The following is a 72089-nucleotide window of genomic DNA, read 5'->3' as shown; positions in this document are numbered from 1 at the left end:
TGCCGGCCATCCGTCCAGCATAGGCGGGCAGCCGCCCGACGAGCCGTTTCGGGTCGAATCCCAGCCTCTGGCCACTTCCGGTCCAGCGGACAAGAATTCCTCGCCTTCCACAGCCGAGAAGCCTACAGCTCCCCCTGCTGGCATCTGTGACTCGGAGTATGTGACCCTGGAAAATAAAGTAAGGACGTTTGCCCCCATCATTAAGCGTCTCAGGGAGGCTTTATTTTTGCATTATTCAGAGCTGGAGAAAAAATTAAAAGAGGTTGAGAGACATTATAGGTCAGCCCTCCAGGCTTTCTACTGCCGACCTGAATCTGTCTCCGAGGGTCCGGCCGACGCCTCGGCTCATGAGTCTATCTCCGAGGGTCCGGCCGACGCCTCGGCTCCTGAGTCTGTCTCCGAGGGTCCGGCCGACGCCTCGGCTCCTGAGTCTGTCACCAAGGGTCCGGACGACGCCTCGGCTCCTGAGTCTGTCACCGAGGGTCCGGTCAACGCCTCAGCTCCTGAGTCTGTCACCGTGGTTCTGGCCGACGCCTCGGCGCCCGTCAAGTCTAAGGAGGGGGTCCGGGAGGACCTGCCTCCGCCAACACGTGACGTGGGAACCCAGAGGGGCCCGTCACTGTCCTGCGACGTGGGTACCCAGAGGGGCCCGTCACTGTCCTGCGACGTGGGAACCCAGAGGGGTCCGTCGCCGACATGTGACGTGGGAACCCAGAGGGGTCCGTCGCCGACATGTGACGTGGGAACCCAGAGGGGTCTGTCGCAGACGTCCGACGTGGGAACCCAGAGAGGTCCGTCGCCGACATGTGACGTGGGAACCCAGAGGGGTCCGTCGCCGACATGTGACATGGGAACCCAGAGGGGTCCGTCGCAGACGTCCGACGTGGGAACCCAGAGAGGTCCGTCGCAGACGTGTGATGTGGCAACACAGTGGGGTCCATCGCTGAACTGTGATGCGGGGATTCAGGTGGATCCTTTGTTCTTCGGACACCCCGGGCCTCCGAAGAGGATGCAACAACTGTGGTCCCCTGGAGACTTTGAGTCTCTCGATGATGTGCTTAAGCCCAGACCCCTTATTGCCCTCATGGACAGCCAACTCTGGGAGAGACTTTATTGGATGTCTCTTTCTGAGACCCTCCAGAAGCTGATCCTGAGACTCCTGGTGGCTAAGGGTCTGACTTTGGCTCCTGAAGCCTGTAGCCCGGGGCCTCCTGAAGCCTGTAGCCCGGGGCCTCCTGAAGCCTGTAGCCCGGGGCCTCCTGAAACCTGTAGCCCGGGGCCTCCTGAAGCCTGTAGCCCTGTGGCCTCTGTAGTCTGTAGCCCTGTGGCCTCTGTAGTCTGTAGCCCTGTGGCCTCTGTAGTCTGTAGCCCTGTGGCCTCTGTAGTCTGTAGCCCTGTGGCCTCTGTAGTCTGTAGCCCTGTGGCCTCTGTAGTCCTGTGGCCTCTGTAGTCTGTAGTCCTGTGGCCTCTGTAGTCTGTAGTCCTGTGGCCTCTTTAGCAGCCTGTAGCCAGGCTCCCACCTTAGCAGCCTGTAGCCAGGCTCCCACCTTAGCAGTCTGTAGCCAGGCTCCCACCTTAGCAGCTTGTAGCCAGGCTCCCACCTAAGCAGCCTGTAGCCAGGCTCCCACCTTAGCTGCCTGTAGCCAGGCTCCCACCTTAGCCGCCTGTAGCCAGGCTTCCCCTTCAGTCGCCTGTAGCCAGGCTTCCCCTTCAGTCGCCTGTAGCCAGGCTTTCCCTTCAGTCGCCTGTAGCCAGGCTTCCCCTTCAGTCGCCTGTAGCCAGGCTCCCCCTTCAGCCGCCTGTAGCCAGGTTACCCCTTCAGTCGCCTGTAGCCAGGTTACCCCTTCAGTCGCCTGTAGCCAGGCTCCCTCTTCAGTCGCCTGCAGCCAGGCTCCTTTTTCAGTCGCCTGCAGCCAGGCTCCTTTTTCAGTCGCCTGTAGCCAGGCTCCTTCTTTAGTCGCCTGTAGCCAGGCTCCTTCTTCAGTCGCCTGTAGCCAGGCTCCTTTTTCAGTCGCCTGTAGCCAGGCTCCTTCTTCAGTCGCCTGTAGCCAGGCTCCTTTTTCAGTCGCCTGTAGCCAGGCTCCTTCTTTGGTCACCGGTAGCCAGGCTCCCTCTTCGGTCGCCGGTAGCCAGGCTCCCTCTTCGGTCGCCTGTAGCCAGGCGCCGCCACCTGTAGCCAGTGACCAGGCGCCGCCACCTGTAGTCAGTAACCACGCACCGCCTCCCCCAGCCGGTAGTCGGGCGCTTTCCTCAGCCTGTAATCCGGCGGCTCCCTTAGTCTGTAGTGCGGCGTCTCCCTTAGCCTGTAGTCCGACGCTGCCCTTAGCCTGTAGTCCGGCGCCGCCCTTAGCCTGTAGTCCGGCGCCGCCCTTACCCTGTAGTCCGACGCCTTCCTCAGCCTGTAGTCCGACGCCTTCCTCAGCCTGTAGTCCGGCGCCCTCCTCAGCCTGTAGTCTGGCGCCTTCCGTACCCTGTAGTCTGGTGTCTTCTGTATCCTGTAGTCTGGCGCCTTCCGTACACTGTAGTCCGGCGGCAGGTTTTATTTTCTCCCTCTCCAGGTCCCGCCAACGATCTCTGAGGGTCCTGCCGTGCCGTTGGTCTCCAAGGTTTCTGCTCCGCCGACGGCCTCCAATCGCCTTGCTCCGCCGGCGGCCACCTGAAATCATGTCACGCCGGGGCCGTCCGCCGGAGAACCTGTCACGCCGGGGCCGTCCGCCGGAGAACCTGTCACGCCGGGGCCGTCCGCCGGAGAACCTGTCACGCCGGGGCCGTCCGCCGGAGAACCTGTCACGCCGGGGCCGTCCGCCGGAGAACCTGTCACGCCGGGACCGTCCGCCGGAGAACCTGTCACGCCGGGGCCGTCCGCCGGACATCCTGACTCGCCTGGGTCGTCCGCCGGGGCCGTCCGCCGGACATCCTGACTCGCCTGGGTCGTCCGCCGGGACGACCGCCGGACATCCTGACTCGCCTGGGTCGTCCGCCGGGACGACCGCCGGACATCCTGACTCGCCGGGGGTCGTCCTTTGAGATGCCCACCAGACTGTTCAAGAAACTGTTTTTGAGGTTTTTTTAGTTAGTTCGTGTTCACCCTTTTTGAGGGTTGTTCGCCCTTTTTGAGCCCCCCCCCCTAAGGGGGGGGGAGGGGGTGGCTCTGTAACGTTTCTGGCACTGGAGCTGATCTAATTATCCACTCAGCACACCTGTTCAGTTTCCACCCTGCCTGCAATTAACTTCCAGTGTTTTCACCTGTTCTCACCTCCATTTAAACTCCGTTCTGATCAGTCTCCAGTGCCAGAACGTCACATCTGACCCCGTTTCTCAAGCTCATGGTAAGAGCACTCCAGCCTCAGTTTTTCCCATTTAACTTACCTGTCTGTTGCCTGTTCTGACCTGTCTTGTTTTTTGAGTCTGCACTAGCTCCGTTTTTTACCTGGATGTCTGCTCATAACCTCTGTGGATTGTTTTTGCCTGCATGAGCCATCGTCTCTTTAATAAACCCATAAGCATTAGCTCCGTGTCTGGCTAACATTGGATTCACCTCAGCAAATCATCACACTATCGGCATACTTCTTATTTTGATCACGCATTCCTGCCCAAAGCTGCCCTGGCCTGGTCCAAAATCCTCTTGCAGTTGTGCAAATGGCTCCTGACAGACGGAAGGATGGTATTAGGAAAGGCAGATGGTAGAAGGGATGGTTGGTACCCCAGGGATGCTTTGAAAGGGGATCTTCCAGTGGCAACGGAGTTGTGGCTATTATGTGCGTACTCAGCCCAGGCGAGATGTTAGCTCCAGAAAGTAATGTTGCTCTCAGAGACATCGGAGAGTGTGCTGGGGTTCCTGGTTCATCCGCTCACATTGGCCATTAGTCTGAGGGTGAAAACCAGATGACAGCTGGACCTTGGTTTGAAGGGTGTTGCAGAAATCCCTGGGACACGGATTGTGGACCTCTGTTCGACACAATCTCAGAGGGAATTCTATGAAAGCAAAAGATGTGGTGAAACAGGAGACGAGCAGTAATAAATGCACAGGGCAGTTTGGTGAGACTAACTGGATGTCTACGGATGAGGCCAATGGAGCAGCTGGAACCAGGATGACCCAAGAATTTGGAGGCATGGGCCCACTGGATGACCTGGGATCTGACGGATGAAGGCACGTAGCGTCGACCAGGTCTTCTGGTTCTTGGAACCAGGATGGTAGTTGAAATGAGTGAAGAACAGTGACCAGTGGGAATGACGGGGGTTGAGTCTTTTGGTAGTTTGAAAGTAAGCCAGATACTTGTGGTCCGTCCACATGATTATGGGTTGTTGAGTGCCCTTCAACCAATGCCTCCCACCTTCTAAGGTGAGTTTAATGGCCAGGAGTTCCCGGTCATCGACGTCATAATTCCTAACCATAGGTGTGGACCGGTGAGTGAAGAATGTGCAAGGATTGTAGAAATTGCGTAGGTCTACTTTAGAGAAAATGGAGGAGCCATGAACTCCTCCATCTTCCTGATTCGAAGGAAGAGGACAGCAGCGGTAAAGAATACTTATTCTTAATGGTGATGCGGTTGAGTTCACCTTAGTTGATGCAGGGTCTACAAGTCTTATATTTTTTAGTCACAAAAAAGAATCCTGCACCGACTGGGGAGGATGATGGTTTGATAAAACCTGCTTTGAGTGAATCATTAATGTAACTAACCAAGGATTCACATTCAGCTCTAGAGATATTATAAAAATGGCCCGATGGTAATGGCGCACCATCATTTGAATGATGGAAATGAAATGAAGAGTGAAGGGTCCCTACTCCTTTTATCCTGTCTAGTCTCCACTCTAAAGAAACCTTAGCCTCTCTGGTGGAAGGTAATGCTGAAGTTTGTGCAGACTGGCTGCAGAACCAGAGCAGATGACAAGACAGAGATCAAAGAGAGACACCTTAATTTTTTATCAAAACACACACACACACACACACACACACACACACACACACATACACACACACACACACACTTCCGCCCTCCCTCTCTTCCTGGCTTTCTTATCACATTTTTTTTTACTTATCCAGAGCTGAAAATAGACAGAAAGTCCCATTAAAACCACTTCCTGGATTTTGTATCAAGCACCTTTTTGTATTAACGTGGCAGTGAAATGTCACAGAGGAATAACAACAAATTATAATATTTTTAAATGCAAATTTTAAGTGCTTAGCAAACTAACTGCACCCGTTCTACACCTTCAATTTTCACCCATAATCACTTTGCAATCAAAAATGACGCTTTTGTGATTTTATGTTAGAGATACAAAATAGCACAAAACTGTAACATCAAAGGAAACTGCTTGTGATTTTTCAGATTTTTGTTCAGGAATGGAAACATGAAAGTGTGACATGCATATTCATTTTCAGAACCCTTTAGCTACTCTGATACCCCTAAATGAAATCTGGTCCAACTGATTTTGCTCAAAAGTCCCTTTGTTAGTAAATCCACATCTGTATGATTTAATCCAGGTATAACTGCAGCTGTTCTGTAAAGGCCCAAGAAAATTTATAAATAATATAATTGAAGAAAAGAATCAGGAAAAACACAGCTAATAATAGGGATAAAGTTGTGGAGAGGTTTTTGGCAGTGTTAGGTTATATTAATATCCAGCTTTCAACATTTTCTAGAGCACTGCTCTACTTATATGAAAATAGAGGGTTAGGGTTAGAAAATGTACAGCACAACAAATAACCTACCAAGACATCAATGTCCACCTAATCTAGCAGCATGAGCAAATTGAATGATAACAGAATCATTTTAACTAGGTGAGGCTGTAGAGATCTACAGCTCAGGTGGAAGAAACTGACTGCGGTACATATGTGAGCTATGCCCTCCATGTGTCATGATTTGGGTTACTTTGCCTTTGGACATTTCTTATTTAGCCTGTCACCTCTCAGCCACCAGACACTATCCAGTCAGCTCAGTCTCCCACTTCCTCTTCTTCTTCTTCTTCTTGGATTACTGGCGGTTGGAAACAAACTTTTAGTAGCATTACCGCCACTTACTGGTATGGAGTGTGGTTTGTGATGGTCTATCTACTTATATAATAATATTTTCATATTCTACCCATTTATATTATACACACATTCATAAACACACCTTCTATTATCAAATTCTATGAAATAATTTGGTTTTCTTTTAAAATCGAATAACTATTTGTATATGTTTACTCCCCAAATTCTTCCTCAAAATATCTAATAAATGAACCTTTTCCTTAATTTAAGACATTCTAACTGTCTCCTCATATATCTTCTCTCTCTTTCATATTTATGACATTCTAATATGACATGTTCTATTGTTTCATATTTTCCACAGTAATCACATTTGCCAGTAGTATGCTTTTGAATTTTAAAAAGTGTATGATGAAGTCCTGTATGCCCAAATCTTAACCTTGTTATCACTCTCTCCTCCTTTCTATTTCTTCTTTCTCCTACTATCGTCTGAATTTTATAAAACCATCTTCCTGTTTTTTCTTCATCCCACCTTTTTTGCCATTTTCCCATCAGTTTTTCTTTAATAATACTCTTTCCCTCAGATTTACGTGTTTTCACTGTAAAACTAATAGGATTTTGAATTGCCCTCTTTGCCATTTTATCTGCCCTCTCGTTTCCTTCTACTCCAATATGTGCTGGAACCCACACAAATATAACTATCAAACCAATATTTTGTATTCTGAATAATGTATGAAATATTTCTAATAAAATGTCTATCCTACTGTCTGATTGATATTATTTTAAACTTAATAATACAGAGCTTGAATCTCGACAAATTACTGTTTTTAATGGTTTTATGTCTTCTACCCATTGTAAAGCTAATAATATTGCCAACATTTCTCCTGTGTACACTGATAATCCGTCTGAAATTCGTTTCCCTATTTTTATATTGAATTCTGGTGCTACAAAAGCTATTCCTATTTTTCCAGTTATTTTTGATGCATCCGTATACATTTTAATATAGTGATAGTAATTGTTTAAATGTAACTGTACAGAATAACCATCTATGATGTAAGATTTATCTTGTTTCTTTTCCACTATTGACATATCTACTGTTGCTTTTGGTAGAATCCATGTTCTTCTTCTTCTTTTTGCTTAGTGGCAGATTGCAACCTTGACGTTTAGGTGCATACCGCCACCTACTATACCAGAGTATGTAGCATGAGCCATATCAATGTGATGATTACTCTCTCTCTCTCTCTCTCTCTCTCTCTCTCTCTCTCTCTCTCTCTCTCTCTCTCTCTCTCTCTCTCTCTCTCTCTCTCTCTCTATATATATATATATATATATATATATATATATATATATATATATAGATATATATATATATATATATATATATATATATATATATATATATATATATATATATACTGACAAACTTTTGAATCTTATGGTATCACCCTATATTTGGTAGTAAACATGGTGGTATCATTGATATTGGTGTCTCAGTCTCCCTCCAGCCACCACCCTACTCTTGATAATCTCCACCTGTTGCCACTAATTAGTCTACTCAGCTCACCTGTTCACCAGCCTATAGATACCTGCGTCAGCCAACTCATCGCTGCCATAACGTGACTTCTCTTCTCTTGTTGTCTCGCCCAGTTTGATGTGCCCTTCTTCTACCAGTATGTGTGAGCTCAGATAACTGGACTCTTCGGTCAAGATCGCCTGTGTCTGCATGCTGCAGTTCTGTCTGTTTCTCCGTGAGTTCCAGCCGCTTGCTCTGCCCGTTCTGGTGGTTCCACGGTTCACATCGCCTGTTCTGCTCTGTCCCTACCTGCTTCTTCTGGTCTCCTGCTCCTCCCTGCCTGCCTGCACCTTCTGCCAAGATTCGTCTGCTTAGTCTGGTGCTGTTTGTCTGCCTCACCCGCCACTACTCATCTTCTTCACAATAAACCTTATAAACGTTACTCTGTGTCCGGCTCAATATTGGGTTCACCAGCAGCGAGCATTACAGTACGTTCTGGCCAACATGAACCCGACACCAACAGTGTTTCCGTTCAGGAATTGTTATTCTTATGGAGTCACCTGAGGACTCCAGCACCTGTCCTCGCAGCCTTTTGTTCCGGGCCCAGATTTTTTCCTGGAAGTCGAGGAGGATCTGGTGCAGGATTTGCGTCCGGATCTCTTCCTGGATCCACATCAGTTTCACTCACTGGAAGAGGAAGCAAGTTTGTCGCCAGGGTCTCCTGCTGTCCTGCTTCCACACGGAGATTCATTCCCTCAGCGTGATCCGCCTTCTCACCGCCGGAGACGTCAACGACGATCTGCCTGTCTGGTTTCGACCCCTTCTGTAGAGTGTCCAGCCGAGGCTACCCAGCATCTACCTGCCTCTTCTTTTGTGGCGTTGCCGGCCCTCTCCACCGTTCCTGCCGCTGTTTACTATTCGACGTCCAGTCCGGCTGAATCGAGCTCTCTGCCTACCATAACAGAGTCTCCCATAGCTCCACCCAGCAGTTCTTCTGACGCAGGTTACAAGATGCAAGAGGACAAACTGAAATCCTTTGCACCCATAATCAAAAAGCTGAGAACAGCTTCCGGCTGCCACCTTGGGTCCTGTTCCCATCGCTTCGGGTCCGGCTATGATTGCAGTGAAACCTGTTTCTGTAAAGTATTTACTTAAAAAAGCAGAACACAAAAATCCACGCCACACTTTTCAGACTTTTATTGGTTAAATAAATGATTAAAGAACATGTATCCTTTTTTCTCAGTTTTACAATAATTTATAACTGTGTTCGTTGTCACATAAAACTCCATATTACTGTAAATGTGGTTGTAATTTAGTGTAGTGTAAGTTTAAGTGACTCTACTTTTAAATTCCGACAAGACACAAGTTGTCTTTGGACCAGAGTTCTTAACAAATAAGCGTCTTAATCAATCACACAATCTGGATGGCATTAAATTGCTCTCTGGTAATAAAGCAAAAACAAAACAAAAAAAAACGTGGTCTTCTTTTTGACCAAGACATGTCATTTAAATCCCGGGATAAACAGTTTTCCAGGGTTTCCGTATTTCACCTCTGGAATATCGCCAAAATTAGAAATATTCTGTCCAGGAGTGATACCGGAAAAACTAGTCCATGCATTTGTTACTTCGAGGCTGGACTTTTGTAATTCTTTACTATCAGGAAGTCCACAAAATACAGTCCAAAGCCTTCAACTGATCCAAAATGCTGCAGCAAGAGTTCTAATGAAAATTAAAAGTAAGATATTTCTCCAATTTTAGGTTCCCTTTATTGGCTTCCTGTTAAATCAAGAATATAATTTAAAAGTCTCCTTCTCACGTATAAAGCCCTTAATAATCAGGTCCACTGGTGGTTCCTGGAGTCTCTAAAAGTAGAATGGGAGGCAGATCTTTTAGCTACAAGGCTCCTCTTCTGTGGAACCAACTCCCAGTTTTGGTCCGTGAGGCAGACACTCTGTCTACTTTCAAGACTAATCTTAAAACTTTCCTTTTTGACAAAGCTTTTAGTTAGAGTGGCTCATGTTACCCTGAGCCACCTCTATAGTTATGCTGCTATAGGCTTAGGCTGCTGGAGGACATCAAGCTCTTTTTATCTCACTCCTCTGAGTTCTCCTACTGTTCACCATTTTGCATTATTTGCTGTTATTTCAACTTTTAACTTCATATTCTCTCTGTCTTCATAGAAGGTACATCTGGTCTGATGTTCTGTTAGCTGTGACACCATCCAGGGGTGCAAATAATTTGCCATTACCCTATAGCGTAGAAAAGATTCCTGGGTCAATGTGTGCTTCTGTGCTTTTGTTTCTGCTCTGTCTTCTCTAACTCCCAGTCAGTCGAGGCAGATGACCGCTCACACTGAGCCTGGTTCTGGTTCTGTTGGAGGCTTCTTCCCGTCAAAGGGGAGTTTTCCTCTCCACCGTCACTTCATGCTTGATCAGAATGAGGGATTGCTGCAAAGCCATCAACAATGCAGACGACTGTCCACTGTGGCTCTATGCTCTTTCAGGAAGAGTGAATGCTGCTTGTCAAGACTTGATGCAATTTGCTGGGTTTCCTTAGAAACTCTTTGACTATTCTGTCTGAAGGATCTGATTGAACTTGTCTTTGTAAAGTGCCCTGAGATGACATGTGTTGTGAATTGACGCTATATAAATAAAATTTAATTTAATTGTAAACATTACAATCAAGTGCTGCAGAAAATAAATATATGAGAAGCAGCACACACTTGTCCTCATTTTAACTCTCCAAACTTCCAGATAATATAGCCGCATTTGGTATACAGTTGAAAAATGAGTCACATATTTACATAATGTCACATCATAATGACAAATGTTATTCAATTGCGCAAATAAGGTGTCATTAATGACCACATGACTTTAAATGGAATAGGTGATGTTTTTCCTGATTATGTGGAAGGGCAGAATAAGGGAAATTGAAGTGCAAGTGGGGGATCATGCGTTATGTGTCAGAAACTATTCACTATTTCATGATGAGGATGCAGTTTTACAGTTATAAATGCTGCAGTCAGAATTTTAGGTTCCTTTTCTTTATTGGACAGAAATGAGAAATGGCTAACGCATAACCATTTGTTTTCAGGAGACAACTAAAACATTGTTCAAAGGTTGATTTTAAAACCACAGAAGCTTATAAACTGTCATACTGAATAAATATGAGTATAATTGAAAAGTTAATTTATTTCAGTAATTCAATTCTCTAACACATTACACACACACTGTTTTTTTCAAGCCTATGTGTCTGCTAATTATGATAAAAAACAACATTTTATTACAGAAATGTGAGCTTAATGAAAACAAAGCATGTAAAATACCTGCTTAAAGGTTATTTACTTTTAATCTGACAAATGGGCCTCATTGGAACAGATCATTTATCATGCATGGCTATATGTTGGACACACATCATTTTTATTATAGCTCTCTGACGCTGCAACTGTGCAAATTGTGAACTGTGACTCTTGACAGAAAAATGTACAACACAGGGGTTACTTCAGCATCACAGGGCCACAATTTGTCCTTAGCAACTATTGTTTGTTCTACTTCACAGAGTTTGCTTTGGTTGGATGTCAGCAGACTGTACCTCAACCTCACCCTTTCTGCTGGCCTAAGCTCATTTAAATTGGTTGGTTTCCTGCCACACACCCTGTTTGGGAATTGAACGCTTTGTTTTGTCATGAACTGTAGGTTGGTGAAGGACTCGAGTACAGACAGAGTGGAAAACAGGATTTAAATAATGAAACAAAAAAAACAAACAAACTTAGAGCAGGCATGAGGAGCACAAACAGAAAAAGAAGCAGGGACACGACCCATGAGGGGGAACAACTAATCATCAGGCAGAGCAATGGAACAGACTTATATCCAGTGAGAAGTGTGGAAAAAGGTAAGGTAGAGAGGGTGAGAATAGTCAGGCGAAGATGAGGAACAGCTCATACTAATGAAGACATAGAAGCTGAGGGAGGAGTGGAATGAACAGGAACATAGCAGGGAATGGATCTCACAGAAATAATAGAACATGTACATAGAACGCAAGAAAGGACTAAAAACTCATTCCACAAATGCATAAACTGAAAACAGCAACTAGAGAAAAGAATAAAAGTAACATTGAGAAAAAAAAAGCAACAGGATGTGAGAAAAATGGAATGGTTGCCACCAGACTGAGCTACTAGCGTAGAAAATAAAACACTTAATAATAACAAAGGTCAACAAAGTGCTGCACATATGCAACTGAAAATAACAGTAAAATTGACAAGCAAAGCACAGACAAGCTAAAATAGAACAATAAGATAATAGTTAAAATTAATAAAAAAAACTATTTAAAAAAAATCACTTGATTAGTTTTTTTGTTTTGTTTGTTTTTTACGAGGAATCGTTTCAATTGTTCTTATCTTTTCATGTATTTAATTGTTGTGCAGCACTTTGGTCGACCAAGTGTTGTAAAGCGCAACACAAATAAAGATGGTATTGTATTTTATGGCATTTTATGGGACGGTATGGGATGGGAGGGCTCTGTGCTGGGAAACCTTCAATTGCTCAGATGTTCAGCCAGAATTATTCCAGAAGATTATTGATGGCTACAGAAGCATTCAAAGGCACTTTTAACCAAGTGTTAGTGGGCTTGTATTTATTTGTTTTTGTATGTATGTTTTGTTTTTGTTTTTTTACCCTGTCTGCATAAACAGAACATTTCCAGTCAACTCACACTTATACACACGTATAGTTCTTGTTTGGGACATTTATTAAAGATGTGTGTTGTATTATTATCTTTCAATGGAAAAATAATATATTTTATCATTCTTTAAACATGTATGACAGTGATGAATGAATGCAAACATCTACCCTAATTTTATGTTTAATCAATACGAGATCATTCCTAAAAATGTAAACCCGACTGAAAAACCTAACCAGATGCACATTATGAGGAAAAGTGTGACTGAGATACTTGAACAAAAAGAAGTTGTTTCTTTAATTCCGCTATTTTAACCAAAGTGACATCCATGAAACTTCAGTTAGGGAGAATTTCATTCCTGTCCTGACAGAAAACCCCAATGGAGGTAATCTGTCACATAATCTAAAGCTGTAGTGGAACTCTGAAATGCAGCAATATAATGAATTAGAGAAGGTCTGAACGCCCAAGAAAGAATACAATTAAAGCTTAACAAAGGGGAGAAATTCTGAGCCACAATAAGATAAACCAACCAGAGCTGATAGGAGCTTTTAATTCTTGGAAAAAATCTGCTGTGGTAAAACTAACAACTAAAACACTCAAAGACATCCAAGTAGCCTCTAAGGTTGACAGTGATCCTTAGACATGAGCGGATTTTCTATTCAGCGTGTCGTTTTCCCTGCTGATGTAACACAAGTCAGGACACTCCAGAAGACATTTACTTTTTACCAGTGGTGTTTTAGCCTAAAATATATACTTGCTTGTACTTTATAATTTTGAAGACTGTCTTTCATAATGTTGGATTTTGTTTACAGGCCTGGTTTGAGAAGTATAAATCAGAAGAGGCCGAATATTTTTCAAAGTACTCTGTTTGCTACGTAGAAAGTCCACAGTTAAAATGTGAAATGATGAACACCCTGCAGGTAAAAAATTGTGTTGCTGTGGTTGGACAACAATAGCAATGAATAACAAAAAAAAAGGGTTGGCTTAACTTTGAGGTTCATATGAAATATGTAGGTCTCAACACCTTTGCTGTGACATTTAAAGCCCCCAGCTTTGTTATTCTGTGGGGCATCCATTGGCTGTTATAACGTCTAACAAACATTTTCAGTAGATGGTGCAAAGCTTCTAATACCACTTTACTGGGGTATTTCTTCACATGCGAAAGCTTGTTGCTCAGTGATGATTGATAGCTTCTCCTCTGTTGCTGCCTTCTTTGTTCCTGCCATACATTTTAAATCAGATTCAGATCTGGTGACTGGAAGATCTCTGTAGGATAATCGAGGTATATTTTTTAAGCCACACTTCTGTTGACGTGGAGATATGCTTGGGACCACTGTTTTACTGGAAAGTCCAATGATCACACGGCTTTTGTTTGTCACCAGAAAGCATTATTTACCTGCTATTTCTGGGACACCGTGAGGTCAGGTACATGATCAAGAGTGCCCTTTTCCGCAGCAGAAAAAAAAAAAAAAGATAGCTCCACATCATAAATGTCCCACCTCGATGCTTTCCTGTGCAGATGGCATTCTTCTGGTCATAATCTTGACCGGCAGATTATGACCATGGCCATGGTTGTCGACCGGAAAAAGGTAGAGAGCCCCTTCTGGGTCGGAGTCTGTCTGCTTCAAAAAGAGAAGTTAAGTATTTTGGTGTCTTGTTGACGAGTGATGGCAGGCAGGGGCGGGAGAAACCATTTTGGACAAACTAATTGGGGCCGTATCTGCAGTAATGTGGGTGCTGCCCCAGTCTGTTGTGGTAAAGAAAGAGCTGAGCCAAAAAAGCATAGCTCTTCATTTACCAGTCAGTCTACGTTCCGACCCTCACCCATGGTCATGAGGAATGGATCATAACCGAAAGAACAAGATCTCGGATACAAGCAGCGAGAATGAGTTTCCTCCGAAGGGTGGCTGTGCTCAGCCTTAGAGACAAGGTGAGGGACTCTCTTATCTGGGGGAGCTCAAAGTAGAGCTGCCGGGAAAGACCCAAAACCCGCTAGAGGGACTACGTATCCTATCTAGCCTGGGAAAGCCTTGGAATCCCCCAGAATGTGCTGGAGGATGTAACAGGGGAGAGGTATGTCTGGGTTTCTCTCCTGGGTCCGTTGACCCAGCGACCTGATCTCGGATAAGCAGAAGAAAATGGATGGAAAGATAGATAATCTTCACGTTTTGTGGTTGGAACTTACTGCTGGTCATATCTGAACTATTATATTGTGGTTTTAGTCGATAGAAACGTCTCCCAAAGCTCAGCAAACTAAATTTCTTCTGGTGTATTTCACCAAACTTTTGACATTCCTTGTGGTCAGGAATGTCATGGAGTCCTTGTTTACTTAGTCCGTCTGTTACAGGTCCACTGAAAGACTTGCATCTTCAAAAAGCTGACCTCACCGGTTCATTCAGTGGTTGTTTTGGTGTTAGACTGATAAGATAAGATATGTTGCTTTATTTATTATTATACATTGGGGGTTTCTTATAATTGTTTTATAAGAAACAGTTGCCTAGAACAAGTTACTTAGGGCCCATGATTAAAGTTCTTATATCCAAGGCCCTTTGAATTAAATAATCATCATTCTCAGAAAATAACAAAGCAAGGAGCTTATGTATTGGCTATTGTAACAAAATGCACTGTTACCCTCAAATACTGCATCTTGCTCTTTGAAAAAGCTTGAATTGATAAATCCCTAATACCTTATGTGGCTTGAAGATGTGTAATTCGGACTGTATAATGAGAAATTATGCAACATCATGGAACACAGTCTTTTAAGAAAAATACTCAATTCAATCTATATTTGGCCTTCAAATGAAAACTGAAGCTATCAAAAATAACCCTACAACCCAGAAGCTTATTGTAAATGCTCTTACGTACTGAGGCTACGATATTATATTTCATCGCTCATAAATAAATGAGAATTTAACCAGTTGAGTAGCTGGATGAACCTGTTAAGCCTGACTTTGACACATGTCAATGCTAGAATTGGTTGCAGTTTTATTTGAAGATTTCTTCAGAAAGGTATTTATCCTGAAGCACATTGGGAACAGTACATCTAATTGATTCAAGACTAACTAGTTAGTCCTAGATCTGGCTGTGCTTCTCACAACTGGATAGCAGTTCATGTGAATCATCCTTGTTCTGTTTGCTGAGAGGTAACCTGGAACTTCTTCTATAACACAACGAAAACGATTGGTTGAACCGTTTCCTCTTTCTCAGTAAATGCTGCCCTGGAATTTCACAGGAATGCACTTAAATGACTTGTTCCCATCGTACAGGTTCAACGAAAGGTGGAATTGCTAATCGTTACCATTTAACTTACTCAGCATCTGTGGTAATGTGAGTTTGGAAATTAGTTTAAAAAAAATAAATATGGGTCAGAGAGGGATGGGCCTAAAATGGGTGGAAACCCTGTGGCAATTTCAACATTTTTTATTGGTAATCTCACTGTGTTTTATTGGAAATCTGAAGGGTGGGTGAACTGATTGCATCCCAAGAAAAGCTTTATTCCAAGAACCCCTGAATTGTCTTGCTTTAGATACAGGGAAAACATACAATCCAGGCGAGGCTTGTTTTAAAGGAGCTATAAATAAGATATTTACCGTAAAATCAACCTAAATCTTTCTCATTTTTCACCTGGGATGGTAGTAACATTCCCTATAAACAATCAGTCCTCTCCATCAACCATGTCTTAGTCAAGTTTTTCTCCTTCCAAACCTAGAGGTATGGTGCAGAACTACTTTGGTTCAGAGTGCAGCCCGTGTTTACTTCCTGGTTCCTGAGCCAATCATATGAGAATTCCCAGGGATCCCAGAACAGAGTTCAGCATTTGGTATTTTATCTAGGCAAAAGAGCAGCAGCCTGCTAACATGGAAGCCAGTAAGGGAAGCAAACCAGAAATAGATCAGAATACAACATCATATTACCTATCATGTGGAAGTAAAAATTCACAACAGCAATACAGCCTTTAAAAACAGTATATTCGATTATTGTGATTGGCAACTGTTATACCGATGTGAGCCACAAGGTGTCAGTTTTACTTATAGCACCTTTAAAGTACAGGTGGAACTGGATTGAAGAAGAAAAAAAGGCTAAGGCTCAATCCAAATACATGTATAGAGCAATGACTCTTTAGCCAATGCGGAAGTGTGTCAGCGGTCGCCATGATGAATGCTGTCCAAATAGTGCAGTCAGTAAGGAACGAGGTAGGAAAATGAACCTGGATGGTCCCTCCTGTGGCTAGTTTTGCCTAGGGACATCACAATGTGCCTTACCGGCGCTAAGAACGCTTAAGGTATCCCGCAATCCGTTACTTGGCATGGCGTATCGGCACAGCTCCCTCCCAGAAATCAACGGAAATGTCCGAAGACAAGAGAGCTCGCACCTTATAATTCATTTTCGGAAGGCTTTAGGCCCGGACTTGACTCACATCGTCCATGTGCATTTCTGTCACATAATCATGTTGGAGTTAAACGCTGTTAAATTCGGCACAGCAGTCCGAAGCTCCTTCCCCATCCACGAAAAAGTTCTTACTGTCGACCCCGTGAAAGTTCAAAGAACAGGAGCTACGAGCTATTATTAAGGGTATTTGGATTAAGCCTAAGAAAAGCAGTGGGAAAAAGTTGGCTGGATGAATGGAAAAAGGCAAAGAAAAAATTGCATATTTCTGTGCCTTCAAAGCACCTGGCTTCAATATTAAGTTCAGGGGAATCAACTTCCCAGTCCATGCTGTGTTATGTTTTCATTGGAAGACTGCAAACAGCATGAGAAAAGAGAGAATGGGGGTGTATCAGAAAGGTCTGGTGTATGAGGGCAGGGAAGCTGGCAGAGCTCCACCAGTGACCTAATGTTGGCCTGACTTTCGCCTCATTTCTGTAGCACATGCAGAATAGTTGGATGTATAGTTTTGTTGAACCATGCAGAGATGACCTTATGCACTCCTGCTTGACACCGGAGGTAAACCGGATTAAGATGCTAAAGAGAGCCTGGCTCTCATCCAACAGCACGGTTTGTTCTTGTAGAAGTGCCAGTAAATACCTTCTGCACATAGTCATTGAGCCAAACCGATGGTGTTAGATCTGATTTGGCGTTCAGCAAAGATAGCAGTGGGTAAGTTATATCAGAGTAGATGGACATACTGCATCAGGCTTTGTTTACTTACTCTAGAAGACTCAGAGCATCTTTGCAAGGTGAGAAAGCTACCCAGCCCATCCACTACAAAGCCACTACGGTTTCTTTCTCTTCTGCCATGAAATGTGGAGATAAAAATCCAATCAGCATTTCTAAACACAGGAACATTTCATGTCCGAGACACCTGTGAATATCCCACAATTGAAAAGAACATGTTTGGTCTTTTCATTAGTAGCTTTTAATATGGGCAGCATGGCTCCTGGCTCAGGGCACTATTGTGTCAAGGGTTGTCAAAGGCAACTGTGAGCTCAAAATAGTTTTGTATTGTTGGTTTTGATATTGATTTAATGGAAAGTGGACATCTTTTATTGTTGTGCATGGTGTAAGCACTGTAAGAAAATATTGCCACTGGTTAGTGATGCTGAAGGTGGGATCTGTTTGACAACAGATTCGTATTCAGAGCAAAAGGGGATATTTCTTTGTCTTTTAGTGGGTCTGAAGTGCACTTGATTAGGTGTTGTTTAAAATATAAAACCAGACTGGTCTAAACAGAACTGGTCCATTTTACAACGAAAGACCAGTATTATTTAAACCCAGTATTAATAATTATTTGTTCTGTTTTTTAAAAACATAAAAGAAGCATTTTCAATGCTTTTTAGTATCAAGATAATCTTGAAAAAAAAACAAAAAAAAAAAAACAGACATGACAGGCCAAATATTTAGAAGCAAGATCACATGTATACAAAACAAAAGTTCCAATGGAATGTTTAGCAACAAATTAAAAAATAATTATAATAAAAAAACTCACTCATAAGAATACATGCAAACTAGGATTTTTTAATTTTTTTTTTAATTAATTTATTTATTTTTTTGCTTTTGCATTGAAATTGTGACTCTTGCAAGTCTTCTCAGTTTTAAAACTAAGCCATTCTTATCTAATGTTAACATTTAGCTATTACCAGCCAGGTGATGAATGGATACAGATACATTGAGAAGAATGGTGCATCTCAATTAAACCAAAGTCCTGTCATGCAGTCAATACAACCCATAATCCCTTTTAAGAGAGGGCACTGTGAGTTATGACTCACAAGTGTGAGAAAAGGCTTAACCTGGTCTGCATACAAGCAAGCAACCCATTACTAGCCTATTCCTATCCTCCCCTGCTCAAAGACTGAGATGAACCTAGAAAGCTTTTTCTAAAGTTTCTTTAGGGTTTGTTTTGGTGCAAACTGCAATATGCACAAGCTAAAAGTGTGCCAAAAGTGCATAAAGTTAAGCTCAAAGAAATGGTGCATTGTTCTTGACAAACTTTTTTCCCGTGCAAATACACAGGAAAAATGCAAAAATATTGGTCACTATTTACTTAATGATTTCTGGTCAAACAGCATGGACTGTTTGCATACATTTCATGGGAGGATCCTTTCTCGCCAGCCAGGGCACGTGACCCTACTGTAACGGAACATAATAGCTGGAAACTGTTCCAAAACACATACCCTGCTGGGCCTTACTGGAAGGGCTGTGCTATTTAAGTTTCCTCACATGGCACACGTCACCTCATGCCAGCAAGGATACTTTTGTGATTGGAATTTGGGCCACAATAGAGTAATAATACGTGCATTCATGACATTGTACAGGGTGGGTTGCTCAAAAGCAATTGTTTGTTAATTCAATTTCTCTTCCAAGCTTGAACACAATCTCAAAGTGACCCTTTTTTAGCTTTTGTATCACGTTGTTTTACATATAAATGCAAAAAATATTTCAATTTCTTAGTGAAACTATTGACATTAAGCCTAAAACGGATCAACCTTTCCAACACAATGCAAACCTCTATTACATATAAAACAATTGCAGCCAGAGAGAAAATAATAATAATTTCCCCAACCTTAAATGGTAAAATATTGACACCTAGTGGTCGCTGGGGTTGAACACTTAATGAAATTCTGAGGCAGGTTAGAAAAAAGGGTCTGTTTGGAGATGTTCTGTCTTGGCTTATGATTAATGCTCACCTGCAGGCTTGATGCTTTCATAATGAATCTGTGATACAGAGCGAGCCAGCTTCTATTCGTAACAAAGGAGTCACAGGGGAGACATTCAAGATAACGATCACTCTAATATCTCTATATGAGACTACCACATTCTATTGGCTTGTCGGAAATCCAAATTAAAGCTGCCACGGGCATTTTAAAATTGTATGCAATTTGTAGGGTCCTTTTTTTAATCATTTTATCGCCATTTTATTCGGGATGCGTTCTGGATGAGATGGGATGCACAGTAGTCGCAAAATTCCCAGGATATTCAAGAAGATGAATCCAAATGTGATAACAGGCTGTCCAAAGACCAGTAATGTAATCTGCATACAGACAGTATGAAGTTGCCACAATGAATGGGTAAATGAATGCTCTCAAACCGTCACATCAACAAAAATGTCTCAACCAAGTTGGCATGTCTTGTCACCGCTGTGATAATTTGCCCTCTTTCACAGCTTATTGTTGTGGTGTTAACACCTGTGAGTTTATTGTTCAAATTCACACTTTCCCCGCTGTTCTCACTTGTTTTTTTTTTTTTTTTTTTTTTTTTTTTTTTACAAATGTCTCATTTTTCTATTGGTGGCTCTTTTTTTTAAATAATTAAAAAAGCATGCAAAAAAGCTTGCTGCACATATCATTATGTAATCAAACAGCAAAGAAGCTGATGACAAACAAGAGCATGCAAGAGAATGTATGCACCAAAAACATCTTATTTATCCCTCTGGAGCAAGTGTGGAGAAAAGAAACGAATGACCACTGAACCAAATATGTTGGGTGCTGGAGAGACTTCAGAATCAATGATCATGTAGTTTGTTTAATACAAAAATGTGCTCACACAACTGCCTGACGCAAGTATTTACCCACACAGGCCACTTTTTTAGATCTACCTTTTCTAATGGGTTGGTAACACAGACAGTCAATCACATGCCATCTCAACATATTTAGGCATCTAAGCATAGTGAAGATGACTTCCTGAAGTTCACAGAAGGTATCAGAATGGGTAAAGGAGAGTTATGTGACTTTAAACTTGACGTGGTCGTTGCAAATCTGCAGCAGTTGTGTTAAAGCTTTTATGTTAATATGTACCAATATTTTTGAAAGTTGGTCCAACACTGTTTTATTCATGCCACAAATAATTAAGAAAGTTCCGAAGACAAACAGGGGACCAGTCAAGTAGAAAATACCTAATAAAGTGTTATGTAACATTATTTCAGAGTAAGTGTAGTTAATGCAGTTGTATGTGAAACTTTTGTGGGTTTTCCTTTCTTTTACTGCAGAGCTGTAAGAGGAATTCTGCTACATTTGAAAAGCGTAAGTATAACATACAAATAGGGCCGACTTTCAGACTTAGAGATTGCTGTGAGACATTTATTCAGTCATTCACTTGCAGTGAGTTTTTCAGTCTCCTGTTGCAATACAGAAACATTCTGTCTGTCAGTCAGAGCAGAATCTACCTGCTGAAGAGTCTGAGGTCATTTGGAGTGCCGGGGCACTCCTGGAGACCTTCCTTGACCTTCCATGTCTGGGGTTGTGGCAGAGCTGGAGAGCTCTTTCAGTGACAGGCTGCTGAATCCCAAATGGTCTAAGAACTGCTTCCTCAGGTTGTTCCTCCCAGCTGCTGTTAGAAATTATAATCTTTACTGCTCACAACAGACTCCATAACTGTTCACAAATATGCAAAGATGGATTCAAAGGTTCTGACCTGATCATGACTCGTTCAAATTTTCTACCAGATACTAAGGTACGTTTGCATACCCCTTAGCTACTTTGAGATGCTGCTGTGCTATCATGCACTTTGCATAATATCTAACTAGTTAATAATTGAATAATTTCCCCATTGTGGGACAATAAAGGGATTTCTTATCTTATCTACTAAAATATGAGCGTCTTAGATAAAGCCACGTTCCAAACTGTCATTTCTTTGGTTAGTAAAAAAGACTTTTACAAGAAAGTTTTATTTTAAGTTGTTTTCTTCTGGCTTGTTTGATAGAAGAGTTTGTATTACTTTATAGATCAACACATTCTTTACCTCTTTGAACGAATTCCTTGGATGAAAAAAAAAAAGATCTGTGAACAAAGCGTCCTGAAAGGACCTTTAAAGCATAATAGAAATAAACTACAGACGTCTGCTTATGACTGCAACAGAACATTTATCTGAGTCAAACAAAAAAGAGGGGGGGGGGTTTGAATCCTTAAAAAAAGTGTATACAAAACCTCTTAAAGACAACTACTCACATCTAACTAATTGATATTAGACTTGATTTTTACAGCTTGTTGCTTTTTGTTAAAGGAGGCATTCACTCTTGACAGAAATGGGCACGTTGTTACATGACCTGGAATGCAATGTAAAGCACTCTTCACACTTACTGACATCCCTGAGAAAGCAGTAAAAAAGCCTAAAATCATCGTTTTGTTACAGAAACTTCATGGATGCCAATTTTTATCACTACTCTCCACCAGTGAGCTTTCGACAAATTGTTTTTGTCACCTTCCTTACAACTCTGCTCGTTGTGCGAGGTGGGTCCACCTACACCCTAGTCGGCAACGTTGCAGCGGAAACACAGAAGTACTGGCGCGCGTAAACCAGGGCGTAATGCAGCCGCCGGGAGAAGCAGAGCCGCAGACTGCAGCAGGCTGCTGCAGTCTGCGGCTCTGCTTCTCCCGGCCCCGTCTAGCGATCGCCAACTCCCCTCCGCCGCTATTTCATTAGAACAATGACCAGTGCAAAATTAAGTTGTATTTACCGGAGATGAAGTGTAGACTGCACATTCTGTCGGGGTGTGATGGCTCCCCCAGTCGACTGGGATCGTGTGCATGGGTCCTTCTTCATTGAAAATATCCATTTCTTTTGTCTTTCATCGTCCTTCGGTAAACGAAAGAAACGTACATCCAACGATTTGGAATGCCTCTGTGTGCAACCGGGAGCACAACAAGTCGTAGGCACTGTTTACATTTCGAAAATAAACTAAGTAAAAGCACGCTCTAATTCACCCGTTTTGTAATGATTGAATGCGAGAACAGTCCTGTGTTTGCCTACAAGCGGGACCCGGAAGTAGCGCGGACGTCGTGATGCGTGACGTCACGCGTGAACTACCCTATTGGCTCTCACTGAAATAAATTTCCAGATTTTTTGCTTTCATGGCTCTCTGAGTCAAAAAGGTTCCCGACCCCTGCCCTAGTTTGTCACAGTCCTAGTTGTTTTTAATTATTGCTCTGACTTTAGATATAGCTTGTTCTTTTATGGTGTCCTGAATTCATGCATTGGACATCATTCTATACCTTTTGTCAGAATTAGTTTTAGTTTTGTTAAAATCAAAACATTCCATCACAAAATTCCCTCTGTTTGTTCTTCTTGAAGTGGATTTTGTAGAATATCAAATAATGCTTTGAGCTCTAAGCATCGTACTAATTACAATAAACAGTAATACATTTTAAGTGTTTTTACATTGCTGCGTTTTTACATTGCTGTGTTTAACAGCAGCATTAATTGCTTTCACAGTGCTTTATTCTTGGAGCTACCGGGAAGGATTCCACCCACAGAAGGCTGTCCAGTTTTAGAATCAAGTGATCCTGCCGTGATATTTTTATGTACACTTAGGCAGAAAACGGCATGAAAAGATTCAGGTGATTTTAAATCCAATTAGATGTTATGCATGTCATGGATTATTAGGTTAGCCTGTGCCTGGAAGGAATAAATTCAACCACAGCTGCTGCAGCCACACTGCATGATATCTCCAGCAATTGCAGAAAAAAAGGCTCTTTGTTTTACGTATACTTTACCTCATGACCTTTCTCCATAATTTTTTGGCTTTCTTTACCTTTATTTACCACGTGTGGATTTTTCCCCTCCAGCGGTTGGTTAGTCCTATGAAGCATAGGCTGCACTGATGAGATAAATATATGTTTTACTTCCATAGAAACAATATGTCTTTGCTGGTGAGACAGCGAGACAAGATTTATTACAGCAAATAAAGGATGGGAGAGCCGTGGAGAAAATAGCCTATTTCTTCTGTGCATCCAAGTCCCTTTTCTTATTCTAGAATGTGTAAGACTCCTCACTTCTTATGTGATGTGCAGACACTGTAGGTCTTGAAGATGAGAAAGTTGCACAAATGATGTTAGTGAGCTGGGTATTCCTTTTTATAATGTTCTACAAGAATATTATAGTCTTTCATATATTCACACTTCCATACACATATACAGATTTCTGTGCTATTGATAGCTTTATGTCATCCATGTGCAGGAGATGGCTGATAGTGGCACCATTTCTGAGTCGGTATCCATAGCCAGACTTGTTGATTAATTGGCTGAGGGGGTTCAGGCCTGTGCAGAACAGCAGAGGGGACAGAGCATCTCCTTGGTATGTTCCACATTTGATGGAGATTTGTGCAATTGGCTTGAAGTTGGCCTCAAGGATAGTTTTCCACAGACCCATGGAGTTTTTTTCAACAAAGGCTCTCAGAGTCACGACAGAGCCTTTCTGGGCCTCTTTCCTGTGTTGATCAATGTGCCCACTTATCTTAGCTATGATGCCTGACAGGAGCTTCCATGTTGTGGAGAGACAGGTTATTGGCCAATAGTTGGTAGGAGGCGTTCTGATATTTCAGAACACCCCGTTCAACCACTTGAGGTCAGAATTTTCCATTCTTAGGGTATGTGGTGGTAGGGATGGGAATTGAGAACTGGTTCAGGCAGAGAACAGAATAGAATAGAATAAAATAGAACAGAAAAACGTTATTGTCTGTCTTACATGATTACAAATTTTTATTTGACAGGCCTCCAACAACAGGATTCGTGCACAAAAACACTTCTAAATGCACATAAAAGCACATTAAAACAAGTAAATGGGGGCCCTAAAAACGACTTTTACTTCTAAACTTTAAACCCTCTGCCTCATGGGAACAGCTGGAATGAGTGATGGAGAAGATGGAAAGGATCTTCTGTGATCAAGATGGCCTTCCTGATCACAGAGCATTTGTGCAGTTTAATAACCAGTTGATAGTGTTTTCAGCTCAGTGTCTCCCTCTTAGTAAAGTCTGTTGGCCTTCTGTTGGTTACAGCCATGCAGAGTCCGCTACCACATGACTTCCAGGTTTTGGTTGCATCTCTGTCAAAGTGGATGGTATTAAAACCGTCCAGATGGAAGTATGTGTCCTCAGAAAGCCAGGTTTCAGTTAAACAGAAATTGCCTAGTTTGTTTCAAATCTATGTAAAATTTTTAAATCATGTAGAGTTGTTTGGTTTTGTTCTGGAGTGATCTGATCATAGCAGGTAGTGGTAGCCGGCTACCTAATCTCCTTAGTCAGTTTCATATCCCTCCCGTGGATCCTCTCTTCCTTTGAACCCACTTTTGCTTCTGTGTTCGAAGGTGTTCAGGAGATACGTCGCTGGCCTGGAGAGATACATGTGCTGGCTCCCACAGAAGGCAACCTAGATCCAGCAGGAAGCCCCTCATTGGCCTACATACATTGTTGTTGAAATATCCAGCTGTTGGTGAACGAAGACCGTTTACATCCCACAAACAAGTGATAAGTGGCCAAAGGCAGGCTAGATAAATACTGCTGCTGGTGACATCCAAGTAAAAACAAATGACCCTATAATAGTGCAAAATAACAATAAAAATGAACAGTAAAATTTACATGCACACCGAGCAATGTTAGGATTCACTCTGAAAGAGTAATGCCCTCACATACCAAGGAAAATGACGAGGTAAAAATAAATGAATATCACCAATCACTGATGTGATGAAAGGTCAGCAATTTTGGCAGGATAATTTTCTACATATTGTCTGCCATGGCTCAATTGAAAATTAGACTTATCAAAATGTTGTTGTTTTTAAAGTGCATGGCAAAACTTTTGAAGTTAAATATTAGTTTTATTTTATTATTATTTCTTTCCCATACATGCCCTTACGATTGCCTGGTGTATAATTATTTATCCCCTACTTATCGCAGATGCCTCTATAAACTGCAGTAGTCCGTTCATGAGAGAGTGATTCAGGCCAAACTGTCTGGGTGTACACGTGTTTGTGATACGCTGTGCGTTATTCTTCACCCGTCTACTTCACAAAGTAGAAGGGTGAAGAACTAACTTTCTAACCCTACTAACTTTCTTACTTCAGAAGACATTACGGCTCTTAACAGAGGACCCGTGCGGTCACAGCAGCAGCAGCTTTTCCTTTTCTCTCATGCACGTGCACAACATTGGTGTCATTTCAACTTGTCGCCAGAGGGGGCAAACTTGTGCGAAACCTTTGGAACTTGCACTGTGCGCCTTTAAATACAGCTCTGTTTTATTTATTCCTATTAAATACTCTGTTGGGAGGCGACAAAATACTCTCAAATCAACCCACCCCCCCCTCCCTTAAGTAGGGACAGTTTAATAAGCCCTTTACCATTTGATCCCTTCTTTGGTATGGGGTTGAAAAGAGCAGTCTGATCTCAGACCTCAAGCATCTTTCTTAAGGCAGCCATCAGAGCTGGTGGATGGACAAGCTTAACTCAATACAATGACCTCACCGTAGCTCTGCACAGTGGCAGCAAACACAAAGGGGCGACAGAAGAGGTATTTTAATTTGAAAATAGCTTTGATTGTAGAGACTTTCTGTTGTGAGACCTTTTCTTGTCGCTCACTGTCTTTTTTTATGCTGATTTTTTTTGGACACGGAGGAAGGCTGAAAAGGATAAAGAACAAGGTGTCTATGCAAGTCTTTTCAGTTAAATATGGTAGGTATGGATTATTACATTATTGCATTTCAGATTTAACCTTGTGGGTCACAAGTTGTAGTTATGTGTATAATTTTAGATGCCACACATTAAGCAGCAAAAAAAAAAAGACAGTCCCTGAAGAACTTTATGATGAAAGATATGAGTGAGCTTTTTTTCTGTGCAACAGCAGCAGCAATAGCAGCCCCTTGTCTCCATAGCACAGAGTGGATAAATAAGTGCAACTGTATAGAAGTCTTCCTCACATTTCAACTCAGGACAAATTCACACAATGGTGGGGGATGAAGAAGGACATATTGCAGAAGTATCCCTGTGTTCAAGCATCCTCCACCACATCTGAGAGGGTGTTTTTCACAGCTGGAGAAACCTTAAAGGCACAGTGTGTAACTAATTTGGGTTTTAAATAGCAAAAATTTAAGTATTGCTTTAATAAATACATATTCTGACAAAGTCTAATAACCTCACATCAAAAATGAAAGCATTCTCATAATAAGAAATAGTAGTTTATAAAAACATAGGTGTCCGTGCACCCACTGAGAGGCGCGTTGTTGTGTTGCTATTTCTAGCCCAAAGGGGACGAACTGTCAGCCATACACGTTTTCTCTATCTATCTCCTATATAAAGATGTCCTGTTGGTGGAGGAGGAGTATAAACAAGCAAAGACGACCGTAGATCATTCTACTTGCCATTTTCTGTTGAAATGGAGGACGCAGGAGAAAACAAGAGTCTATACCGGCTATTATTACCAGGTGGAGATAATTCATGAGGGAGCGGGGATTTATGTGGAGGTTGCAGGCTTTCGGCTGGACAGGTAAGTTAATTCAATATAAGAGTAAAGTTAATTTTGGCTTTATGTTAGAAACAGGGCCATGTTGAGCAGCAGCTGGTCTGTCCTCCCGGCAGAGATGGCTCGTTTGTTCGTCACTTTCTCCCTCTCCTTTCTCTGTCTGTAGTGCAACAGCAGAAGTGGGTCTTTTACTCATGTTTATACAGATGCTTATTTTAGAGCCAAAATAAGCAACTGCAGGTTCAGAAATGAGGCCAAAAAACGACTCCCACAATTTACAAGGGACTTAAGAAAAAAAACAAGCGGACATGGCAACAGTCCCAAAAACCATTTGACAAGATAACCGTAGCTATTAGCAGTAGCTTGGTACTAAATACATTGTGGACATGCTTACATTGTCACATTTATGATATTCCGTGGCTTCTGTAGTAATTATTTCACGTTTAAAGGCGAGGTCGTCTGTAATTCATTTAGTGTGAACATCTTTCACACTGGTGCTTTAAGTCCAGAAAGATGTCATATCCTTCTTGAAAGATCAAACATGCTATTTACACCCTCCCACCCTCCTCCCTAACATCCTGCCTAAATCCAAAATAAGATTTTGGTTCAGCACTAATTTCTTAAAACTAAACAGTGAAAAAACATGAGATCTTCCTTGTAGGAACCAAATCATTATTATCCAAAGTTTCTCTTACTCAGTGGACGGCTCCACGGAATTCCCTTCACCTCAGGTCAAGAGTCTGGGTGTAGCTCTCTCCTTTACCTCTCATATCCATAACATCACCCAGACTGCATATTTTCATTAATGAAATATTAATCGTCTTCGTCCGCCCCCCTCCCACCACCCCCTTCCCCGCAGTCTTCATCAGTTCTAATTCATTGCCTTGTCACCTCCCACATTGACTGCTGTAACTCTCTTTTCTTTGGTCTCTCTCAAAAATCTCTCCATAAGCTTCAAGTTGTTCAGCTGCTCGCATTATTTCCAAAAAACCCTTATTTTACTACATTACCCCAGTCTTAACACAGCTCCACTAGCTACTGGTTAGATTCAGAATAGATTCAGAAACCTTCTTTACAGATTCAAGGCCATCCACAACCTTTCTCCCCTCTAACTCTGATTTCCTTTACATTACTACTCTCTCCTGCATCCTTAGTTCATCCTCTTCCATTCAGCTCACTGTTCCTCCTTCCCTCCTCCCATCGGGGAAGCTTTCTCCCGCTCTACTCCCAAATTCTGGAACTCTCTCCCAACAGACATCCGCAATACTGACACTTTTTCTCATTTCAAGGCTAAACTCATAAACAATTTTTTTTCAACACTCACTACTCACTGTAATTGCCTGTTCATTGAAACTGTTTAATGTGTGTTTTCATTATCTATTGTTGGATTTCTACAGTGGCCTTGCTCAGAGAGTCGCATTCAAATAAAATTTATTTGATCATTTTAATATATTTCATCAATAATAATAATAATAATAATAATAATAATAATAATAATAATAATAATAATAATAATAATAATAATAATAATAATAATAATAATAGTAATACATTTAATTAAAGAGTTACTCCAACCAAACACAATAGTACTATATTTTATTCCCTAACTCATCACAAATTTGAATGCACGTTTTGTCACTGTCTTGGTCTTGGGCTCGCCCTCGTACTGTTGGGTCTCGGAAAAAATTTGGTTGGTCTGAGACCTTGTAAATCACGTGTCAAACTCAAGGCCAATTTATCTGGCCCTCAAAAGTTAAAAAAGGCATATCATGTCATAAAGTAGAGGCATGTATTCTTTTAAATTGTATAAAAGTGGCTAAAACTGTGCCTCCTGTAGCAAATGTTGATTTTTTTAAAACTGTGTAGTAACAGCACCCTGCCACTAGATGTCAGTTTTCTCACAATACATTTAAAACAACCCATAAATGTCCAAAAATATAAAAGGGAAGCAGAATGATGGGAGTTTAAAGTGTAACTCACCACAATATCAACTTTATGTTGAAGATAAACTGTTTGAATTGGGCCTAAGGGTGCTTGTTTTATGTTACTGTGAAAACATTTAACTTTTTATGTGAACTGGAATGAAATTATGAAATCTAAAGTATCATCTGTACAAGTGCAACTGACCCTTTTAATGACTTTATGATGCAAAAGTGGCCCAATATAGAAATGAGTTTGACACCCTTGCTGTAAATTTTTCATATACTAGCTCCCTTTGATCTGCGCATGCACATCACCAGAAAAAAAGCAAACAAACTGAATGGACGTGTCCAAATCCGTCCCCCACCCCACCCCACAATGTGCCTAAGGTGAGACACAACACCGCCCCCAAAACCGTGCTTTGTTAGTTAGACGAATTTACATGGCAGTGCGCATTGATTGCAGCGCAGTCAACTGCCTTAGTTCCTCCTGCGCCCCAGACACTCGGGGTCCAAATACTGTACGGGGATAACTTTGGCACAACACCTGAACACAGTGAGAACTGCCTCCCGGCTCTCCAACTCTGAAAGTTGGATTGATCTCACCAGCCCGACAGATTCATGCTGTCTGCTTCTCGCATAAATTACATGCTTATGTGAACATTTGTAAAGCTGAGAGGTGCTGGGAGCACTCAGCTTTGAGGTTATGATGTTCTGAGCACAACAACAACAAAAAAAACATGAGGACGACTCTGACGACCTAAGAGCAACTCATTGCTTAGCCTGTGTTCATTGAGGGGAGTTTTAATCAATAGAAGAAGAAATAAAAATGTAAGGGGTTGTTCACAATTTTAGCCTTTTCAACCCCATTCAGAGAGAAGCCTAATTCCCGCGCTCTGTGAAGATGCTTTGGCCGGTTTTTACAGCTGCTGTTCCAGACACAGCCTCTTTCAAGACTGATCAATATGAACTGATTTAGGCTTAAAACACAGTTTAGCCTCAGTTCCAATGGCCCTTCTTGGTTTGGCCTGCGTAACTCGGCTCCTCCTTACTCGGTTTAACTTGGGTGGTTTGTGTTTCGAGCGGCCTAGAAATGCCTGTAAAAGGGAATCGCCTCCTGGGTGTGGCTTTAGCCCTCGTTCCCCCTGGATCCTTGGATGTTTATCTTACACGTCTGTGGGATATGTCCTGGAGTCCGTTCTTCGTACGTCGCTAACTCAGTTAGCTGGATTTGATTGTTAACGATTTGGCATGATCTTGGATCGTTTGGTTCTTCGAAAGACATCCTGCACTTGTTGTCATAGCAACATGTGCGCAAGCTTAAACCTGCTCGCGAGCAGGCTTATTTCATGTAAACAGGATTAGATTGCAGCTTTATAAGCGGAGGACATAGGGAAGTCTGTCCAGCCAGTGCACTTGGACTACCTAGTGGCAGAGGATGGAACAGAATTGTGGAACACCATTTTTTAATCTTTAATAAAAGACAAAACAAATAATGCTTAGTTTCTGTCATTTTATTTAAACAATTATTTATAAAGAAAAGCCAGCAAGTCATCTTTTGTCTGCAATAAGAGATTGTTATGTAAAGTCAGCATTACTACTGTCAAATGGTGTATTAGAACTTACTCTGAACATCCTTTTGAAGCAACTCAATCTCTAGTGCAATTTTTCTCTTTTTCAGGTTGCAGAGTTCAATTTATCTACTTAATTTGTGTTTTTTTCAGGTCAAAATTGTAATATTCTGAGTTCTGTTATGGTTTGTTAGTGTTAGTTTTCCTTCTCTTTCCTGTCTTTTGTTATCTGGCTGTTTTGAGTTCTGTCTAGTCTGGTTTCTTGTTTAGATTAGTGTTTACTGTTGTAGTTTATTCTGTTATGTTTTCAGAAGTTTCTTAGTTTTGGTTTGGTTTTTTTTATTTGTTCTTGTTTTGAGCCTCAGCACTGATGTCTGGTCTAATTACTTACTCTGCACACCTGCCTAACTCCACCCCTACTGCAATCACTTCTCACCGGTTTCACCTGATTCCACCTCCATATAAACTGCTGAGACCAGACATCAGTGCCAGGTTGTCCTGTTGAGTATGGGTGAGTCTCCTGCAAATTCTGTGTGTTAGGTTTGCTTTTTGGATTTTTTGACCCCTTTTCCTCCAGAAACCTGAGCCAGTCTGTCCGGTCTGTTCCTGCCTTGTCTGCCCTGCTCGTTTGTTTATTTTTTGTGTCACCTTTTTGTTCAACAGTCTGTTTGGATTTTTTCCCCTGATTTTTGAGTTGTTGATTAAAGAGCTTTTTTTAAGAAACCTCTGCTGGTCTGGCTGAATTCTGGGTCCTTTTCCTCAGAACATTACACAAAATACTATTTTTTTTTTTTTGTTGAAGAAGCTGTTTATATAGGGAACGGATGGCACCCTGTGTCATTTTGTTAAAAAAAAAAGAAAAGGGTGAAACATGCCTCATGCAACAAAAGTAAAAATAACCTGTTTTTTTCCCCAGCCTTCTTATTGGTGGCTGTTATAAACAGACAAACACATCATTCAACAGTGGCTTTTAAAAAAGAGGAAGAAGTTGCTTTTTAAAATACAGTATAATTCTTAAAGGCAACCATTTTGTAGAATATTCTTGTACTTCACTTTTTCCCCATGTTCTAGTGGGTCCCGTAGAGGCTCTGACATAAAAGAACAAAAAAATATATATATTAAAATGCAAAAATACATACTAAGTGATAGAAACATCTAACATGGACAATATTTACGCATTTAATTTGTCTGTTACTTTTTGCCAGCCATCTCTCCTGGCTTTAGCAGACTTTGAGGTGTTACCTGTCGTTTTAATTAATGACTGAAATTCGGCATAACCTTCTTTTAAAAGCTCGTGTTCTGCTTGGGAGAAAAACTGTGGGCGTTCTTTGGCCATGCTGAACAGCCAATAGCAGCGCTGCTGATCATTTTTTCTACTATCGATACATTTCCCCTTTTAAATAAACGCATGAACGCGCAGTTATCTCAGATAACTCAATCCAGCCATACTAATCATAAACAACAGGTGTGTTCGAAGAACCCAATTAGCCGGATCATGATTAGCCAGATGAAATCATCTTGGATGTCTCATTTGATCTCGGATGTTTTAAGCAACGTACGAAGAACGGACCCCAGAGCTGCGGTCAAAACAACAACAGCAGCAAAAGGTAAATGCTATTTAGTCAACTATAAAAAGGAGGATATATTGTCTCTTTGGAGACTCAATGTTCAGATTCAATATCTTTGGATTGCAGGTTGCTAATCCATGATTTTCCAGCTAGTAACAGTGAGATCTGCCAGATACACAGACAGCAAAATCTGAAAGCTTTCCTTACGCTTCTTCTTTGAAGGTTGAAAAGAAGGGAGAGTGAAGAAAACTCATGAGCAAGTTGGAAACTCTGCCCGTCTTGAGATACTCCATTGGCCGCAGCTAGAGAAGCCGAATCTGCGCATTGTTTTATAAAGCCTGTCTGTGACATCAGAACTGCAATAACTGTGTTCTATAGCACATGAAACTAGGCTTTTACATATCCTTGAACAGCCGAGAGACAATGAATAGAAATTGTCTCCATCAAAACCGACCCAGAGATGTTCAGTTCCCTTCGTGCTGGTCTCGACCCCACATCCTTGATGAATTGAAATCTTTTCTATTCTTCACAAACTACTACCATGGATTTGTGAAAGACTACTCAAAAGTAGTATATAATTAAATTACCTCACCAGTTACCCACCATGCAAGAGGAGTGGATAACTGTCTTGCTTGGCATGGCGCTTTAATCCAAGCAGCCATTCCAAATCACTCGCATCACTCAGTTACACAATGCGATTTGAGCAGAGAAAATTATTTAGATGTCACACAATAGAAGATGCAGCCTGACCGTTTTCATCCTAGACCTTAAGATAATCAGCATATTATCGCTCCTTCTTTACAAAAATATCAGATAAAAGATTATTTCTGGTAGTACAAAAAAAAACAACAGCACGTGTATAAATGAGTAGCTGCTGAATAACTTGAGGACTGTAGAGCCTAGATGAGTGACAGGAGAACACACAGTAAGAGACGGGGGGAAAAAAATCATTCACAATATTATAGGTTCATTAACAGTGAAACAAAGAACTACAAAACATTTGAACAATTGAACTATTTCTGTCCCCAGACAATGAGAAATCGCTGCATTGATCTACAACACAAAACATTCACAGTAAAGACTCAAATCTTATACATTGTAGAAACTGCTTATCTCCCAACAAGCATCTCCATTCTGGCTGCTGTGTGCGATGACGTCAATGTTCAATTACCATCCTTTAACTCTGCAGCCCAATTACTCTAAAGAAAAACGAAATGAAAACACCAAAAAAAAAAAACAGTAAGTAAAAAGGAAGAAAAAATGCTTTATTCTGAAGGTATAAGGGAACAGAAGAATCAATTTGTGTAGTGTTGAAATCTGACCCTGTAATGTAAAGTATTTTTTGTAGAAAACTAACATTGATTTTGTTTTCTTTTAGTTTGATGAGAGTCCTTGTATAGAACCCAAACTGTCTTCATACATTCACTTCAAATCTACGTCACGTATATAAAAGACACTGAGGGTGCTGGGACCCCATCCAAAGAACCAGACCTTGCAAAATAATTGTTTGGGTTATGAAGATTGCAGTTAGACACCTCAAATCTAAACCCTTGTAGCTCTGGCTGCATCTTCATTGTGGTTGTGCTTCTAGAAGGTGAATCGTTATCTCAGTGTAATTTATAATGCTCTCTTCAAATGGTTTACCTCCAGAATTGAACCGTATGCAGCTTACTCCATCTTGTCTTTAACTCTGAGTGGTATCCGTGAACATGATAGACTATAATCCTGCCACCACCATGTTTCAGGGTATGGATGGGGTTCTGGGTGATGTGGAGTGTTACTTTATATCCACTGATAGGGTTTTGCATGTGGGTCAGTATGTTCTGTTTTAGTCTCATCCGACCAGAGCACCTTTTTCAATCTGTACATACAATATTGTGAACCTATAATATTGTGAATGATTTTTTTCCCCCCCTCTTTTTCAATATGTACATACAAATAAGTCTCCTATCTTTCCTTTCCCACAACAATTGCTTTCTTTTTTGGTAATCTTTTATAAAAGACAGAATTGTGGTTGATTTTTAATTTTCCTGTTTACAAACTTCCGCCTGAGCTGTGGATCTCTGCGACCCCTCCTGAGTGACCAGGAGGCCTCTATTCTGCTTTTTGGGTTAATGCTCTTCTTACCCAGCCTGTCAGTTTACATCGATGGCCATGCCTTGTTTTGCAGTCGAGACCTTTTCACTTTTCAGATGATAGACTGAACACTTCAAAGTGATATGTTCTATGCTTGTGATAATAATTTGCAACTTAACATGCTTTAAATGTCTCGACAGCTTTTCTTCTGTCTTCCTTGGTCACCATAATGCTGTTTATAGACTAGTGTTCTTTGAAAACCCCTAAGGCTTTCACAGAAGTGCTGTATCCCTACTTTGAAGAAATCAAACATCGCCTATTTACCATTTATTTCACTTCTAAAGTGATCAGATTAAAGATGACTGAATCAAAATGCTTCATTATAATATCTGTAAACATTTTTCATAGGATTGTTTTCATTTTACTTCAAAGTTATGTGCCACCTTTGCAAATTTTTGGTGTAAATAACAAAATACATTTCAGTTTGGGGTTGTCAGGTGACAAAAATATAAACACTTCAAGGGTTAAGAATACTTTTGCAATGCCCTAAAGTACTGAGCAAAAATGTGTACATCCTGCAGAGATTACAAATTCAACACAAGAGAAGTTCGGCAATGTAATTGTTAATGCACACATTGGGGAAACATACTATGGCAAACAGACATGATTACAGACAACTAGTTCATTGTAGTAAGGAAAATACAAAGTATGTGTTAATTTAGTCCTCTGAGTATTTGGTAAAATGTATGAATAAAAGCAAACAAATCTATTTGGAAAAATTATATTGATGTAGAGTTGTGTAATTTTTGCTACTTCAGATTTTAAAATGAAAAAAAAATAAATCTATTTTTTTTAATGTCTCTCATTCAGGTCCAGTGGTATATTATGGTTAATTTCCCTCCTGCTTCATAATTTATCTAAACAAAGTTCATTTGTCATGAAGGGAAATAATGAAAATGAGATTCAGGGCATCTTAGTTTCCAGAGTGATGCAATTACCATTAGTGTTAAAGGAACGAGGCACAAGTCTAATTAACTTTTCAAGTGGTTCCTGGGAAAGAGAAACACAACTCATTCACGTTCCCCCAGGGACCAAGTCCCTCCTCGGTTTATGAGACCACTCAATCCTGAGCTCTTCCAGCTCTGCACGCTCCTTAGTGGCAGCAGCGGAACGAAGCGCTGTGTGATGTGAAGCAGGTGTCCAAGTTAACACAAACCAGAGAAAATGTCGTCTGGGATAACACGGGGAGACAAAATTGTGTGGAAACATGATTTAAAAAGAGCAGAATAATGGCAGTAAAAGTTTTTACATATGCAGCCTATTTTTCAATAAAATATATGCAATTTAAATGGAATAGTTTGCTTGAGGGGTGAACTATAAAGGCTTTACAAATTCCATATCAGGGGTCACCAACCTTTTTAGAAGTTGAGACCTACTTGATTGGTACTGTGTTATACGAAGGGCTACCTGTACTGACCTTTGAGCTAGAAGAGTCAGAGCTCACTTTAACGTTATGTAACATGTTTTTAATTCATTTTAAATCTATGTAAGTACAAGTATTATGAAAAAGGAAGAGCAACTGGATAAAATAACCTTTTTAGATGCGGCTGGAGGGTTGTGCTATTTTTTTAACAGCCTTGAGGGCACCACATATGGTCCTCGAGGGCTACCTGATGCCTGCGGGCACTATGTTGGTGACCCCTGTATATCAATTGACAGGTGCATCCTAAATTAAAATATTATTGAAAAGTTAATTTTTTTCAATAAATAAATTCATAACGTGAAACTCTATTCTATACACTGGACTTATTACACAGAGAGAAATACAGTTTAAGGGTTTTGCTACTTTTGTCTTAAAGATTATGGCTTACGGCTTATAAAACACTAAAATTCTGTTTCATAGTAAATTACACCTATTAAGAAAGCATGATTTGTAATACAAAAACATGTATTGAAAATACATTTGCTATGGAAAAAATAAATACATATTATAGCCAACAGACACAATCATGGGGAAAACTGTTTCACAGGTACCCAGCAGATAACTTTGACACACTCTATCAGAAGAGTAGGCTGTGTATGATGTTATTGCTAAAGAAATTGTTTTTTCTTCCGAATTTGATATACAAACATTTAATCTGGAAAATTTAGTGGAAGGAAAATGTGTAGTTGAAAAAGGTATACAGGCAGCTGGGATGACCATGGCCTTTAGATTATTATAAAGCAAAGCTAATTTCTGAATTTGGGGATGGTTCACAAGGTGTGGACTTAGAAGGACCACCACACTCAGATGTATCGAGAACATGCGTCACAACTGCTCCATTTCTCTGCCCGCATTCACAAAGAATCCTAAAACCAAGAGTAGCTCTTAGTGACATCATTTTAGGACAAATCTTAGAATTTCTTTCATTCTAAGATTTGTCTTAGAAGTTATTCACAAAGTATTTTAAGCCAAGAGAGCTCCTAAATTGACAAAATGTTAGGAGTAGTGAGGAGGTCTTTTAGAAGTGTCTTAAACTGTGAAGATGGTGGAACCAGAGAGAGCTGTTTGGGTGATCGACAACCTAAACAGTGGAGAAAATGAGCACATAAACTTCTTTAACAATCATACAATTGGTCATGAACGGGGACAGATGAAATTAGTATTCAGCCAGACAAGCAGGAGGTATGATTAAAAGAAGCGAGAATGTCCAGGGCAGAATCCAAAAAGTCAGAACAGATCTAAGGTCGGTAACAGGCAGGCTAAATAGAGAGACAGGGATCAGGCAAGCTCAGATAGTCCTAGGGCACAACCAGGTCAGAAAAAACAGGCAGGCAGTCAGATAGACACAATTATGTGTATATGATAAACGTTATCATCCCCATAGAGGGAGATTAATTAGTTTCAGCAGCCCGACGGGTTAAAGGCGCAGCTCTAGTAATGTAATTTTATTGAGGATAAACAAATAACTGTAATGAATACTGCTGGCGAACCCAATATTCAGCCGGATTTTTAAAAAGTTTATTGCGGAATGTGAATAATGGCAGATGAGGCAGTCAGGCTGGGATGAGCAGGGGACCAGAAAATGCCGGTAGGGTTGAGAGCAGGACCAGGACAGGAGGAACCAGAACAGAAGGTACAGGCCGACGACCCAACAGATCGGGCATAGCAAGCACGTGGACCACAAAGAAAACAGGTCAGTACTGAGCATCACGCAGACACTGGAAAATTACATCAGCGAGGACTGAACACGAGCAGAGATTCAGAGTCCAACAGGGTGAGCACACAGAAACTTGGACCGACAAGGCGGCAGTGCACACGAGTCAAGACGAGACTTTCTGGCAGCAAGTGGGTGAGTGAGGCAGTGAGAGACTCAGGTGATCAGCGTTGGCTCTGATAAGTTACCGCAGGTAGAGCTTATCAAATGCAGAGTGCTGGCCGGTAAGAGAACCAAACTGATTGGATGGTGACTGGTGGCTGAGAAGAGTAAAACAATAGACAGTGCAGAATGGTCCAAAAAGAAACACAGCCCAAAACCATGACAATAGGAAAAATGTTGTATAATCATCAATAAAAAGTCGAGAAATTTACAAAGAATGTACATAAAAGAGATAAGAAAGTATTTTCTGTATCACATGATGATGTCAGTAGCGTAAATGGTCATCTAGAAGTTTGCTTGTGTGATGCCATCCTCGCTTTTCATTGCTGCCCAGAGCAATTCTCACCAGGCTGATGTGTAAAAGCACCAAGACGCGCAGAGAAACAAATGCATTGATTCAAAGTCGGTGCATTTGCACCATGGTGCAAGGACCAATTTACCTTTCAACACTCCTCTATTCTCCTCCCAGAGCTGTGCGGACAGATGCCTTGATGTTTGTTTGTTTTTTTTCTACCTTTTTTTTTTCTCAATTTAATGTCAGTTGTTTTGTCGTATACAAGTAGGCGATCTCAGTAAATTGCTGACGGGTGAGTGTGCATTAGTATCAAATAGATGAAGTGATAAAATGACTGGCAAGTAAACGTAACAGTAAGCAAATCAAAAATAATGACGAGGATATCAATGAGGTGCGTTCAAACATCTTGATGCTGTAGATAGGAATGTTTAGACTAAGATAGGAGCTCTGTTAGAGGACTCTGGGAATCTTTTTGAATACGGGCACTTGTGTTAGGGCACTCCTAAACCAGAAACATTATCATAAAAGACTTACCTGACCCCGTTATGATCTTAAGGTGTGAGGTTATTCTTTTCATTTGTGTTTGTGTTCTCACGATGTCCTTGTTCATTTATGTCATTTCATTCGTGCCAGTATCCAGAGTTAATTATTAGTGGTTATATGTTGCCTAATTGCATCCTGCCTTTCTCTCTGCCTCAGCTGCAACTCATTTCCTCTGATTAGCTCATCAGGTTTCTTTGCCATCTTCCTCCTCTTCCTCAGTATTTAAGCCCTTGACTTCTTTCTGTTCACTGCTGGGGCCGTCCTGTTGTTCCCCATTCAAGCTACATGTCCTGATCTTCTTGTGCCAAGTGGTATATTTTAATTTATTTATTGCCATTTGTTATTAATATGTTAAACAATAATTTTTTTTGGACTTGTTGAAAGGAAAGCGAGAACCCACACATGCACAAGGAGAACATGCAAGCGCCATTCAGGTCAAACCCATGGTTCAAACCAAGGACCTTCTGGCAGCAAGGCAATGGTGCTACCATCCGCACCACTTAATAATAATAATAATTTACTATTATTATTATTATTATTATTATTATTATTATTATTATTATTATTATTATTATTATTATTATTATTATTATTATTATTATTATTATTATTATTCCTGAAATAGATTAACCTCTTGATAAGGGAAGCATGATCATTTGTATCCGGCTCTGCCCAGTTCACACAGAATACAGAGCAGGTTAACATTCAGAAAGAACAATATAAAGGAGCTGCCTTTATATTGTTCTTTCTGAATGTTATCCTACTCTGAGCGTTCGCTCATTCCACTTGCAACATCTGTCTCTGGGTTGCGTTAATCTGTTTTACATTAAGCAAGGGGAGATCGTTGTCCCTTAGGGCTGTGCTGCATTCACTTTCTAGCACCATGGTGCCTTGTTCAACTAGATGATGGACAACAGAGAAAAAGCAACATCTGGTGGGTATGACTCGAGGTGCAGCACATTCATTATGTGGAGTACAAGAAATCTATCGCATCTATTTGATTCATATTCAGAGGTTCATACCAGTGTTTGAAATACTAGTTTCTTGCCAGACTGTAAGATTTTGGAAATATGGACTCCAAGAGTTTAATTAACTTTATGAGATCTCTTAGTGAATGCAACATTAAGTAATAAACTCCCCCCCCCCTACTTGTTAAAAAAAGTGCAGACTATTAACCAGGGAGTTTTGGAGGTCTGAGCACAACAATCACTTCACTTTCTTTTGTTGATTACAAAGACAGCTGAAGGGCATAGAACACCACAAGGGACTGATTTATAAAAGCTCTTTTCGACGTTATATTTGAGCTCTGGAAACAAGAGATTCTGATCAGGGAAATTGGTTTCGAGGAACCAAAATAAATTCTTAAAACGAGGCTAGAGGTTGTCTGAGACAAATTTATTGCACTCCGTCAAAGTGAAGGGCACAAACTGGAGAGTGATGGTTCACAGCCCACTTATGGCCGAGCGGATTGAGTTACTATGTTTCATAAAAGTTTAATGGGATTTCAGCAGGTCTAATTTATAAAGGTGGTCTGTGAGAGTACGCCACTATGCCTTCTTTTATCACCTTCCCCTCTCACTACAATCTGATATGTGATTACTAACCCAGAACCTGCGATACGAATAGCTGAGTCGACACAATGTCTCGCCGTTTGGTCTTTGATTAACTCACTGAGCTGCATTAAGTTATGTTGCAAATCACATTTAGGCATTATATCGCGTTTTTCTCTGTCATACATACCAAGGATTTTCGGCCCCTAAAAGTATATTGCGTTTCTTCAGATCTGACATACTGTACATGTGAGCTCTGTTTGTTGATTTGATTCTCCCATTCTTATTTGGGGATATTTTTAAGCCGAAATACAAAGGCAGAGAAAAGTTTTGAAAATCTTTACAAACACCGCTTCACCCTTATTTGCTATTTTGCAATGGTACATATGTAAATTAGCAATAACAATACAATGAAGCTTGTGGTTGTTATATGTATAGAGTAAACCAAGCTTTGAATTTTGAATTTTATCTCCACCGGCTCTCTGTTTTCCTGCCCGTTTCGGTTAGTCAGCAGAAACGTATTAGTCCAGCAAAATGAACTCTTAGTCTAGACAAAATAAATCATTGTAATTAGTTCCTCATAACAGAAACTGTGTTTGAGGTCTAGATGGTATCTCTGTGTTTAAATGAATGCCGTCTTCATGGAACTCCTAAAAGAGGCAAAGTAATTGCTAATTTGCTCATATATGCCAAGGCGTTTGTGCTTCTGTTTTTCTTTATTCTGTTTTCCTGTTAGCTGCAAACACTTTACGACCAAAACTACCCTTATGTGTGTTACAACGCTATTTGCCTGTTCAACAGAAGCTTAAATGTTGTTCCACCTTGCAATTTATATTTTCCCATGCTTTCCTAATAAATGCTGATGAAAATTTTCCCATTGCAATCATCCAGTGGGACAGTAGAAATAAAATTCAGAGCTTCAGTACATTTTTAACTTTTATAGCAAGTTACCAACATAATTGCTACTATGATTCAGAAAATATCCAACTTTCTTTTAATATCCAAGGCCAATGGATTTAATTCAAGGATTTTACAGACAACAGTGTTGAAAGATACGGATGAGACATCACCCAAAGTGGTCATAGCCTGGTAGCAGCAATTCTTCACATACAGCAATTTCTTTTCTGCCAGACTCCCAGTGTGCTTCATTTACATTCACAGGCTCACATTCAGGCTTTCAATCTAACAAAAACAAAAGAAGATCTACACGTTACTGTAATCATTGTTGCCTAAGAACAGCACATTGTAAACAGAATGCAGAACAAGTATAAAGTCCATTGATCAGACTATAAATTGTTGCTTCAGAACATCTTAAAGAGTAACAGATCATGGCACTCATTTGTAATCACTCAGCTGATGGAAGGATGCTTTGAATTGTTCATTAACTAAAACATACGCCTTGATTAGGATCTTTACAAGAACACCACAGATATATTATACGGTCAGAGCTGAATGTTATAAAGTCAGCAGCAGCAGCACTCTTTTTTTTCACTTGCAGATTCTTCATTGCCGGAAGAAAGACTATTAGCCTACTGAATACCTGACAAGCATATAGGAGGCGGTGACACATGCATATGTTTTGTTCTGCAAACAAAAGGAATCTTCATGAGAGGACTTGTATCCTCCACTTTTATTTCATAATTAGTTTGTCTACTAGCTAGAGCTGTATAAGAGAAAGGCATAGGAATGCTCATCAGCTTCAACTGTGAATGCTTTCGGGGTTGCAGAAGACATGCCAAAGAGATGAAGTCCATGTTTCCAGTGGTACATGTAACAGCAATATAACAGTTGGTCCGTTAGCAAATATCGGAGAGTATATCACTTCTCACCCAGCTGGGGTCTAATATCCTAGGCACTGGCTCACTCCAGCAGAGTCAGCAACGTTTTCCCTCCAATAAAATATACTACAGCACCATTGCAGTCCATATATATAAGCAGGAAAGCACGGTGGAGGAAAACGCCAGCACCTCTTTGCGCTGAGAGCAAGCATACATCAAAATGGAAATAAAGCCATTCAGCCAAACTGCTCGGCCTGCCTTCATGTCGCAGGGCTCAGACTAAAAGACAGCAGTCATTCATAAAAATAGAATATATTTACAATGCAGTAAACCAATGTTACCTTCTAATAGTTTTCTTCTGTTTTTCATCTTAACACTCAAATGTTTTCGATCATTAAAGTTTAATAGCAGACAAAGAGGACCTGAGTAAATACAAAAGGCTGTCTTTAAATAATGTCTTTTAGCAAAGCTACCCATACAATCCTTTCCTGATGTGAAAAAAGTAGTTGTCACCCTTGTCAAACCATGAATTTTTGTTAGCCAAGTTTATTTGGAAAACTGTGTTAAATTTCAGCAGCAGCCACCAGGTCGAATTACTGCCACACCTAAATAATCATGCAATCACCTCTCTGACAACATGAAGTCATCAAAAAGGTCGTGAAGAACTTTAAAGATAGATGGGAAACAAAGTCGTTGACATCTCTTAATCTTTAAGGTGTTACAAAACGTTCTAAAGGCTAAAACACACATCTGATCCAATACAGATCCATACAGATTTTTTTTTCCTAACCAACTGGCTGCGTAGAAGCTCCCTCATGGATCACTGGAATCGCAAGATCAAGTATTCATGTGAGAGTGAGTACCGCCGGAAATTAAACGTGACGCTGCAGTTGCTGCGTGACCAAGCTCAAAGAAGATATTTCCCTTTCCTATGTGTTTGCTGTACTACCGAGCTATTACCATGGATAAATACACTGTTTATTGAAATATTTTATTTATTATCTATTGAGCTGTGTTCAGAGATTTTATCTTGTGTTTTCTCCAAAGCTGATGTGTTGTACTTTGCCAAAGTGTCTCTCTTCCTGTCTGACTCATGGATGTCCCGTCAAATTACCGTGTAGCTCTGACCAAGATAGAGCAGAGGTCTACCTTGTTCGGAGCTACGCAGTACAGCTGCACAAAACCACAAGCCGGTCTGCCTGACCCCATTCACGTCGACCAGATCTAAATGCTGTGATGCAATTTTTTTCATGGTGTGGTATGTTTTGGCCTTAAGGCTGTGGGACTCCAGTGAGCCACAATTAGACTGATTTACCACAATAGCAGAACATACGGGTCAACATGTTCCTAGGAGCGGAAAACCTACCAAAATTACTCCAATGGGGGCATTAACGACTCTTCCTGAAAATCACAAAAGAACCAAGATCATTATTTGAAGCCCTGCAGGCCTCACCTCACCTCAGTTAAGGCCGGTGTCCATGATTCAACAATAAGAAAGAGGCTGGGCAAAAATGGTATCCATGGAAGAGTTCCACGGTCAAAACCACTGCTGGCCAAAAAGGACACAAAGGACTGTTTTACATTTGCCCCATAAAAATCTTGATGATCCCCTAGCCTTTTGTAGAGATGTTATGTTGCATAAACTATGCATCCCGTTGCATCAGGCACTAAACAAACCCAGCATTTCAGAAAAAGAACATTGCACGCTCAAACATGGCGGCAGTGTGATGATGCAGGGCTGCTTTACAACTTCAGGACCATGGGGTAACTAAGAGAACCTTGAATTCTGCTCGGCACCAGAAAATCCTGAAGTACAACATCTGACCATCACTTAGGACTAAGGACAATGTTCTAAAGTACACAAAGGAGTCCAGAGTTATTAGGTTTAGGAGTCAACTACTTTTTCACGTAGGGTGAGGACAGTCTCAGTAGCTTGTTTTCCCTTAACAAATGAAATCATTGCTCAAAAAACAACATTTTGTATTAGCTGAAGGTTTTTTTGGCCTCTCAATTTCTCCTGCCTGCTTCTTTTAGTTGTTGATTTGTTTGTTTAGTCATTATCTTTATCTAATTTTACAATGTGTCCTACAATCAACAACCTGTAAAGGTGTCAAAAAACAATAACAGAAGAAATCTGTAAATGGACCCATCCTTTTTCATACCACTGCATCTGAGAACAAGGCGCAACAAATACATTCAAGGGAAACAAAAATAAGGCTACTCTACATTAATTAGCCCCACTAGCTTGTGTTTTTTTCTTGTTCTGCAAAGCCATTCAGAAAAGTAGTTCAGGGAAAGTCAAGTCGACAGAAAGAAAATGAAAGCAGCTCAGAAATACAATTCCATGTCAGCTTCTTTGTGTGTTTACTAAAGCTAGCTTGCACTACATTTTGTGCTTGTTGCTCTTGAGCTGCTTGGTCTTCTGTAAGCTAGTTAATTCTTACAAAAAAAAAAAAACTAATTTAAGTGGCATCCAGGCTGAAATATACAGCACAAATGCATTCAGGAAGAAATATCCATTGATTCGACCAGTTAGCTTCTTTCTTCTTGTTTTTGTTAACACATCCACAATATTAGACAGAAACAGTGGCCAGAAAATACTTTTGAAAAGATCAAAGCAGCAATTGTAATTTAAAGTCAGCTTTTGTGTGTGTCTGCGAAAGGTAGCTTCAGTACATTTTGTTGTTTGGCTCTTGATCTTCTTGACCTCTTGCAAGCTTGCCAGCTATTAAGAAATAATACAACTACTAAAGAAAACTCCCCCAAAGAACATCGGTAAATAGTTTCACTACAACATGGCAATGGCGACGCCAGAATCATAATGTCCCTTTATCTGAGTTATTCTGGCAGCCAGCAACAGCAGCAGACCCGCTGCCACCTCCAGGCTGTAGGAGAGCCAGGCCAAGGCTAACGACCAGCCAAAGGAGACGTGCACAAAGACGAGGTTTTCAGGGGAAACAATCCGCTGGAACTCCTCCATGGCCTGATTGGAGTATTTGATGTAGACGCTCACCCCTGACAGGGTGAAAAGACCTGTAAGCATGCATGAGACAAAAGAAAAGAAAGCTAGATTTAGAAAAAAAATCACATCCATTAATTTTTAACACATTCTTTTGTTCCTGAAACACAGAATTAAATGTAACCTGTTAATGCGGCCTGGATTGTCTGGACAGGTCATTCTAATGCTTCATCATCACACATTGTAATGATAGTGATTTATTAAATGAAACTGTCCATGCACCAATTTTCTACATCCAATTTAGACAGTGCAGGCGATTCTGGCAGATAGGAGGTGAGAGCACACCGGTCCATCACACAGTGTAACACAGAGGCAGGAGCTCATGTACATGCCTACGGTCAATTAATCCCTCCGTGGCTGTGGAAAAAAACGATTTTCTGTTTTCCCTTGAAGAAAAAAAAAATATAGAAAACAAATTGCTGTTTCAACATAACAGTGAAGAAAATACAAGAGCAAAACAAAAATATGTTGTGTTTCTGGAGTTCATGCAGACATTTATACGGTCATATTCAATAAACTAAAATATGTGCTCCAATGAGGCTTTGAAAATAAAACCCCTCAGGTTTAAACCTACATTTCACCAAGCAAACATCTCTAAATAAAAAAAAAATGTATTGGCCTGTTATAGGTTTCTGCTTTTAAATTTCATGTTTTCAGTAGCTGTAAGCAGATAATTAAGAGTTTAATGACATAAATAAAGTCAGTCTGTGTGTAATTAATGTGTTTTTGAGTTGAGTTATGGAATTCTCTCTATCTCTTTATATATATATATATATATATATATATATATATATATATATATTTGGTTATCTGAAAATACGTTTTAAACTGCAAGGTCATTACACAGGTGATTAAAAATGCATATCTCTCAGTTAAATACAAAAATAAATGCATAAAAGCTCAGTTGCTATGCAGGTATTCACCAAGTGAGACATTTCAAGTCTGTTGGGTAGCATACAAAATACATTAATGATGGAGTACTTTTCTGGAAAAAAACGGTATGATTTCTCACATACATTTTTTTTTGAGAACATTATTTCTGTTTCCAAAATAAATAAAAAAATCTGTCCGCTTTTAAAATGTCATATAGTGAAAGACAGATTTTGAAATAGTGAGACGTCTCAGTGCAACATGGTAGAGATGAAAAAGAAAAGAGAAAAGCACGTAGGCACTCTGCCTTCCTCTAACATGAACCTGCAGTTAGTGCGTGTTTGTGGGCGTGTGCATCCCTGCAGATTGGAACCATGCTTGACAGAGCACAACCTTCTGCAGCTAAATGTTGCTTTGAGACCTTTGACAGGTGTTAATACGTCTCTGTCTTTTTATGAACAGATGTTGTCAGCAGGCAGGATAAAGTAACAACCCAAGAAGATTGGCACTAGGCTTCTAGATGGGCCTGGTTCAACCTTATTTTTGCTCTGTACTAAAAGTAAGCCTTTCATTTGGCTTTTTCTTTTCAGGGTCGCCATAGTGAGTCATTTGTCTCCATCAAACCCTATCTTCTGCATCTTCCTCTCTCACACCAACTACCTGCATGTCCTCTTGAACTCCATCCTGCCTTTAGGCCTCCTGCCTGACACTTCCAGCCTCAGCATCTTTCTACCGATATACTCACTGTCTGTTCTCACTATAAATCCAGACCATCTTAGTCTGGTCTTTCTGGCTTTATCTCCCAAACAGCTAACATCAGCTCTCCCTCTGATGTACTCATTCCTGATCCAATCCATCCTTGTCACTCCTAAAGAGAAGTTCAACATCTTCATCTCCTCTATCTCCAGCTCTGCCACCTGTGTCGTCCTCGGTGCCACTTTCTCTAAACCATACAACATCGCTGGTACACCTTTTCTTTCATTCTCCCATGATGCTATTTTATCACACAATACACCTGACACTTCTCCACCCGTCCCAACTGGCTTGGACATGTTTCTTCACCTCGCCATTGCTCTGGACTGTTGACCCTAAGTACTTAAAATCCTCCACCTCCTTTGTCTCTTCTCCCTGTAACCTCACTTGGGTCCCTCTCATACACATGTGTTCGTTCTTGCTATGATTGACCTTCATTCCTCTCCTTTCCAGACAAAACCTCAATATCTCTAGATTTTCTTTAACCTGTTCCCTGCTCTCACTGCAGATAACAATGTCAAACATCACAGTCCATGGAGAATTTTTTTGTCTAACCCCATCTGTCAACCTGTCCATCCCCACAACGCAGTCCCACTTAAACCTTGAACTCCTCTGACACACCTACAGCACACGTCACCACTGTCTTGCAGCTCTCATACACGTCCTGCACCACCCTAACACACGACTCTGCTTGTCCACACTTCCTCATACAACACCACAGCTCCTCTTTCGGCGCGCTGTCATATGCTTTCTCTAGATCTAAAAGAACAAAACAAAACACAATGCAGCTCCCACCGACCCTCTCTGTACTTCTTAATGAAGATGCTCAAAGCAAATATTGCATTTGTAGCTCTTTTCCTCAAAGCAAATACTGCATCTATAATCCAAAAGTGATCTAGTAAATAAAGCATCTTTTCCCATTTTGCCACTTTACTCATTTTCTTTAACCTTCATTTATGTTTAAACAAAACCTCAATATATTTTCCAGAGATCTTATGTAACAGATCTCCTCTGTGCCTGATAAAAAAAATTACATTTCCACAGCATGATGTGGCCACCCCATGTTTCATCACGGGGTAGGGAGTCTATTGTCTCCTATAGGGTTTATGGAACGTTAAACAGACTTCTAAAAGCTTTCTTTGAACTATGGTTTTCTTCTTGCCACCTTTCCATGAAGACCACATTTTTGGAGAGCATGACTGCCTGTCCATAAATCCATAGCTCTAGAGAATCTCATTAAGGCTCCCCTTCTCAGCTCACCAGTTTAGTCAGACAACCACATCTTGAATTGTATTTATGCTATAGACTTTCCATGATGAATTGGACAGTCCTGCATAAAATGTTAAAGTTTTAGGATAATATTTTAGAAGGTAAACCTGTTTTGAACTCTTAGAGCAACTTTTTCCATGACTCGTTTCCTGCGTTGTCTTCTCAGAGCATTTTCTGATTTGGAGATCGTTTATTACTATGCATTGAGCAAAAAAAGCAAAGGCTATGGTAAATGTCAAATTTGTATGCTGATGAAGAGCAGCATTAAAGAAAATAGGGGCTGATTGTGTGACTCTTTTGTCTCTTTAGAAATGCCCAATTATGAGCTTTATAATTTTATCTGAAGGAGCTGAATGCACAGTTTGCAATGCTTAGCAATTACCTAGAGGCTCAGGGTACAAAACTAATTACATACTGTGAAACAACTTTATACCTAAGGAGCAAACCTGTTGGAAAATCAGCACCTTAAGAGATGTTTTACTAGAAAAAAAAACATCCAATTGCAAAATAATACCTGTTTTTAGTTAAAAACAGGTATTAAAAATTTTAAAAATCAAAACTAATTTTGCACATTCTCAAGCTAAATGTTAGTTAAGCAACAAAAACATTAACAAATTGAACCAATTTCTTCAAAATGTTGAACATCAGTCGGGATTTAAACTGCATTCAAGTTGTATAATTTTTTTTTTAACCAACTAGGGATTCTTCCACAAAAACCCAATGAAACTCTTTTCCTGAAACATAAGAGCTATGAGAAGGGACAAGCCGTATGGTAACCACACACAGTGTTTATATTGGTTATAATTCTGGATAATTTTGGGTAAGTTGTTTTGGCTGAGAGTAAACAACAGAAAAAAAAAAATCCTCATGCTGTGAGGCAACAGTGGCCACTGCAATTATACAACAGCAGAGCAGCTTTTGTGAATTTGTTCCCCAGTCATATGTAAATTATCCCAGTATGCTGCCTCTAAAAATATGGCCCGTTCATTCACTCCACAGAAGGAAACATTGCTGTAAAGCTGTATGGCATCTAGATGTTCTATGTGTGAATAATTTTTCTTTTCTTTATTTCGTGTGTTTTGCAGTGAACCGAGTGATTGTCTTGCTTAACAGTTACCCCAGGGGTGAGTCAGTAAGAGTAACATCATTAAATGTCAAGAGCAAAACATCTGAAGTATTCAGCCACTAAATGAGCAATTCAAGCTGACCCTTAGTAGGGCACGCTAGAAGGATAAGAGACTTTACGCTCCACCATCTGGAGTCGTGTTTACTTTTGGTAAATACTGACATTTAAATTAACAACCCCCTTTTTTCCAGTAAAAATCTATATGGAGTAAGACAACAGTGGGATCAGAAGAAGAGAAGGAGGAGACATTTGCAATCGGAGAAAACACTTGCAGCAAATACGTAGAATTGTAGACTTTAAAGACATTAAACCACTACTTTGTAATAATTTTACAATTTAATATGCCAGTTTATAGTGTAGATGGATTATATTATGCAGCACAGGAAAATAGTCTGTTTCATATCTCATGGTCCCTGATGCCTGTCCAAAATCCAGATATATTTTCACAAGCGGGACTCCAAACTGACAGGAAAAAAAACAACAAATCGGTGATACCGAAATCAAAATGTGATAATGCATTACAGAAGATTGATAAAAGCAGCACAAAATCCTAAAATCCATTACCTTACTCATTTTGTGGACACGTTGGTTTCAAAAGAGAGAGAGCTCAGCGCTTGCGGGTCTTTTGATGTGAACCAAACACAACTCTTAAGCTAGATATATTAGCAGAGATGGTGCAGTCTTATAATAAAACCTAATAACGCCTTTTTTTACACAATGGGAGACAAGAATCTTGAGAAATACTTCCTGGTTTGCTCAAGGTTCTTCAATCTTTTTATCTTTTCTTTTCAGACAGTGGCTGCTTTTTTCACTAATTTTCAGTAGAGGGCCTGTACTTTACCGTTTGGACATGTCTCTGCATGGTGTGCCCTGTGTCCTGGGTGGAAACTTGTAATTTTGACCCATTCTCTTTGGCACTTTGACAAAATAGTATGTATTGCTACTATTCAAAGGTGGAATTTGTCACAAGAGAGAAAAAAAAAAGTCAAAGTAGAAAAATGCCCTTTGCCGCCCATCTTACACACAAGTGGAACTGGTGCCCTTTGCTCTATATAAAAGGATATTTCTGTTTTCTTTTTTTAAAGGTGCTTATGTTTCATTTGTCATTCACGCTATATCAATCATAGCAAACAAGGACATTAACTGAACCTTAATTTGGATTTAAATCTGATTTTGAAAAAGAGAAAGATAATGTCATTTCAGTTAGCAAATATGCATTTTGTCTGGGGGAAAAGGAGCATGTGCGCTTGTACTGACAGCTGAAAAATAATATTTCTGCTCATTTTACCAGTAATGTGAGGAATTTGATGTAAAGTGGGAATCTTTTCTTGGTCCTTTTCATGTTTTTCTTCTGGACTAGTGGTTAGGGTTAGGCCATAGAAAGGCTTGAAAATGCATAGACGTCTACAGATGTCAAGGCACGGTCCTCACTTTGTACTTTATAAAATGATGTGTGTGGGTGTGTGCGTGTGTGTGTGTGTGTTGGGGGGGGGGGCTTTTATCCAACAACAATCTTTTCTGAGGTTTTACACTACTTCATTGTGAAATGTTACTGAGAAACCGCTGTCATCAACACAGTCAGTGAAGCAATTATCCATGCAGAGGGTGGTTTGGTAATGGATCTTAAAATAATTGGTGAGTATCATCAGGATCCAACATGCAATTCTGATCTGTTTTATCCAACTGTTTCCAAAAATAACTTAAAATTAATCTCTTTTCAACCTTCCCATCAGTTTTAAAAGTGGACAAGTAATATGAAGATACGTTTTCTGACACGAGCTTTTGAATCATGCCAACAAAAACAAGAAGGCACCTACACACACCGGACCATGTTTTTTTTTTGCAAACACACCCTCTGAAAATGGCTCACCCTGATCCCATTATGATTATTTCCATGAAAAAAACACTTTCTTTTTCTTTTTTTTTTACGTGTCCTGTGTGGCCGTGTAGCATTAAGAATTGCTGCCTTAATGCCAAAGAGAGCCTGACAGATTTACTTTCACAAATGGAGCATTACTGCTTTCACCATAGTGCTCTTTCTGATATAGACACAAAACTTTATTATATATTGTTTAGGGATTATTTCAAGGTCACTGGACACAGAAACAGAATGGTAAAAGAGAAAGAAAGGAAGAGAAAAAGATGAGACAAAATGCTAAAAGCCAGAAAATGTGACAAAAATAGAGTAGAGGAAAAGATAAAGATAACATCCTCAGAGTCTGCTTCTACATATGAGGATATATATATATATATATATATATATATATATATATATATATACTGTATATGAAGAACAGCAAAACCAACCAAAAAAGTATTGCAGATACAAACAGCCAATGCCATGACAACATCACTGAAAATTATGTAGTGATATTTAATACAAGACAACCAAAGTTAATTATAGAGTTTATCTGTAAACACCTGGGTCCAAGCACATGTAGGTGTTTGTAAGAGTGCACTTGTGTATGTAAAGTTTATCCATGAGAAAAATGCTCAGTAGTGGTTGTGAGGAGCCAATGATGCACCCCCCACAGTGCCAAAGCAGACACCGGGGGAACCAGAACCCCAGATACCTGAACGGGTCCCCAGAGCAAAGACACTCAAGAAGGACACACATAGGGATAGCCAGGGAAGAGCAGAGGAGAGCCCCAAGAAACCTCCCAGCAGCCAGAGTGCCGAAGCCCCAGGGAGCTGCAGTGACAAGCCTAGAAGCTCCGCCAGCAGCCAGCCACGCTGGATCAGCTCCAGCCATGGGCCCAGAAACCCAAGGCCCAAGACAGAGCCATGGAGCCAAGGTGCTAGGAGTGTACCAGAAAGGCCGAAAGGCCCAGTATTGGATTTGAACCCAGAACCTTTTTGCTGCAAGGCAATAGCACCACCCACTGCGCCCCAGTGCAGCCCCAGTCCAAAACCCAACCTGACAAAAACACAAACACAAAACCAGGTACACAATCACATTTGCATGTTCCCATGCCCTGGCATGCAAATGCTCTTACCCACACAAGAAAAAAAAATGCAAAAAAACAGGGATGCTTGTTTGTAAGCATGAAGTCAGAACTGATAATTACCAATTATCAGGATGTTTTTCCCCAGTAAGCCAAAAAAATTGGCAACTTTTCTACATGTGTGTCACCAACCATTTTAGGTTAAACTGTGGGGGAAATTAACAGTAGACAGATGATCTCTTTGGAACGTCGGACAGGTACGTTAATGTAGTGCAGATAAACAAGAGTAAAACATGTACTGATATGAGTGAAACATTGTTTCGCTAGATTAAAACAATGACTGAGGTATGACTTGATTACTTTGAGAAAAGTAAGGCTTGCACCATCACTGCATGTCTCCCGATCTAAAGTATCCAGGTAATAGAGATTGTCAGAGAAACGGAGAAGTGATTCCTGTGGATATCAGAGTAACAATGCTTGGCCAGAAATTGTCATGTCTACCTAAATGCTGGTAGAATTGTGATGTTAGAGTTACATTTATGTCTGTGGTGAAATACAGGCAGAATTGGCTTCTAATAGAGCATTTTTAGGTCATTCTCTAGGGTGTATTAAGTCTCCAAGCTATTGCACTCAGTATTTCTTCTTATGTCTTCCTCGTCACTGGATTTTAGATTTCTTTCTGAACTCAAATTTGGGATGGAGACTACATTGTCACCATCTTTGTCTAGACTAGCCACAAGTCATGCACTGATTTCAGGGTTCTACTGGTAATATTTGCATTCTTTGGTAACTTCTGGCTATACTCTTGGCTGTATAACTCCTCTTTTTTTTCCTTCTTTACCTATTTCCTATGGAAAGGAATATGACTATCATGAGCTACAAGTCGTAATACACCTAAAACAAAAATGTTGGAAATTGATGGCCATAACTATACTACAACAGATATTTTTATAAACAGTTTAATAACGTCCCCGAATGACTTGGAGGCAATAACGTCAACATTATCATAATTAACATTTCTTAATTAAGAGCCTAGCATTGCCAAGCTTGTCACTGTGTACCCATTTCTCTCACTTATATAAGTACTGTAAATCTGAATAGAAATATGGTAAAAAAAAAACAAAGCAAGATGGATAAACAGCTTCACTGTGGTTTTGGTTTCTAACAACAAAGTGTTTATTCATAAAGGCCTCTATATTTCTGTTTAAATATAATATTCTGATATTGAGGTAACAGTGATAAACAAGTGATTTTTGCCCCCACTTAGGACAGTGTTTTTATAAATCCAATCGTCAACTTAAACTCAGTTACCTGAATTGCAAATGCAGCAAAATAATTCTCAGTTTTGCAAAATAACCATGTCTTGTGTGACTGATCACCACTTTAAGACATATTTCCTTTGGACAATAAAGTTAATCTAATCCAATCTAACCTTTTCACAATGCAGCACCAGTAACTGAGTCTAAATGTTGACAATGAATGACATACTCTCAAAATCTGTTGCCAGCTGAACCATTGTTTTATTTTGTTTCTTAAATTCTTCTTTACTTAATAAGCAGTCACCTATTGAGAAATCATAATTATTTATTTTATAATAATTCATTATCGTCACCCACTGGAATAACACTGAGGGCAAAAGCAAACATGTAACAATATAATTTGTTTGTGTGCAAATCACTGATATGGTCTTTCAGGAAAATAAATGTTAGTATTTTCATACATACTCCTCTAAAAAAAAGCACTAAATAAGCTTTTTATAATTCCAGAGAGTCTACGCAAGGCACTTTTCACACCACAAAGGCTGAAACTGAATATTCAAGGTTTCTACTCAGTCATTGTGTTGTGCATACATCAACAATGATTTTTTTTTTTTTTTTTAAATCTGTATTCAGTCAAACCTGAATGCAAAGCACACTGGAATTTCGGCTCAGCAGCATATCAAGACCTATGAGTGAACTCACCGCAGAGGAGAATGTAGGAAGCCGATGCTGCGAGCAGCTTGGGACTGCAGGCCAACGAGCTGACAAGTCCGAAGATCCAGCCTAACACCAGCAGGACCAGGCTGAGAGGCAGCAAGATGACCACCACTTTGTGCAGACCTGCACAAATTCCCATTTCCAGGAACAAGAAGTGTTTTGGGGTTTTGTTAGGGGGTCTAAAGTACAACTGAGCTGTATTTCACAGTAATGCTGTGTGCAATCATGTGGAAAAGCTTCAGAGATTGCCAAATTGATTTTTAACCATCTGGGGAGCCTTTGGGCTTTTATTTCTATCGTCAGTAGAGGATAATCAACTTGCAGACATGACGGAGATAGACCCTTTCTCAGCAAATTATTTAACTCTGTTACTTGCAAGGTTGTAAACAAGGGTTCTTCTCCCCGTGGACCGTGGATCTAATCTGAAGCCCGTATGAAGCAATGTTCCTCTACAGAATGTCCAAGTAGGCTCATTGTTAGTCTGGCGAACATGGTTCCAGGTTCATCTCAATGAATAGGAATATAATTCAAAGGTCTTTTAATAATCCAGTTCAGTTAGACTCATATACAAAGTATTACTATACACAGAGTAACAAATTCCAGGAAGAGGTTTTTCATTATTATGTCTTACAGTGAATGAAAACAACCATACAATTCAGTTTCTCAGAAACCATATACAGAAACTAAGTGCTGTATTTTGATCCAATTTTTTTTTTTTAGATCTCAAATTAAGCTATTACTTGGGTCAAAACTTACATGGTGCTTTAATAGGAAATTCCTAGATATGGACAGGAGATAAGCACAGATGTGGCCAGATCACGAGCTACAACTGCATATTTCTTTGCATCAATAGGGCCACACCTTGCTTTCTAATGCCTTCTTTGTCTTATCTAGATAATTAAGTTGTGGTCTATATAAAGTGGAAGTCCAAAGCTGTGGTTTGAGCTCTTCATTATTGTTACTTACAGCTCCTTCTTTTGACCTTTTTCTTTCTGAGAGCAACTCATTTTGGTGAGGTCTCTTTAAATGGAAAGAGGGGCATTTTATCCATGCCCCTCTTCAGGTCGCAGAGCATTCCACACCATTTGGCAATTTTTGTAGTATGCTCATGGATGGTGTAAAAAATTGTATGGGTTAATACACCCAACAATTGAACGGTTTAACTTAGCCACTTGTAGCTACAGCATTCTTGAACTTAGGCTACTATATTGCAGATTTTTTTTTTTATAAAAATGGTGGATTAACAAATGCTGTCATGTAATAGTTAAAAAAATGTAACAGAGAATAGAGAAAACTGAACCGTCTCGAAATGTATGACCCAAACAGAAATATAAAGATATCTATGCAGCACCTGGACAGACTACATTCAACTTTTCTACATTCCTAGACACTCCGAATGCAAAACAAAATGTATTTTTAAAGCTAAAAAAGTGTATTTTGTATAATATGGTCCCTTTAGCCCTACAATAGACTGGCGACCTGTCCAGGGTGTACCCCGCCTCTTGCTCATTGACAGCTGGAGATAGGCACCAGCAACCCTCGTGACCCCACAAGGGATCGACGTGTTAGATAATGGATGGATGGACGTTCCCTTTAATTTGTGAACCACATACTTCAAAAGCACCCTACCTGGGTTAAGGAGGAAAAAGGACTAAACAGTCCCTTTCCTTTAGAAAATCAAAGTTTTAGAGTCTGGCGAAAGAGGCACAGAACCCAGGAGAGACAGCAGGCTCAATTTGTGGCAGCGGCATGTGACACCGGCACTTCCTGTGGCATGCTGTAATTTGTGGCATGCGGAGTGGCATGCGGTGTGGCATGCGGTGTGGCATGCGGAGTGGCATGCGGTGTGGCATGCGGTGTGGCATGCGGAGTGGCATGCGGTGTGGCATGCGGAGTGGCATGCGGTGTGGCATGCGGTGTGGCATGCGGAGTGGCATGCGGAGTGGCATGCGGTGTGGCATGCGTTGTGGCATGCGGAGTGGCATGGTGTGGCATGCGGTGTGGCATGCTGCAGCACTTAATGTGGCATGCTGTGTGGCATGCGGTGTGGCATGCGGTGTGGAACTGCTGTTTCTGTTTTTACGCAAACTGTTTGTTACAGACGTCTGTTACACTATAGCTACTTGTAAATAATCATATTTTTATTGCATTATTTCCAATAAAAGCTGAACCTCCACCAAGTCCTGGCACTTCTTGTGACACCTCCACCAACTACTGGCTCTTCTTGTGGCAGCAGGAGTGGCAATTGCGGTGGTGGCTGCAGGACTTTCACTGGTATGCACTTACCAAGAAGATGTCACGGCTGTTGCTGCATTCCTGTTGCTGTGTGTGGGCAAATGATTTGTTAGCTACCCGTTACTCTTTAACTACTTCCAAATAATCATGTTTTATTCATATTATTTCCAATAAAACCTTGTTTAATAACCGCCAGCTTTGTGGCAGCTGCAGTGGCATACATCCGCCACAAGGTGTCACTAATCCGGCATGCCACCTGCCGCCCTTCTGCGAAAATGCTTAGATTTTTGGGTTATTTAATACCTACTATATATTTACATTCAATTATTCATGTATTAAATTCACATAATTTAACAAACATTTTTGTTGTGCCAGTTCAGACGTGACAGAAAGCGGTAACGGACTACGTTACCCACGATGCAATGTGGTCAAAATGGCCACCAACTCATGTGGTCAAAATGGCCACCAACTCCCATCACGCAACACGGCAAAATGGCCGCCGATCAAGGAAACAGCATCAATTCGGGACGTAACGGACTGCGTTACCCATGATGCAATGTGGTCAAAATGGCCACCAACTCCCATCACGCAACACGGCAAAATGGCCGCCGATCAAGATAAGGTTGCTATGATGATGGCTATAAAAGCCGATCACACACGATGAGCTTCCTTCTTCCCTGGCTTTTAGCCAACCCGAGAAGACACGCACAGCTGATTCCCACGCCACGTGTTCGATTGCTCGCTGGACCGAGATTTTTCGACGCAACGGTTATTCCCTGCTTTATAACAGGAGGTCGACTTAAATAAGTACTTTTAAATTCCCTCTGATCAAAAGACTGAGAGACGCCGCATCTCCCACTGATCGAAGAGGACCCCGCTTTTGTCTGGCCAACAAAGCGACCGAACCCGGAGGAAGAAACGAAGGAGTTTTTTTTCTTCCCCGTCCCGCTGCAGCCTGTGGACAACTGCGCTCGTCGAAGCGCGTCCAGAAAGCCACACTCGGAGCGTTCCGGACCAGCCCCGAGGCAACTCAAAGTAACGGGGTTTTTCCCCTTTCATTTCTGTCTCACCAACAGGGTGTTTAGAAGTGCCTGGGCAGGCGGTAGAACTTTGTAGGTGTTGGTTAATGCTTTTATTCCACGACGAAGTTGGAATTATTTTGCTGAACATTTTCTTTGTATGTGCATGTATTTTACAATTGATTTTGCTGTGTTGATTTGTGATTCATCAATAACCCCGCCGTGGGTTACCGCCTTATTTCTTTTCATCTTTTTCCCTGCTCCCCCCCCCTCTCTCTTTTCGCTTCTCCTTATCAGTTTAATCTCTTTGTCCGAGCTCAAGTCGCGGGCTTTGCTTTAAACTCCCAGTTAGCTGCCCCCTTTCGAAGCGAGGCATTACCCCATCAGCGTAAGCGTGGTTACGTCATTAGGACCTCCCCTCATACGTCATCGTAGCAGCCATCTTGGGAGGGTCACGTGTATCTGAACTGTAGGTAGCTTAGCTGAACTAGCTTTGTGTAAGACATCAAAGCGTCCAGTAAGATTCCCGAAGCTGTTCTGTCTATCAAGGCTGATACGTGAAATGCCGATGTCTCGAGGGCGGTGTTAAACAACTTTGAGTTAAGTTAAGATCTGCTAACCGCTCATTTTAATCCATTGTTTATTTTGTTTTGTTCTTTATTTCCACATATATATTTTGCATGTTTTAGTTTAGTAATGAGTAAGAATTCCAAAGTTGTTTGAATCAGAGAATTACTGTAACAGGGAATTGCTTTTGGTTCAATAAAACCAACGACTGCGGAATAGAAATTGTTTTGTGTTCAATCCAATTCACAGTTGCATGGGTATTCAGAAATCAGAGCTAACCTCCTTTGGAGTTAACATCTGATATTAATACAGAGACAATATCATTGGATGGTGATAAGGAATAAGGATTTAAACTCTAATTGCAGTTACATTGGGGTTCTCACAGCCTGCTGGATAAACCTGGTCGGTTAACAGTCCGACCTGATCATTTATTCCAGCATAAATGAGTTCATAACAGCAAGTTAACTAATGCATTAGTGGTATAAATACTTATAAGCTTATAGCTAACATCACCACCATTTGAACTATATTTGTTATAGCGAAATTTTGAGTTGAATGATTTATTATTTAAATTATAATACCAAATTATAATTAATAATAATAATAAGCATATTCAACCAATTTATGGCATAGCATTTTCAAGCAATTTAATACAAAAGTTATAAGGTTACTGTATGTGTGGTTTAACTCGTGATTAGATAAACAAATGTGGTGATATAAATACATCACTTGAAAACACACTGGCACGCTGTGGCCGTTAGGTGCCACAAAGACGATCATGTATTCAGTGATGTATTTATATCACCACATTTGTTTCTCTAATCACGAGTTGAACCACACATACAGTAACCTTATAACTTTTGTATTAAATTGCTTGAAAATGTTTGTTAAATTATGTGAATTTAATACATGAATAATTGAATGTAAATATATAGTAGGTATTAAATAACCCGAAAATCTAAGCATTTTCGCAGAAGGGCGGCAGGTGGCATGCCGGATTAGTGACACCTTGTGGCGGATGTAGCTGCCACAAAGCTGGCGGTTATTAAACAAGGTTTTATTGGAAATAATATGAATAAAACATGATTATTTGGAAGTAGTTAAAGAGTAACGGGTAGCTAACAAATTATTTGCCCACACACAGCAACAGGAATGCAGCAACAGCCGTGACATCTTCTTGGTAAGTGCATACCAGTGAAAGTCCTGCAGCCACCACCGCAATTGCCACTCCTGCTGCCACAAAAAGAGCCAGTAGTTGGTGGAGGTGTCACAAGAAGTGCCAGGACTTGGTGGAGGTTCAGCTTTTATTGAAAATAATGCAATAAAAATATGATTATTTACAAGTAGCTATAGTGTAACAGACGTCTGTGACAAACAGTTTGCGTAAAACAGAAACAGCAGTTCCACACCGCATGCCACACCGCATCCCACACCGCATGCCATATAGCATGCCACACCGCATGCCACCGCATGCCACTCCGCATGCCACTCCGCATGCCACAGCATGCCACACCGCATGCCACTCCGCATGCCACTCCGCATGCCACACCGTATGCCACACCGCATGCCACTCCGCATGCCACTCCGCATGCCACACCGCATGCCACTCCGCATGCCACACCGCATGCCACATCGCATGCCACTCCGCATGCCACACCACATGCCACTCCGCATGCCACTCCGCATGCCACAAATCACCGCATGCCACAGGAAGTGCCGGTGTCAGATGCCGCTGCCACAAATTGAGCTCGGCCCTGCTGGAACCCAGGTGGCTTGAGGTCCAGGTTGACGACTGCATACTCCTAAATCATCTACTGATGCTGGGCCGACATCTTTTAGCAAACCCAAGGCCAGCACAGCGGTCCATCAGGGTGTTTTAGAGCCCATCATGTTTCCCTCTGCACCTTCCCATGCTACCAAAATTACCCATACCAACTTTAATGACCACGGTATCACTGTTCTGAACTGGCCAGAAAGCTCACTTGAACCAAGTCTCTTAAAAACATCTACTACACGATGCAATAATTCATCTACAATGAAACCTGACCAAGTAGTGCGTATACTTCACTTAAGATGGACATCTTTTTCATTTTGCTGAGAAACCAAATGTAGGGTCGGTCATCGTCAGCTGTACGTTATTATCATCAAAATTAACAGATAGAAATGACTAAGAATAAAGTTACATGAAATAAATTAGCTGTTTTATTGTTCATATGTGTGACACCCATTCAATTTCCACTTAACCTTATTGTAAATTGTTTTTAAAAAAAAGACACTCACCAAGAAGATCCCTTTCTGTCTCTGACAGGCTGGACATGTTTGCTGTAAAAGAGGGGATGACTGAACTCCTATTTGCACCTGAAAATGTCAGAGGGAAAGGTTACTGGTGACAGAGTTGTTGGACCTCACAGAACTGAAGAAAACATCGTCGTGGTCATAGATAGGAGGAATCTGCCCTCCATTTTCTTTTTAAAATACCCTATGTGCAAGTGCCGCACTGAGAATTCCCCTCACTGCGTGTTCAGCTATTGATCGGATGAAAAGCTTCATGTTGTTGCATTACTTCACAATTATTGTAAGAACTGTGGGCATGACTAGCAACCAATTAAACACATTAAGGAGCTCAAACTGTGCAGACTAAAAGCAGAATACATTACAGCACTGACACACACCAAAAAAAGAAAAAAAAAAAGAAAAAAACCTGACAAGCTTATTTATGTTCCCACATAGAGGCTCATGAAGGACTTCCTGATAAATATTACAGTAAGATATTTTGCACATAGGAGCTTATATAATATTTATATCATTATAAAAGAGTTTAATTAAGTAGCTAACAGTGAATCTTTTAGATTTACTTCGGCCAAATAAAATAATAATAATAATAAAAATAAAAATAAACTGGCATCCCCTGTAAGCCTCACTATCGCGATCTGAGATTCACTGCAGGTTGTTTCTGCACCTGGGTTCTGCACAGCAAGCGGATGAGAGTCTAATCAGGACCAACTGGGTGCTGCTGATGATTAGAGCAGTTAAGCAGCATCAGCACCAAAAAAAAAAGAGAGAGAAAAACATTACATATAACGTATTGATTTCTTTTTAATTATAATGTTGTGAATGTTGCATTTTTTTCAGTCAATATTTACTTGATAAGAAAGAGGTTGAATCACAAATAATTAACGACCTGACTATCCTCTAGCAGTGTAAAATTGCAGGACAAAGATGCATAATTGAAGGTCGAGATTTAACAAGTTAATGCGAAGAAAAAAAATATGTTTATGATTTATTAATAAGTGAATATAAATGCCCAAACCTTCAATGATTCTCCACAATCCAGAGTGTGAACTCAGGTCATTTGGACCCGTGTGGTTGGGTTTATTTACATCGATTATGTACCAGTAATCAGTCCCGATGGCTAGAGCAAGGAAGGTGAAGCTGAGTAAACCAGTAAGCCCCGCCGAGAGCACCACCAGTCCGTACTTCATTGTTCAGTCCTCAGAGCAGAGACCGCTTAAATATCTTTCTGCGTCTGAGGAGACGATCCGACATCTGCGCCGCGTAAAAGCTCTCCAGCTGGATCCTTCCCCGCAAAGTGATGTTTCTCCATTCTAAAACCCCGTTGCGCTTGAATAAGAAACTAAATAAGAAAAGGAAAAACTAAAAACAAACAACACAATAATGACACTGGTTATATCCACCTGATAGATACTGACAAAAAAAGGGGGGAAAAAGCATACAAATTAAACGTGAGCTGCCTTGTTCTCTGTCATCCCTTACCACCGTGAGGCAGCAACTGCTGCTTGGTTTCTGTGGCGCTGCTGGACCAATCCATTTGATCAAGTTAATGGAAGAAAAGGCTAAACTTCTGGTGCGCATTTCCAAAATAAAACCCCTCTGAGGAAACCCGCTGAAATCGTGCCTGACTGTTGGTCCTTTTAACAAAATAAAGCACATCCACCTATTTCTGTCCGTAGTTCTACATCTCCTTGACGGAAAGGATGAGCGTAATTGTACCTGGAAAAAAAGTAAATGATGTCAAATCGAACATTATTATTTACTACTGGGAGGATCTGAATTAGGAATTCTGACTCACTTATCTTTAAGTATGCCTATCGCTCCCTAATGAGGACAGGAGTGAGGGGTGTTAACGGGTGGTGTCAAATAACTGGTTGTCGTGGCATAGTAATGAATCAGCTGTTCCACACCCCTGTCAGAGTCGCGTTTTTCTGAAAAAATGCTGTTGGGAAAGAGTAATTACAAACACACACACACACACACACACACACACACACACACACACACACACACACACAAATTATATATATATATATATATATATATATATAACCTGGATTGATAACTGTGCCAGCCCTTTAACTATTCATTTGCTCGAGCATCTCTTAATTTAATTTCAGCAGTCTTTTTGAGGTAAGTTCTTTAAAGGATCAATGGAGCATCATACATCATCATTTCTAACCCCTTGTTTATTCATAGGTACTGTATTTTTCATGAGAAGAGTACAAAACAATTCCACATCACGTGTTTTAACGTATTTGCATATGGATATGCAACAACCTAGCTTTTTCCTCGGCTGGGATGTAAATATTTGTTAAATGAGGTATTGTAAGAGATTACAGAGACTGGACTGCAAAGTTGGTTGCCATGGAAATGACAGATATACGGACTCTGAAGGCAAAGTGTCTGACATACTCAGACTGGACAGAATCACCGTTATGGGTAATGTGTCACCAAGGACATCTGCATTACAGATCTTCTCCACCAATGGGTTAAATGGAACGCTGATATCATACTGGGAGCGCCCTGATTGGGTGGACACATGGTTGGTATTTAATGTAACTAACGAGGTTCTCAGGGACCGGTTGCATTGCATTGTTATGAGAACATAGTTCTGTCTGTAAACATTCCTCTGCCTTTTAGATTAAATATGGTAAAATACAGTTACGGTTTGAAGAGTCTTTTTATTACTACAGAAGTCTACAATGCAAACACCACATTATCAGATAACAGAACCAGCGGAGGCCGAGAAGAGGTCAATACCTTAACAGTATAATCTTTCTTTTTCAGGGATAGATAAACAGTGGCTAAACAAAACTGACCATTTCCATTGAAATAACTACATATTTAATGGGGTGTTATAATTTCTTTAGAGTCAACAATGACTGGAGAAAATATGGCACAACAGAGTTGTTACAAAAGCTTGAGGCACCCTCAAAAATTGGTGACTTCAAAACTGGTACAAATGTAAGAATATCCAACAAAAACTAGTCTGGATTTATGTTTAATGATGGTGTTTAATGTAGGAACGCTCTGCGACCTGGAGGGGTGTAGAATGTGAAGTGCCCCATTTGCATTCAAAGAGACTACACCAAAATGAGTTGTGGAGCTACAATAACGAGGAATTTAGACCAAAGCATTGCATTTCTAATTTATATAGACCACAAACTGAATGATTTCAATGTGCAAAGGAAGGCCTTAAAAGCATGAAAAGCCCCCATTAAAAATAACGTCAGACTCAGGGCGACAATTTTTCTATTGCTGTTATGTCTTTTGTGAACCACAAAAAAATAACTTTGTATCAACATCAATATTTTTATACATCAGTATCAACACCAATATCTTGAAGATTTCTTCAGGTCACTGTAGGTCAGTCAGTCTGGCTCATGTGGAGACATTTACCACTCTCTCTTGTTTTCTCGTGGTCTGTTTTGTTGCATGGGGATGCTTGAATGAAAGGCAATTTTCAACACTGCCAGAAAGTTTGATTTAGTCTGAGCTTTGGAATACACTGAACGGGACTTTTTGAGTTCATTCTCTTGTAGCTTTATGGCTCTGGTTGTTGCTTTAGTCTCACAGGGAAATAAATCCTTAACTAAGTTCTCCTACACTCTGCAGCAAACCTTTCAGTCTTTTGTTTGTTATATACATTCAGCAAAAAATGTCAAGGTCTAACTTACAAGGTTATTTTTGATGAAACATTGTCATGAAAATAAATGTGAATAACCACGGAGAACAACTAGAGGACCAGCTCGGGAGTTTTCATTGAAACAGAAGCTTTAATTCCTTACAGTTTATGTGTAATAATGTTTGATCTTATAATACTGTTCTCTACAAACCTAGACTCTCATTTTTAGATAACATTTAATCCTCTTTAGAATGTTGTCAATGACCAAAGGAGATGTGACCACCACCTGTTGTTCGACTGGCATCTTGGAACAAAATATTTTGACCATCTAAGATTTTCTGACATACTAATACTTCCTTTCACATGTTTTCTTTAACCTACATCAACAAGTGAAAGGGATGATTTGCCTTGGTCATCATTTCTGGTTTCTTCCCTGTTACTCTTTGCTTTCGGCACCTGCTTTCATGCGCAGGCTGTTTTCAACCTGCTAAAAAGCCAGGGTTCAACTTCGTCCTCACCTCATGCGCAGATTACCTGATGTGATCCTGTAACACACATTTGTATGATGCAGAATTTAATGCTCAGTCGATGACATCAAGCTATTAAAAACCAGAGGAGATGAGAAAAGATCTAAAAAAAAATTAAATATTACCCTCTCCATGGTGAATTGTTCACGTGGAATAAGTGTCTAGCTAAAATAATCATACAGCTTGAACCTTTTCAGATTTTTCCCATGTTACAACCACACATTATTTTTTAGGATTTCATGTGAGAGAGTAGTGTATTACTGCAAAAGAAAATAGTACATGGTTTACACTCCTTTTTCTAAATATAAACCTGAAAGCTTTAGTCTGCATATGTGTTCATACTTCATAGCTGCAAATATTTAGGGCGATGTCTCTACTAGTGTTCCAATAATCCATCCATTATCTTTGCCCGCTTATTCTTGCGGGGTTGCGAGGGGCTGTTGCCTATCTCCAGCTGTCATCGGATGACAGGCAGGGTAGATCCTGGACAGGTCACCAGTCCATCATAGAGACACAGAGGACAAACAACCATGCAAACACTCACTGACACCCAAGAATAATTTGGAGAGACCACCCCAAACATTAACTTCTAAGCAACAAAGACTGAACCCATGGTTTTATGTTGTTTCACTGTCTCAGCATGCATTCACGCAGCAGAGCGTTGCTTGGTGCAGCTCGAAGGGGTCAGGTCGCTACAGAACCCTGTTATTGGACTGTCCGTGAAGCTAATAACGGCTAGCACTAGCTTACAGGGCTGTTGTCTGGGCAGTTTACAATTTTGTTGATGCACATGAGCTTTGTCATGCTCTGAAACATCCTTGTCATACTGTTAGCTTAAGACGCAGCACCATTACCCTCACGGTCTAATTTCAGCGTAATTTTGACAAATGCGCTGGCAAGAACTTTCCTGGTTGGAGTTGGTGGCTTTTTATGCTAATTTACCACATTCGACCTCACAGACATGTTCCATATTATTCAGCCGATTGTGCATGGAGCTGTGTGATTGAATAAGTTGCCATACCAGATTAAATCTATGTTTCTAGTGTTGGATTGTGTATATATGTTCTTTTCCTCTTTATGACGTAGTTTTTGACTGACGCGACATATAGTCTGAAAAATACGGTAATTCTCAATTGGATTTAGATCCGGACTTTGAATGGGCCACTCTGGCTCAAATACAAGCCGTACTCTAAACCATTTAATTTTATTTGTGGCTGTATGTTTTAAGTTGTCATCCTTCTTGGAGGTAAACCTGGAGATTAATTACAAGGCAAAGAGCTTGACATCCTCTTATCGTTTGATTTTGTCTCCAAAATTGTTTTGTGTATTTTTCCATCAATATCCATGATGACTCTGACCAACTTGCCTTTGCCTTGTAAAGAAAAGCATCCTCACAGCATGATGTTATCAACCCCTTTGTTTAACAGTGGGCATGGTGTGTTAAGGATGTTATGGTTGCAACCTGTAAAATTAAAAAAAACAAAAAATAATAATCAAAGGTGAATAATTTAATAATTCTAGAAGGCACTGTTTTGACAATGCTGTAACAAATGTTCCTTATATAAATTATTTATTTTTTTATTTTCATAGCACTGTGCACAATTGATTGATTGCACCATATATCCCTGTATTTAGAGGTTAATTTACATATATAACCTGTAATCAGGTGGAAAAAATAAACAAGAATTAATCAAAATTGTTCTAGGCTGGTTTAATTGTTTAATTCTTCTTTATTAAAGATTATAACTACAACTTTTTCATCAAAATGTATACTTTTTCAACAGAACATCCAGAGTGCCGAATAAAAGTAATACTTTTACTGAAAAATAAATGTGTAAATCACAGTTTTGTAAATTTAGAAGGGTCTAAAATATGTAAATATTTACAAATCAAAAAAAGTATTGATTTTACATGTATATTTGCTGGCATAATGTTTATTTGCACAAACGTGTTTCAACTGAAAAAAAAGTATTTTTTCCTGGTACATATGCAATGCAGGGTACAGAATATGCACCAGGATTTTTTAAATGAATGTAGATGCAAGACTTACCAGCGAATCCTATAATTATATATTGACATATTTGCAATTCTGTTCCTGGGCTAAATTTGTAGATGAAACCACGTGTAGATGATTTCTTTGCAGCTCAGTGATTTATGTCTAATAGTGTGCATATCTTTTAACATCCTTTGCCGGGCTGAAAAGCAATCCTCAACCTTTTGAATCGCCAAAAAAAGCGTTTTGATTTTCTTTTAAATATGTAGATATAATCTTAAAGAGGAAAGAGAGCAAAAAGACAAATATGAGAGGTTTTCAAATACAACACGCCAACCCCCACCCCCTGGCTTATTTTTGAACATTTGCTTTCATCATTTCCACCAAATATGGAGCCTCTCATTCAAATTAGATCAATTTAAGACCTTGAGTAATTGTGAACATGATTTCGTAGTGTCTAATAATCAGAAGGATGCACACAAAGCTATAGATTGAAACAGAATCAATGTCATGTATGTGTTAAGTACAGAGCACAGAAACAGCACAGAAACAGATAGCCACGATAGAAAACCAATACTGCAGGCCGACATTTACCTCTCTATTTATTGGTACTGTCCCTGACATGTCATTTCAATCTTAAAATGGCTGTGTGCTCATCAAAACTATTGACCGTGGAGTCTTCTAATAGGGGTCTATTTTTTGGTTCTATTATGGGATGGATTTAAAATAACAACTATAATAATGACAATCCATACTTCAGTTATATAACCGGACAACTAAATCTATTAGAATGGTTTTCTTTCATTCGAACAGAAATCTAGATTAGAAAAGGATTTCATTTACAAAAACACTAAATAAAACACAGACAATTTTCTTCTCGAGAAGACAGATGTTACCCGAAACTGTTTCTTAAATGTACATTGTCCACGACAGTAATCGTTGATGTTGATTAACAAAAACAGAAACCAAACAGCAGAGCTGATTCCTGCTCAACCCATCTGTTAAAAATCAGGCATGTTTCCAACAACATCCGGACTGCGCCTGCTGTCCCCTATCAAAAATCTGGGAGCTTGCGTTTAAAAAAAAAAAAAACAATACTTCCAATCCAAGTTAACACATGCAGGCTTTTGATGTTGTTGTACCTGTAAATAGGATGTTGTCAATTTATTTTACTGGAATAAAAAAAAAAATCAACTTGGTTTAAAAGCAGTGATGAAATGTTTTCTGCATGGTGTTTGCTCTCACATTTGGTTAAACAGAACATTTTAGTATGCAAACCTAAAGATTCTCCTCTGGCAGCAAAACAACCCTAAATCATCACCATTTCATCACCGTGACATACTGTGTTAGATTTTCCACAAACCTGGAACTGCATGCTGTCGCCAAATAGTTATACCTCGGTCTCATTTGTCTAAAGAACATTCGTTCCCATCTGTCTGAAGTCTTGAGGTTCATTCAGAGAAGATTTTGGAAAGGTACATCAAGACAATCATTTTGAACAAGCCACTCTTGCCAGATTGTTTGCTGGTTTAATTTTTGAGATTGTTTGACAAAAACAGTCTTCACCGGTCTATAGAAATGGCCGATCTGATTAGTGTTCAGCTCTGTTAAAAACCCAACCATATTTTAGACACCATTTAAACTAGGACATGCTGCACACATTGAGTTTATTAAAGATATATGAGTTTGTGTTAAAAAAAAAAACAATCTTTGCATCAGAAATTATGTAGGTTGTTGGTAATTACTGGACATGCAAAACGTAATATATTCAGACTCTTAATGAGAATAATGCAATTACCAGCTTGGTGTAAAAGTAGTAATGAAGCATTTTAGTATAGTGTTAACCTTGCATTCTGTTTGAGTATTTTACTATGTTGATACTTTCATGGTGGCCTCAATTAATGTGAAGTACCAGGGTTTCTGCAATGAATTAATAAATTAATATAAATAAAAAAAAAAGCCCAAATCAACACTCTTCTACCACCTTGTTTGACTTTTTTATAATTGTATGTTGTGTTGGGTTTTCATCAAACATAGACCTATGCATCATGGCAAAACCTTTTTATGTTGATACAAAGGACTCTGCTTAAGACGTGCTGTGGTTCATTCAGATGGATTTTTTAAATGTTGACTTTTGTTGTCAGATCATTATGAAAAACAAGACTTTCTCCCGGCTACTCTTTAAACAAGACATATAGATGCAAAGAAAAATCTGACTGTACTAAACTGCTCTTTGATGTTTGACAAAAACACACAAAGACATGATGACTCTAATTCTAAACAGCTGAGCTGATCGCTTCCAATCCAAGAACATACAGCTGAAGTCACTCAACCTTTCCTAATTCAACATGTAAGGAAGTCAGTATTGCAGTTTTTTTTCTTTCTTTTTTGTCAAATAAATTAAATACCACATGGGTTGAAAAGCAGTGATAAAATGTTCTGCTTTCTTCAGATTCGGCATGCTGTCTGTAAACTATTTGTAGATTTTCATTTTCATAAATAACCATGAGTGTTCACTAACCTGCAGTTAGAAGCTATTGTCAACAAGTTTTAATTAGTCAAAAAGTAAAATAAAAACCTTAGCAATACTTAAAAAAAAATTATATCATTTACTCTCTCTGGTGTAGTATAAATTAATTTGATGATATGGCTGCAATTTACCAGCAACATTTCATTTTCGTCATATTGTTATTGCAGTTCCAAGTGATTTTCACAATTATTGTTTCATTCCTTATCATGCATCTACACATACACAGCACACAAAACCAAAACCAATGAACTAATCTTTCTGCTTGCTTTCCTCTGTTTGCAGGTTTTTGCTACAGACACTTCTACATAGAATCATCAATACAACACTTCACAGAAAATATCAGCTTTGTGATCAAGTGATTTTCTGTCATCACAGACTCATTTAAAATTGAGTAATCCATATGGAATTCGCAGTGAGGAAGATGCTGAAAAGATGGGAGAGCTGTGTGAGTCACCAAGAGACTCATGAAAAGGCAAGAAAAAGCAGACAACAAAAATCACCTGTTATTTGTAGCTGATAACAGAAGTACATTTTTCTCTGTCCGCTGTGTTTTTGCTACACCGGAAATCAATATGCCTGCTTATTTTCCTTGGCCGGCTCTGTCTCAGATTGTCTGGCTGTGTCAGAAGAGATTCTGTTTACCGCTCTCAATTCCCAGGTTTTTATTATGCATATTTACTTACTTCCCTATGGTCTTTGAACCACAGTGATCCTCCACTTGGCTTTGCCTGTCTAGAACCAAAGCACTGACCGTTAGTTTTTCTTCTTTTTCATGTTCTGGGTCTTTTTGAATTGGGGCTATGTGATAAAGCCCTATACAGTAAAGTTTGGCTTTATGTGTTGTTTAGTGCTTCGGCTAAGACAGTCTGAATGTATTGTATGATCATTGTCAATAGATTGACAGCTAAAGAAAATACAATAAATCATTTACATCACAATTTACAATTCGGTTGTTCCAATCTTGCCCCTTTTTTGAGTCATACTTTCCTTCATTAGATAAGAATCTGACTTATCTGATGATATCTAATGTGAGAAGGCTGAAACCTTCTCACATTTTATCTAGTTACAGACAGAAACCTTTGCATATTTTGTTTGTATTTTATTTGACAAACAAACACAAAGCAGTACTTGATACCTATTTTTTTCTCCTTTTTCGAATACATTTTTCTGATGTTAGGTTATATGGTTAGTTTAAATGCACACATTTGGTATACGGCTTGTGTGTTTGTTCAGATAATTAACTGTCTTTGTTTATAATTTTTTGCTGAGAATTAAAGAACTGGCAGGACATTTTTTTGTGATGCAGCACCAGGAATAGAAAGAATCCATCAGGCTGCTTGAGACAGGGGTGGGCTTGACTCTGGAGAAGCTACCAAATACCTCTCAAATGAAAAGACTACAAAGACTTTGATATATATTTTGTTTTTTTCATGGTTATTTGTCATATATTCTTCCTTTCCCCTCCCAATCCTCGTTTGTTGTAGGCTAACCTTTGTGTATAGATTCCCCGGTGCGTTCATTGTGAGCAGGTCAGTTTTTGTTGGTAAGCCTCAGTGAACTTTGTTTTGATTGACCTCATTTTTGTTGGGCCCTTTTTCTTTTTCTAGATTAGTTGAATTATTGGCTTTTTTTGTGGATTTTTGTCAACTTTTTTTTATTTTGGGAAAAATTTGACAAAAAATACGATAGATAGTCGACCTGTCCAGGGTGTACCCTGCCTCTCGCCCATTGACAGCTGGAGATAGGCACCAGCATCCTTCGCGATCCCAGGAGGGATAAGCGTGCTGAGATGCGGTGTACACCCTGGACAGGACGCCAGTCTATCACACGGCAACACAGAGACAGACAGGATAAACAACTGTTCACGCACATACTCACACCTAAGGAGAATTTAGAGAGCCCAGTTAACGTAACAGTCCCTGACAACCACAAATAAAACGATGCAACAATTTTTATTCATTAGTAACCAAAAAAGTAGACAGTTATTTTGTGTGTATTTAATCTCAGTATAAATACAGCTGTTCTGTGGAGCTGTCAGAGGTTTGTTAGAGAACATTAGTGAGCAAATCTTGCATGCCTCATTGTAATTACACCTGCAGGTATTTGGGTGTGCGTCCCTAGAGGCTTAGATCTGGATGTTGGCATTTTTGCCTATACTGCTTTCTCAAGCTCAGTCAGATTGGAAACATATTTGAACATCAGTTTGAAAACCTTGTCATAGATTTGAAGTTGGACATAGGCATGGACTTTGACTAGGCCATTTTGACACATCAATGTACATTGAAATAAACCATTCAATTGTATCTCTGGTTGTATGTTTAGGGTTTTCTGTCCCTGCTGAAAAAAAAAAACATTCCTACACCTCCATGCAGGCACCATCCTTATTTTACTGTGGCTTACATGCTCAGGGTGATTTACAGTGTTAGATTTCTTCTACGTATAGCAACTAACATGCAAAGAGTGAACTATAATCCCTCTTTCTTTCAAACGTGTGCTGTCTTTCACACAAACTATTAAAAGCATTGCACAGGACTTCTTATGGCTTTCTTCTTCCTGCTCATCCATAACAGGCAGATTTGTAGGGTGCTCTACTAATGGTTGTCCTGTTGACAGATTCTGCTTCTTGAATCTCTGCAGCTCCTCCAAAGATTCTGGGATTTTCCGATTAATTGTATCCTTGCTCAGTCTGTTGGTTTAGTTGGTTGTCTCTGTTATTTTACCACTGTGTCATACTGTGCATTGTAGATTACGTTTTGAACAGTGGTCTGTGAGATGTTCAAAGCTTGGTATATTGTTTTATGATCTATTCCTACTTTAAGCCTCTTCACAACTTTATCCCTGACCTCTCTGCTCTGATCCGAGGTCCTCATGATGCTGCTTGCTCTGAGACCTTCACGGAACAGCTGGATTTATACTGATTAAAATTGCAAAGGGTGACTCTGTTAATTAAGTCTGTGATTTTTGAAGGTAACTCGATGGATTAGATTATGTTTAGGGGTATCAGAGTAAAGTGATTTTAATTCAAGTACACTAATTTCTTCCCCTTTAAAACAAATCAATGTAAAACCACGTAGTCCGCTGTCGGCACTACTTTGTGTTGGTTTACTGCATGAAATGCAAATAACAAGCACTGAGGTTTGTACTGGGACAAAACATGAAACATTTTAGTGAAAGTAAATTAACAATTTACTTTCACTTGGGACTGTACGTAATTGCACTTTTTATGTTTTAATGCCTCCCCTTTCCATTACAGAAAAAAGGCCATTGAGTAGACACTTAGTCACTGTCATAGTCTCTGTTATATATATGGCGTTTACCTTTTTTGCTTTTATATATTCTTTTGAACAAATAACAGTTTTAATGTTATGTTAGTTGTCCAGTGCAACACTGGCTGTAGGCTAACCCAGTCAAAATGAAAGTACAGCACAAAGAGCTATAAAACAATGCCAGTGACATTTATGGAGTCTAGCACTCTATGCTGAGCCTTAGAAAGCCTAATTGAAACCAAATCCTTTAACACAATGTCAGTGTGCATGAAGACCTTTCTCGTGAATTCATGGATTTTTACCATAAATACTCTACTGTCTCTTTGCTTTGTGATATTCGGAGTAAAGGTTACCGTTAGAAATTTTCTTAGCTGTATGAAAACTATGTAGTAAATCAAGTCAGGTAACCAGACATATAAGGACACTGGTTATCAATACAAGAAATATAATAGTGTAATAGCAGGATTCTAACAATCGTTGTTTCTGTTGCTTTTGATGCTAGAAAGAAAGGCTGGCAATGTTCGGGGAGAACAAGGTCTTGTTATTATGTTATTCCATGTTAAACCCCTGTGTTAACTACAGCAGCACAGGTTAGTTTCAC

At 40.1% G+C, this 72089-nt stretch overlaps 1 protein-coding gene across 1 annotated transcript; it reads right to left on the bottom strand.

Moving 5' to 3' along the window:
* Window positions 1-40603: 40603 nt before the first annotated feature.
* On the bottom strand, window positions 40604-61055 carry LOC105936176 (transmembrane protein 235). The gene is made up of 4 exons (XM_012876862.3): window positions 60563-61055; window positions 59533-59610; window positions 53417-53554; window positions 40604-44506 (listed from the first exon to the last, which is right to left on the bottom strand). Exons 1-4 carry the CDS (start codon window positions 60732-60734, stop codon window positions 44262-44264), a joined length of 633 nt encoding a protein of 210 aa, XP_012732316.2. The 5' UTR covers window positions 60735-61055; the 3' UTR covers window positions 40604-44261.
* Window positions 61056-72089: the final 11034 nt, after the last annotated feature.

Source organism: Fundulus heteroclitus, chromosome 16 (genome assembly GCF_011125445.2).
Source record: "Fundulus heteroclitus isolate FHET01 chromosome 16, MU-UCD_Fhet_4.1, whole genome shotgun sequence".
Lineage (NCBI taxonomy): Eukaryota > Metazoa > Chordata > Actinopteri > Cyprinodontiformes > Fundulidae > Fundulus > Fundulus heteroclitus.
The sequence above is the reverse complement of the archived record's forward strand: the minus strand, read 5'-3'. Positions and strand labels throughout refer to the sequence as shown.

Bases quoted from the DNA above. Each gene is read 5' to 3' on its own strand.
- LOC105936176 (XM_012876862.3), bottom strand. From the start codon at position 60,734: ATGAAGTACGGACTGGTGGTGCTCTCGGCGGGGCTTACTGGTTTACTC. The intron at 53,555-59,532 runs GTGAGTGTCTTT...GAATTTGTGCAG, and splicing joins GACAGAAAGGGATCTTCTTG to GTCTGCACAAAGTGGTGGTC. The intron at 44,507-53,416 runs GTGAGTTCACTC...GCATGCTTACAG, and splicing joins TTCCTACATTCTCCTCTGCG to GTCTTTTCACCCTGTCAGGG.